This window comes from Ochotona princeps, chromosome 28 (genome assembly GCF_030435755.1).
Source record: "Ochotona princeps isolate mOchPri1 chromosome 28, mOchPri1.hap1, whole genome shotgun sequence".
NCBI lineage: Eukaryota > Metazoa > Chordata > Mammalia > Lagomorpha > Ochotonidae > Ochotona > Ochotona princeps.
The window spans coordinates 7,779,347-7,851,435 of record NC_080859.1 but is presented as its reverse complement, the minus strand read 5'-3'; positions in this window follow the sequence as shown (position 1 = coordinate 7,851,435).

The window sequence follows — 72,089 nt, the reverse complement described above, 5'->3', positions numbered from 1 at the left end:
GTGATGTAACCAGATACGTGAATCCCCGTTGGTGCAGAGGTGGATGTGTTTTTCTCCATTTTATATTCCAGATTGTGTTATGGTCATACTGAAAGAACCACAAAAAAAAAAAATGTGTGTTCAGGCTAGAAGGTAGTGTGGACTGAATTCTCTTGCGCTATCAGTTTGTCTCCTTGTTTATGATGCTCTGTGTGTGTGTGTATGTGTGTGTGTGTGTCATTTTGGATTCACACTCATCGCCTGTCAGCCCAGACCTTACCTATTCCTCTGCGCCTCATCCTCCACACTCTGTCCTGATGCTAAAGGGGAGTGTGGGTGCTGGTGAAGAATCACCAGCCACCTCATCATCTTTCTCCCTCTGCTATAAGAATCCTTATCTGTTTATTCCAGTTTCTCTTCACCTGCCATCTATCCTGAACCTCAGAGATTCCAGGAAACCTTTGCGCCTTTATCCTTTCCAACAAGAGGGAAATGAAGCAACTCTGGTGCCTTGCACCACTCACACCCCTGAGGCGACCTGCTGGACACTGTGGCATCGCTGCTGTGTAGGGGAAGGGGCTTGTGAGGAGTTTACCCCAGGTGCCAAAAACGGTGTGCCCTGGGCCTGATGTGAGCTGGCATAAAGAACTCTACCAGAACCAAGGGGTTCTGACGGGTCAACGCCAGAGCCCAAGTAGCACCTGGCAAAGAGGACTGCTGAGTGCTACACCGCAGCCAGCAGGGATTCCAAGGCAGAAAGACTGACATGGACCCAGGGACCCCAGGATGGCCCAAGCTGCCAGGAAAGGAGTGGAAAACAGGGCCAGTGCACAGAGACTGTTTCCAAGGAGACACCATGTGTGGACCCTCTCCCAGGAGACCCTCTCATCAAACCCAGTTCGGAAGGATTAATGCTTCCAGTAAGTGACCCCTAAACATGGCCAGGGTCTGCTGGAGCAGTCCTGGGACCTCTGGGCAATTGAAGCTCATTGGCACCCTGCTGGGCAGGGCTAGGGAGGCAGGCAGCAGACTTTATTGCTTCACATTTGGAGCAGAAAGAGATATCTTTAGAGGATGTGGTCTAGGCATGTATGTTTGTGTATGTGTTTATATGACTCAAGAAGAGTTTTTAAGGTCTGCATGTGGACTTTTTTTTTTTTGAGTAGAGCTAGAGAGGGAGAAAGAGGGAGGGAGGGAGAGAGAGAGAGAGAGAGAGAGAGAAAGAGAGAGAGAGAGAGAAGGAGTGTGCCATGTACTGGGTATTTCCCCAAGTGGCCACGACAGCAAGGTCTAGTCCAGTGGCCAAGAATTCCATTCTAGTCTTTCCCAAGAACGTAGTCTGTCTTTTGCTACCTTCTATATCTTCTTGAATGCACTAGCAGAGCAGCTGGGAGTCCACCGGCACTCTGCTGTGGGATGCTTGCACTGCCGTTGGCCACTGAAGGCACCGCCCCACAAAGTGGGCTCCTGGGTTTTCTAGCGACGCTTACAATGTTTCCAAGAAGAAGGTTGGGAAACTTGTGCAAGGTTCACAGGACAGAATCTTGCAAAGGATAAGATTTAACTCCCTGAAGATTGGAATCAGCATCTTGAAATATAGAAGTGGGTTCAAAAGTATCTTTTGCTTTTCAAAGGATGAGACGACTTACTCCTGTCTCAGAGGCTTAAAGGATTTCCAGAGGCCTGGATTTAGAGTTTACTTAGAGTTGACAAACCACAATTTACACCAAAAAGTTTGGGCTCTGATTTTGGATAGAGAAGGACTTAGCATAAAAGTATATCCATTTGAAAGCTATTGACAAATTCATGACAAAGGCACAAGCGTTTTTGCATTCATGTCTGCAAATAACTTTTTTTTAAAGATTTATTTATTTTATTGGAAAGGCAGATGTACAGAGAGGAAGAGAGACAGAGAGGAAGATCTTCCATCCGATGATTCACTCCTCAAGTGCTCGCAATGGCTGGTGCTGCACTGATCTGAAGCCAGGAGCCAGGAACCTCTTTCCAGGTCTCCCACATGGGTGCAGGATCCCAAGGCTTTGGACTATCCTCGAACCAGCACCCATATGGGATCCCGGTGCGTTCAAGGTGAGGATCTTAACCATTATGCTATCATGCCGGGCCCCGCAAATAACTCTTAAAGTTGGGCCCAGTGTGGTAGCCTAGTGGCTAAAGTCCTCGCCTTGTGCATCCTGGGATCTCATATGGGTGCCTGCTCTAATCCCAGCAGCCTTGCTTCCCATCCAGCTCCCTGCTTGTTGCCTGGGAAAGCAATCAAGGACAGCCCAAAGCCTTGGGACTCTGCACCTGCGTGGGAGACCCAGAAGAGGCTCTGGGCTCCTGGCTTCAGATTGGCACAGATCTGGCCATTGTGGCCGCTTGGGGAGTGAATCAGTGGATGGAAGATCTTCCTCTCTGTCTCTCTTCCTCTCTGTGTGTCTGACTTCCAAGAAAAATAAAAATGACTGTTAAAAAAAACTCATGAAAAATTTTATATTAGTTCTGCTTACATGCAACTGAAGGTAACAGTGTGTAAGCATGTCTGTTTTTAACTCCGCATCCTCCAAGAATTTCATAAGGGATTCTTGAATTTTCCCTAAAAGAAAGCTGGTAGAATGTATTTGAATCCACGGAGATGGAGAGAAAAGGTTTTCTCTCCAGTGGGTGACAACTGGAGGTGGCTGTGAGGACAAACGTGTGGCTGGCATGCCAGGGCTGCTGCAGAAATGCTCAGACTCGGCTTCAGTGTTTGGCCTCGGGCCAAAGGCTGCAACTAACAGGAAAGTGTCAGCATCTCAATATAATTGCATGTCCCAGAGCCTATTATTTCACTAATAAAAATACTTTTCAATAAATCTCGGAAAGGAAGAGGGAAGAAAAACGCTAGGAAGAAAGGAATAGCTCGAAATATTTTATTATATTTAATAAAGTTCTCATTAACGGAAAGAGTATCTTTCTGCTAAATAAATGTGCTTTAATTTTATTTTCTGATTAATTTGATTCGGAGGAAAATGCAAAGAATGCTTTTTTTTTTCCAGCATGTTGTCTTAAAATTACAGGGAAAGTTAAGTAGGCATCACCGTGGCATGTGATGTCTCTGGGAGGGGAGGCAGCAGGAGGGCCAGGCACCCAGGCCTCGGGTTGAGTTGGTAATTATAGTACGTGTGCATCGAATGACCTTGGGGAAATGATTTAACCTTTCTGTCTCTATATGTAAGAGCTAACGTTTCATGCTTTAAAAAAAATGCCTTTGCAAATAATGTCAATGATGTTGACACGGGTGCTATTATTTAAAATGGGCGCATTACAGAACATATTATAACCACCATGTCTTGATCATATCCCATAGCACTTTGGACATACTTTTCTTCTGGTATCTTTCCTATTAGTTAGAAATGTTTTAAATGTCCTTACAAAACAAGACCTAGTGATGCTAGACAGAACTGTCATCTTTAAAGATTTCCCTCCTGTGCTGCTATGAAACAACGAAACACAAAAGGCGGACTGATGATGACGCCGCCTGTCACCCCTTCGTGATGGAAGATGCCCAGTCCTCTGCGAAGGAGGGAGGGGCATATTTCTACATTAAACTAAAACGGTCCAGGTTCTCCTTTGTATTACTGTAGTGAGAGGAACATTGCTGATGCACGTGTGGAATGAGTGAGCAGTGCTTCTCAGGACTTTCTTAGTTCTGTAACATCTTATCAAACCTCTTATCTCCATTTCACTGATGAGATTGAGGCTAAAAACCTCCTGAACATTTGCTTACATCACACAATTACTCAGTGGCAGAGCCAACATCTGCTGGATGACTTGTCTGACCCTCCAAATGTACTTTAATGAATGGGTTTGGGCAACCTTTTGATTCACACGGATTCTCACACTTATCAGCGATTATGGTGGATTTATTGAGTGGGGAAGGGGGCATTATCAGATCACCGGGTGGTTAGCGCCAGGGGAGTTAGGCTGAACGAGGGTGTGAGCGTAAGGAGTGTGGCAGCTCGCTGGCCACGGAGCTGATTGCCTGGTGCAGATGTTGGAGGTCGTTTCTCCACCCAGACACAGGTGGGAGGGCGTGTTGGGTTGACAAGTTTAGGTCACAGAAGAGAGGAAGATTCAGGGAACTGTTGTGAGCTGGGAGAGCAGGGAGAATAAAAGGAAAACACAATTGGATCAGATACTGCAGGAAGACAAGCGCCGCCCACAGCTGACCGCTGTTGTCCTGGCCACAGCTTGCCCGGGCAGATGGCCCAGACTTAACAGAACGCTGTGGTCGCTTTGTGAGCAGTTCTCACCTGCCTACATGGCAGTTCCTGCGCCAGCTTTCTCTGTGCTGCGTGGTAAGACTGAGCGGGAACCGGAAATTCCTCCTCCCCAAAGCACAGGAGGCTTTTTCCGTGGGAGGAGCTGGAGAGAGATTTTCAGAGCCGGGATGCTCCCTGAATCCTTGCCGCGTGTTTACTTCTGCCTGCACTCGGGGATGCTCGCTATTCTGTTGATTTTACCCACCCGGATCCCTCACCCCCATTCAGGACAGGACGGTTCCCTAAGTTTTACGACACCCCAAAGAGTTGCTTTCTGGGCCGGCGTTGCCAGTGGCAGTGGTAGTTTCCTAGCAACTCTTGCTGGGACCCCTTAGGGAAGCCTCTTGAAATGCCCAGCCAGCACCTGCTTAGTCAGCTCCCCCAGCCACCCAACCCTTGGCTCCCTAATGAGATCTGAACATAAGCTTGGGGATAGCGCTCCTCCAGATTCATTGTCTCTTTGGATACTTTGTATTTGTCTTGGAAACACTTTCCTTACCTGTTTTCCTCGGGTTCTTTAAACTTCCCTTACACCAGCATAGTTAAGCCTCTGCAGTAGGCTCATTGTTTGCATTTTCTCTGTTCACATTGGTGATGCGGTTTTGGTTTTCAGTACACCGCGTTACCTTCAAGAGCCAAGCTTAAGGGCAGATTTTTATCTAGTAGCTTTGGCACTGAGACGCCTGTGTCCCACAGTGGAGTGCTTGGCTGAAGGTGAGGCCAGGGAAGGAAACAGAATGAAGAAAGAGCTGCTTCTTGAATGCATGACAGGGGCACACTGGGCCTGGTGGTTATGACTGCCTTTCTCTCATTTCAGGGTGCGGGGTTTGAGTCCTGGCTCTGCTTCCCACTCCAGCATCCTGCAAATGTGCACCCTTGGAGACAGGAGGTGATGACTCAGATGGGAGATGCAGATGAAGTCTTGGCTCCTGGCTTCAAATCCTGCAGGGGCTGTGGCTACAGAAGGCTCTTGGGGAGTGAACCGGCACATAGAAGCTATCTTTCCATCTGCTTGCAACTCTTCTTGTGTTTGTCTTGTATTCAAACAAATGAATGGAAATGAAAAAAGATGGGTTATGGAGCTGTCACACCCATGGGCAGCTAGCTCTTGCTTCCTGTGAGAACCAGATGGAAAGTATCTCAGCACTGAGTAGCCAGGGTGAGGGTGGAGGAGACAGTGGACCTTGTTCTCCTGGTTGCAGGGCAGCACACTGTGAAGGCCTGAGTGAGGATTGGTCCCGTTGGACCACTGGAGAGCAGGCTAGATCCAGCAAGGGCTGATTGCTGCTGCAGAGTGGAGCAAGAGCGGGAACTGAGAGAGGGTAAACTGGTGTGTAAGAGGTGTTTTTTGAAGTTGCCACAATAACAGACAGATATTCCTTGAGAATGTTATCATAGCTGTTAATGAGAGCATCAGAAAGTACAGTTGGCTCATTAAAGAATGTTTGAACTGCCCTGTGGCTCTTTGATTGAAGGTACCTAAATCTAGGGACAAGGGGGCAAGGGTGGCTAGGTGTATAAAACAGGCACTGAGCCAGGCAGTATGTAACATACATTACATTATGGGATGCTACTCCTGGAGCTCAACAGCCAGGGTCTCTGCAGTTTACGATGCCCAGCAGCTTGAGAAACGGCCGTCATCTCTGCCCAAGACAGGAAGTCCTAGAAAGCCATGGCCAGGAAGAGACTTCGTGGGAAATTCAGGAAATAGGAAGAGATAAGTCAAACCGGTAATAATTCAGGATGCAACTTAAGACAGTGTCTCAGGGTTTTGTTTTTCTGTAGACTTGGGGCTGTGCATATGACTAAAGGGAGGAAAGTGCAATGACAGGTGAAGTTAGAGGCTGAAGGGAGAAGTGGAGAGGTCATGGTGGCAGCCACCTGCTTTGCCTCACAGGCACCTCTCGCTTCTACCTCCAGTCAGTGCGAAGGGGAGACGTTTGTTCCTTACACGACAGCCGTGCCACGGTCTGACCTCAGGCCTATATGTTTCTCTCACCCTATTTACAGCCCTTGACATCTCTTTCTACAACTACGTCTAGTGAATTGTGTCCATTTTTTAAACTACAACAACACTCACCAGGCTTGAGAGTTATTTTTACAATATTGAGACCTTTAGCTGTAGAAGTATTTAAAAATATGCTGAATTCTTAAGAACAATATGTTTAAAAGATGGCGCAGTTTTGAATTCCAAGAAGCTAGAAGTTGAGGGAATTCATGGAGGGGAAAAGAATATACAATTTTATGCAAAAGGGTTGATTTTTCCAAACCATGCACAAGGGGTAGAAGGAAAGGAATTTTGGAAACAATGGTGGAACTCTACAATGAATCAGTGATCAGGGCTTAAAGGTGCTAAGGAAAAAAATGCAAGGGGGCACAGGTGGCCGGTCCTTTGTCCCGCAACTTGGTATTGTTCAAAATCATCTCTTCCTCTTCTGAAACTGTGATGCAAATTTTGAATGGAGTGTTCTTTTGGCCCTTTTGACATCCAGACCCACACTGTCAAAATATTTTTAAGCTCAGCCTCTTCAGTTAAAGACAAGGAATATTTTTTTTTTAATATCACCAGTGTCTAGTTATGCTAAAAGGATGATGAGCTCTGCGTGGTACGGGGAGAAGAGGATAGATTTGGGGAAGGATGCCAATTCTGTCACTTACCAGCTGGTGACTTTAGGAAAGTCACTTAAACTTTTCTCTGTCAAAGCTTCCTTAATTTGTGAAATGAGCATAATGCAATCTCCCTGACAGGATTGTTACGATGATTAAACTAGATGCTGTTAGCTGAGCAGTCCCCAAAGTGTGGGCTTTGGAATTCCAGCCCTCCCCACAAGATGCTCTCCTGCAAGAAAACTCATTGCATGCAGAAATTATTTTGTGAGCCATGCTGTTAGACACACACCTTTTCATGAGTCACTGTGCAAAGTGACATATTCAGAAACTTGGAAATGCTTGTAAGAAAGGAGATGGCCCATCTTTTATGAATACAAGACCAGATATTACTGGCCCGGCGTGGTGGCCAAGTGGCTAAAGTCCTCGCCTTGTACACGCCAGGATCCCATATTAGCTCTGATTTTAAACCCAATGGCCCTGCTTCCCATCCAGCTCTCTGCTTGTGGCCTAGGTAAGCAGTCAAGGACAGTCCAAAGCCTTGGAACCCTGCACCCATGTGGGAGACCCAGAAGAGGTTCCAGGTTCCTGGCTTTGGATTGGCTCAGCTCCGGCCATTGAGGCTGCCTGGAGAGTAAATCTGTCTCTTCTCTCTGTATATCTGACTTTCTAATAAAAATAAATCTAAAAATTATAATAATAATCTAAAAAAATAGGGCAGAAAAATCTTTGGTTATAACTGTGAAATGTAATATAGATTAAAATATGTCTTAGTTTTAATGAGTTACGTTCTACTGAACCTTAACTCTTTCATTGTATTGAATCATCTCTTAATTTTGCGAAATGGAGTTTTACGAAAAGTGGGTCAGTTTCTGCGTTTGTGATGTGGGCTTTCCAGGTTGGTGTTGCATGAGTATAGCATTCTGTACCTTGGTATGTGAAGGTTTCAACAAAGGTTCTGATCTTGCAACTTGGAACCCTTCCGCCAGATCTTGTATACTGGAGTAACTAATAAGAGAGATTCCTGACTTTTCAGTTGGTTCCTTAATCCAGAATCAGCTTGATATATGAGGGTACTTTAAAAGAGTTTGAGGAAAAAGTGAAATCAAGTGGATTTTTTTGTTGTTCTGAAGAAAGGATGAAATCCATGTGCAGTTAACTTTCTGAAGATCTCTTGTGCAATGCTATTTCTTTGAGAAGCTTAAAATGATTTTTTAAAATTTTGGAATTTGTGCAATATTTGATATTTCCCAACTTAAGGATTTGAAAACACATTTAGGTTAAGCAACTCATTAGGAAACATTTTGTGTGACACCTTATAGCTTCAAAACCCAAAGCACATCCTTTGCTCCACTTTCTCCCACAGCCGGAGAGGCGGAGCTGAGTATATGATGATCGATACTATGAGCAGGAAAGAAAGAAAAAGCTTCTGTTCCTATTCACAACACAAGGAAGGTAGTGTGCAGTGTATTTCCAGTACATGAGGTACTTAAAGCACATTTGACAACACTGAGCTATAAATGACAAATAGTGTTGTGTCTCTCAGTACCCTACACATTGGTGTTGGGGCATTAGAACAGCTCTGTGGCTATATCTGTATTCCGGGTCTTGCCAGTGTTTTCATTTGAATTTTTTCTTTAAATAAACTGGTCTGTTAAAAAAAAACTGCTTTAAGCATAAGTGGAAGCTACTAGCTTTATTCCTGGTAGGGGAAGAAAGAGACACAAACAGCCTCTTGCTTTACTGGTATCCTTCCCCTTTTTGCCTAACCCCTTGGATTGGTTTTCATGACTGATTTCCCAATGGGTTGTATCCTCTGATTCCTCTCTAGAAAACTCACCTTTTTCTTTTTCTTTCTTTCGTTTTTATTTTCTTCTGAGTGAGACAGAGATTTCTGTTTGACATCCATCTAAAAATACAGTCTGGAAGAAAGATAGGAGAGAAAGTTAAGAAAGATCAAGAGGAATGCTCTTGGGATTTTTTTTTTTTTCTTTCTCAGAAGTGAGAGATTAGCATATAGACCAGCAAAGAGGCATTTGGCTTAGCAGCTGTGACAGAGCTTTATCCCATAGCACAGTACCTGACTTCTAGTCCTGCCTCTGCATTGAACTCCAGCTTTCTGCTGCTGCACAGTCTGGGCAGCCACAGAGAGGACTCAGGTCTCCGTGCCCCTGTGGGAGGTACACATTGAGTTCCATGCCTAGCACTGGCTGTTTGTGTGTTTGGGGAGTGAAGCAACTGATGGAACATCTCACTTTTTCTTTCTGTGCTTTTCCAATAAAATGAAAAATAAATAAATGAAAATGACAGACATGAGAATAACAATTTCTCTCTTTTTTCCCCTCTGCTGCTTTCTAATGTCCCCACATTGGAGAACTGTGAGCAACACAGACTGTTTTCATCCAAATAATCTTTGCCAGACCAGAGGAGCTAACAGCACTCAGCGAGAACATCAGTGGTTGGTTAATGGAAGTGGGATACATTTTGTTCTAATTCCCATAGTTGTCAACATTTTGGGGGCAGTTATAAATTTCTATCAACATGAAGGGTGGTAGCCTAGCGGCTAAAGTCGTCGCCTTTCACGCACCAGGATCCCAAATGGGCATTGGCTCTAATCCCAGTGGCTCTGCTTCCCATCCAACTCCCTGATTGTGGCCCGGGAAAATAGTCAAGGATGGCCCAAAGCCTTGGGACCCTGCACCTGCATGGGAGATCCGGAAGAGGCTGTAGGCTCCTGGCTTTGGATTGGCTCAGCTCCGGCCGTTGTGGCCACCTGGGGAGTGAATCATTGGACAGAAGATCTTCCTCTCTGTCTCTCTTCCTCTCTGTATATCTGACTTTCCAATAAAAATAAGTAAATCTGTAGAAAAAACAGTAAGGGTGAGTGTTGGTTGATCATGCAACACTTTACAGAATTTTGAAGCATAAATATGATACTTTCTTATTTTTTTGTTTTTAAGTAAAATCTTTAATAGATATGTAAAAATTGTTTGTACTATGGGGTCCCATATGATGTTTTGTTACATTTATACACTGTATGCTATTCCATCAAGGTAGGCAAATATATTTCTCCTTTTAAACATTTAGCACTTTCTTCATAGTGAAAGTAACCAAGGTTTTGTCTTTTAGATTCAAAAATAAACCAAATATGCAGTCCATTATGTAAACTCTACTGTGCAATAGAATACCAGAATTTCTTATTTCTAACTAGCTATATATTTCCTATTACCCATTAACAACTTTTTCTTGCCATTTTTTCCCCATGCCACATCCCCTATTTGAGTCTCTGGGAATGCTCCGTTGTGTTTTCAAGCTTACTTGCTTATTTCACTGAAGACGATAATGTCCAATTCCATCTGTGTTGCTGCAGATGACAGAATTTCATCCTTGTTGTGGTTGAGTAATATTCCACATTTTCTCTATCCATTCATCAGTGTTTGAGACTTTAAGTTGTTCCCCTTATCTGGATGTTATGAATAGTTCTGCAGTCAACGTGGAAATCCAGATGTCTTCGGCAGATGAATTTCATTTCCCATGGATACAGACCCAGGCGTGGGATTGCTGGACCATATGATAGTTCTGTTTTTAGTTCTTTTTTTTTGAAACCTCCATTTTGTTCTCCACCATGTCTGTCATAGCTTACATGACCTCCAGAGTTGCCTTTTCTCCACGCTGTCACTAACACTGTTATCCTGTCTTTTATTGGCGTGATGGGGTAACTCACTGGAGTTTCGATTTGTATTTACATGATCGTGTGTGATGCTAGCATTGTTTCATGTTCTCCTCTGAAAATACTTCAAGATGGATTGTTTTCTGTTTTAAAACAGGGTCATGATTGTTGTTGTTGGCATTGGAGTTCTTCATGCATTTTTGATATTTACGCCTTGTGCAACTTGCAAACGTTTTCTTCCACCCTGTGGGCTGTTTCCCTTTACTCTGTTTTTTGTTGTTGTTGTTGTTGCGTTTTTGCTTTGTAAATGCTTTTTACATTCATGAGATTCCACTTGTACAATTCTTCTTTTATTTCCTGTGTTTTTCAGGGTATGATCTTGAAAGAAATCTACTTCCTTTTCAATACTAGGAAGCATTTTCCCTGGGCTTTCTTACCATTGTCTCAAAATTTCAGGTCTAACACTTAAGATTCTAACTAATTTTGAGTTGATTTTTAAAAAAAAGATTTATTTTATTTTTATTGGAAAATCAGATTTTCAGAGAGAAGGGGCAATAGAAAGATCTTTCGTCCACTGTTTCACTCCCCAAGTGGCCACAATGGCCAGAGCTGAGCTAATCTGAAACCAGGAGCCAGGAGCTTCTTCTGGGTTTCCCATGCACACACAGGGTCCCAAGGCTTTGGGTTGACTTCCACTGCTTTCCCAGGCTACAAGCAGGGAGCTGGATGCGAAGTGGGGTTAGAACCAATGCCTTTATGGGATGCAAGGCGAGGATTTAGCCACTGGACTATCTCACTGGGCCCTTGAGTTGATTTTTATACAGGATGAGAGGAGTCTAGTTTCATTTTTCTTTATGTGAATATTCAATTTTTTTTCATCAGTATTCATTTAGAAAAGATATTCCGTTCTCAGTTATATTCTCAGCATCTTTGTCAGAACTCAGCTGGCTGCAGATGCCCTAGTTTACCGTTAGGATCCCTTTTTTGTTCTGTTGGTCTGTGGATCTGTTTGTGTGCTGTGTCCCGGTGCTCCATTTACTGTAGCTTTGGAATATACATATACATAGGATCAGGTAGTGTAATCTCTCCTGATTTATGATTTTTTCTCAAGCATGCTTTGGCTATTTAGACAGTTTGTGTTTCTATACACATCTTAGTAGTTTTTTTTTCTTCTGGTATTGCAGAAAGATGTCATTAAGATTTTGATAGGAATTGCATTGGATCTGTACATTGGGCCTGTAAATTAATGTGCAAATTTTAATGATAATGATTCATCCAAACTATGAACATATGTCTTTCCAATTCTTTGCATCCTCTGCAATTGCTCTCATAAATCACTTAAAGCTTTCATTGTACAAATCTTCCACATTTCTGGTTGGTTTTTTTTCCTGTAGTCATTGAAAATGGGACCATTTTCTTAACTTCCTTTTCAGACAATTCTTAAATCTCTAGCTATGTACTATGCTTTATGCATTGACTTTGTATCCTGCGTCTTTACTGAATTTATTAATTCTGACCAGATTTTGGTGATGGCTTCGGGATTTTCTGTATGTATGATCATGTCATTTGCAAACAGTGACTTCCTCCTTTCCAATGCAGTGACCTTTATTTCTTTTTCTTGCTTAATTACTCTAAGACCTTCAATATCATGTTGATAAGAGTAGTGAAAGTGGGCGACGTTGCTTTATTCCAAATACTGAAGAGAAAGCCTGTAGCTTTTTCTCATCAATATGATGTGAGCTGTTGGTTTGTTGTTATACATGGTCTTTATTATGTTGAGGTAGAATGAAGCCATAAAGTGATTTCAACAGAGGCAGAAAAGGCATTTGTTAAAACTGAGAATCACCCCTTGTAAGAATTCTGACCATTTCAGGTACAGTAGGAACATATCCTGAAACCATAAAGGCACACGGCAAAGTGTGCAGGGAGCCTTCCAGGCACTCCTCGGAGGCTTCAGCGATACCCTCCACCCCACACACCAGGGTGGGGCAAGTTTAAAGGCATTGGCACGCTGGGCTTCATCAGGTGCAGAACCTCCGGGCCAAACACTCGGCTCTGAGCACCCTGTCTCCCTCCTGGCTGCAGGTTCTCTTTCTGTGGGTGGCTAGGGGCAGGGAGCAGAGCTCCCCGGCTGTGGGAGCCCCAAGAACCCAACAGGAGACGGCGTAACGTCGGGGCAGGCCCAGTCTTCCTGAGTGTCTTGCAATGGGCTTGATGGATTCATCACGCTCGTTCTCCCCCTGGGATGGGAGGCTAGCGCCCCTGCACACTCTGCTTCTTGGAGTTGGGAAAGGCAAAACGGGTAGTTCTCTCCCTCCTGCGTTTTTCAATGCGACTTTGCTTGCAGATCTGACTAGAGGAGACACTGTGGCCTCACTGCCTTCCACAGCTCTTGACAAGGTGAGCAGGGATCTGCACAGCTGTTTGCATCGGCGTCTGTGGGGAGATGGCCACTGAAGCTTTTTACTTGACCATCATCTTGGTCCTCTTTCCCTCTTAACTGATTTCACCTTGTGTTGGGGTGTAATTGAAGCAATTTACATTGTCATGTCAACTCAGTAACACAGGTTTTGTTAATATTATCTCCAGTGTAGGTCAAGAAAATGAGACAGGCAGGCTATGTAGCTTTTCCTCTGTCTCACTGTGTTTTAAATGCTCATCAGATAATAGAAATCATACACTTACAACAGATTCAATAATTTTGTGAATTTTTTCCCCTTTGATTATTAGTCAAAACTTTTACCCATTTTTCTCTGGATTACATTATTTCAGTTTTTACTTTTTGTTTGTTAAACTCTTAGTAGAGCCAATCAGCCTTGACTCTAATGTAAATTAAAAATACGTTATTTCAAAAAATAAATAAAATACTTTAAAAAGCTCAAAGAAATAGGTCTAAAGGTATAAAGATTTAACAGGACTCCTGCGAGCAGCATGTGGGTTATGTGTTTTTGTCCACTCTGCCAGTTTCTGTGTTTTTGATTGGAGAGCTTAATCCGTTTATTTTGAAAGCAATTGTTGAAAATGAGACTGATTTCTGTTATTTTGCAGTTTGCGTCCTGCATGCCCAGTGACTCTTTGTCCCAAAGTTCCGAAATCACTGTGTTTTTTGATGTCGGGTTTAGCTATTTTTCGGTAGTGAAATACTTCATTTCTCCTTTCCTTTTGCGTGTATTCTGGATCCATTTTCTTCGTAGTTGCCTTGGGGATAACACTTAACTGCCTAAAGTTATCAGGGCCTAATTTGAGCTTATACCACCCTAATTCCAATAACCTACAAAAAAAAAAAACTTAATTGCTCTTGTTTCTTGTGGATATCATGGAATTATATCACTATATGTTCTGTGTCCCTCAAATCACGAACTACTAATCATTTTAAATGCATGAATCTCTCATGTGGTGAACTGAATGTGCAGTGTAAAATGTTAGAAAAGAAAAAGTAACGTTAGCTTTGATGAGTGACTTCTACATTATATACATTACATGGCTTATATAGTCTTACAATTTTTATATTATTTATATTACCTCAGAATAGGGAGGTAGGCAGAAAGCTCTCACTTGGCTAATTCACTTCCCAGATTGTTGCAGCATCTGGGGCTGGGAAAGGCTCAAGTCAGCAGCCAGGAGCTCTGGCGTCGGTCTGCCCCGGCACGGCCAGGACGCAGCCACTTAGGTCGCCACCTGTTGTTCAGGCTGCACACTAGCAGGAGGGTGGGATCCGAAGTAGAAACTGACATTTAAACGTAGGCACTCCGGTATGGTTATAAGGCACAGGTGTCCTGGTGACTAAACTAGAAGCCTGGCATGTAATGGTTTAAATACCACAAAGAACAAAGAGTAGAATTATAACCTGTCACAATAAGACAATAATATTTTCTTCTAATTACCTATGTATTCATTTTTTGAGAACTTTGTTTATTGGTATGGATTTGCAATTTTGCCTAACGTCCTTGCATTTCACTCTCCTGATCCCCCTTGTCCCACGAGTTCTCCTTTTTCCTTGTAGCACAGATCTCAGGTGAACACAGCCCTTTCACCTTTGTGTACCTGGGAATGTCCAAGCTTCTCTTTCCCATTGGAAGGATGAAGTGTTGCTAGATTTGGGGTTTCTGATTGACTGCTGATTTCTTTTTGCACTCTGAGTAGATCAGCCAACTGCCTCTGGCCTTCAGAATTTCCCACGAGAAGTCTGTCGGTCATTTCACGGAGAATCCCTTGTGTGGGACACGTCACTTCTTTCCTTTGTCTTTCACAAGTCTGTCGCACATCTCATTGTTGGCCTCTCTCAAGTCCTTGGATTTCCATGAACTTTTTAGTTCTTATCTGTGTCTCCTATCAAATTAAAGTTTTCAGTCATTCTTACTTCAAATACTTTCTGAAGTTTTCTCTCACACTTACAAAATTCCCACAATTCATTTTTTATTGTCTCCCAGGTTTTTTAGGCTCTGTTCACTTTTCTGCGACTGTTTTGTCTTTTATTCATTATTTGTTTTTTCTGCTCCTCTGGGTGGGTGGTTTCTAGGGTCCTAGCCTTTTGTCCCCTAAATTTTTCTCTTTACTCTGCTTAAATACGCCTTTGAATTCTTCCAGTGAAAATTTTATCTTTGTGACTATAATTTTCATCTTCAGAATTTCTTTTCCGTTTTTTTTTTAGCTTTTCTGATGCTTTGTAAGTATTTCCGTTTTGTTCAATCACTGTTTTCTTGACTTTCTCCATATCTTCCTTCACTTCTTTGAGCTTGTTTAAGACAGTTGTTTCAAATTTTTGTCTAGTAGACATTAAGCCTTTTCAGTGACCGTTTCTGTTTGTGTCTTTGCATTTGAATGGATCATACTTTATAATTCTTGGTATCCTTTTATTGGTCAAAAATGGGATCTCCTAAAATGGATAAAACAGAAATGAAGAAAGTGTAGGTGCTGATTCTTGCAGCTCACTTCATCTGGAAGGAGAGAGGCTTGTGGCGACTGAATGTCAACAGGACAATAGCTCTCTGGCTTTCTGTGATGGGAGCAGTAGTGAGCAATAAAAGAATGACCCTGATATTTGGAGGACAGTGTAGTTTTTTGGTTACCCTGGCTCCTGTAGCTGTGTGCAGCTTCTGAAATAAGTATGCTGCTGCCTTCTGTAGGCCTGGAGGTAGAATGAGTAACTGACCTGTGCCAAGAACTGAAATTGACCAAAATCAAGTGCAATTTACCTTCCCACACAGCTGCTGGGAATGAGTTCCATGGGACAGGTCCTGTGACAGCAATATTTGTCCATATGGAGAGAAAGATTTCTGGTACCTCCTATTCTGTCATCTTTCCTTCTCAATGTCCTTTGTACCTTTTAACATGTAAAAATCATCTGCAAACACTGCAAGCAAGATTTGCCTAAAGACCAAGGGTTTTCTGCCCAGCCTATTAAAAAAACCTAACTTTGTTTAGCTTATGTTTTGGGAATTTCTACAGCCTAAATTATTCCCGAGTCTAAGACTGTGACTGGTGTAGGTTTGAGTTGTTTGCAGTCTCGAAGAGCACATGCCAAGAGATGTGAGGTTACCAGCAGCTCCAACTCATTAGTCTGGCAAAGTCCCTGAGATCTTGATTCTCTTGTGAATTCCCAGGTGATCCTGACAGTTGCTAGTCACGGACTGCATCTTGCACCGATAGTCTTTCTAAGTCTAAATACCGTGACTGTGAAACAGCACAGGGTTGATGGAATATGTGTTGGGAAGATTATCTCCATGCCTAGAACATTTTTAGAATCAGGTGCTGAAAGCAGTACATGGGCGGTGTGTGAAGTAGAAGATGGGTACAATCTCAGTAACAGGTAGATCTGGTGGTGGTAGGAGATTTGCGCAGACTGGGACACAGCAACCTGTGTGGTTGGAAGGAAGGATGTGTCTCGATGCTTTGAGTAGCAAGTGCATGGTTTGTGATTAAAATGTTTTGAATGGACTTTTTTTTTTTTTTTTTGAGTGAGTGAGAGCCCTTTCAAGCCATCTTGTCATGGTGTATTCCTGTGTTGACCCCGGCGCCTAATGGGAACAGCATTGCACTCCCTGCTATCTGTCCACCATCTCCAAGGAAACTTAGGGTGAAAGCTAATGGCGTACATGTGTCCTGTTACTCTGAATCCTATACGTGTGCAAACTGGGATCAGAGATTAAATGTGAATTATTCAAATAAGATGCAAGTAATGACTTCAAATGATGAGGTATTTTGATGTTTGTAGAGTGTGAGAATGACAAGTTGTTTTCCCAGCAGACATAGTGTCACATGAGGCACAAGAAGTCTTTTCAGAGTCTCTGCTTGCAGAGTGTAGCCTTGTTATTAGTGTTATACCATGTTTGTACTGCAGTATTTCATTTTGAATATTTGGGGAATGTTTCATCAGAACAAATGTTGGTCTTTTGCTCAAATATCTTATTTTATACGGATAACCCCACTCCTAGTTGCAACTCATGCTGCATACACAGGCCAAATTTTCGCCAACTGAGTATGTGTATGTATTTAGATTAAAATCAATGACAGATTAAAACAAATTCACTTTCCCTAAAATGTTTTTTTTTTCTTTTGCTATGTTACTTAGGTAACACATGTGTTATATTATTTGATATTATAACATTGCTATTAATTGCCATTAGATCCGTGTTATAAAAGTGTCCTTTAAAAATATGGAAGAAAAAATTCATTTGAATTTGGTATTGACTCTGTCTTCTATTAGGCTTTTAGCCAAAATATGACTCAATAGAATGAATACAGTAGCTGGAGCAATATAAGGGCTTCACCCTTTGAAATCCTTTGGAGGAAAACGGTAACCACAAGGGCAGTGGGGCATGTCTTGACAACAGAGCCTTTCATTGCTGTAGACGGTCAACTAAAGGACAACACACAGTATTACAGCCAGCATCTATAACTCTAATGGCCCAGCTATTTGGCAGGAGGTAGTATATACATAAAATGTCATGAGACTGAAATTAAAAAAACCCATGGTACCCCAAAGTTTTGTCCTCTGGATAGAAATAAAAAGAATTAAGACTGATTACAAGGTGGAAAGAGCGAGAGAGAGAGAACAAGAGGATGAAAAGGAATTTAGCTGATCATGAAAAAGATTTTGGTAAAAGAGTAATTAAAACTTCAAAATTATAATAGTGTAACAGACACCACCATTGTGAAACAAGCATGTGTAATGAAGGTATACTATTCTGAACTTTGCAAACACTTGTTATGGGCCTCATGTGATGCCACTTTTATTGAAAAGGCAACTTCTGATTCTCATGTATTCCACAACCCACCCCCCCAAAGTCAACATTTGAGGCAATTATTTAAAACTTTATTTGTGTTTTAAACACAGATTAAAGAAATTGTCTTTCTCTCAATACTTACATGCAGCAGTTTTTTGGAGTAACTACTGCTAACTTGTGTTACTTTGGACAATTCATTGTCAATCACTTTTGACTTTGAAGTTTGTTCAAAATTAACTGTTTCCCTGAGTAATGTATTCCTGAACTGCCCTTCTCCTAACTCATGGCTAGAGGAAGTAATCAATGATTCCACTGACATCAAATAAAAAAAAAAGTTTCTTCAAATACCTGAAATGTTCTTACTTTTTTCACTTCTAAATTAGAGATCCTCCTTTTTTTTAGTTGGGAATGTACTGCTTATCCATTTATTTTTTCCACCCAGGTACGCGGGAAGCTAGTTCAAATGAGAGGACCTCCTGTTGGTAGCAAATGCTTAGAGAAGACAATTGCTTTTTTGTTGGAGAGTTTTGGGTATATTGCATAACTCCCTAGTGGTACAGGAAGATAAACAATAAATAAATAAATAGATGTGAGAATGCTCTTGCGGAGAGGGTGAGTGGCAGGTGGGCTTAAACAGTGATGCAGGGGAGATGGAGGCCTCTGACATGGTCCAGGGTTGCTGATGAGTAAGGCTGGTTGGAATGGGGAGGTCATGTGCTAGTTTGGGTCTTAGGACCCGTGTGATGTTGAGCACATTTTCCTTATGGGAGTGTTTTTGCATCTGTCACAACCAGGTTTTTGCTAACCCCCTTTCCAATTCTGTGCAGTGACATGAGCTGGCCTTTGACAAGAGTTCTTCTGCTTGTTTGTAAATTCAACTTGGATTAAAAAGGTACAATGAGAAGACAGAGGAATCCAGCAGTTAAATTCCAAGACAAATCTGGTTTAAAGGCATCCACCTGTTCTTTCTGAAGGCTGCGAGCTATGCCCACTGAGATGTGTCCGGAGGGACACTTGTATACAAGAAGATGTACTCACTGGAAAGTGGGGCAGTTTTTAAAACTCAGTACCCCTTAGAACCATTATTATATAACATGATCATGTTCAGTGTTGAAATAATATTTAAAAATTATTTGCCTAATTTTATTGAAAAGTATGTATCTATCTATCGATCTATGTATTGATTCGCTCACTGTACCCCTGCAGCAGCTGCGGCCAGGCTTGGTTGAGGTTGAGATCTGGGAACTCAACTCAGGACTTGCTTTTGGGTGGCAAGAATCCAAGCATTTTAGCCATCCCTTGTTGCTGCCCTGGGTGCACATTAAAGGAAGCTGGAATTGGGAGAGGCTATAGAACCTGAACCTCCAGCCCTCCAACATGGAAATGTGGGGAATGTGTGCCATGTAACCACTGTGCAAAGCCTCCATCCCACAATTTGCTTGTTGATGCCATGCCTATCTTGAGTTTAAGAGAGGCATTAGAATCATGTTAACTCAGTGTGGGAACAAGACAAGACAATTATTTTCCTTTTTATATATTTCTCCCGTTTATTTATATAAAGAGAATGGTTACCATGTATTTCATATACATATATATATATACATATATGTAATTTAAGCTCATGATGATATTGTGATCTTTCTTTTTGCTTTTCCTTTTCATTTTTGTAATAATACACATTCTCACATTACTTCTCCTTTTTTTCTTCAGAATTGGTATGCAGTTTATATTTTGTTGCATATCCCAGTTTTGCTTATTTCAGAGTATTTGTTCTGTTCTATTCATCTCATGTCATCTTTCAAAAATCAGAGAACAGCATCTTTTTTGTGTGTGAGTCATTGCTGTTAATACCTTTTGTTTCTTTCATTCTATGAAACATCTGATCTAGCTTTACAGGAGACGTATGCGGTAAAATAGCAAATGCACAGGTATTGAAAAATTAGAACTAGATAAAAACCAAAATAGCTTGGGGGATCAAAACGAGAAAGATAACATGCCTTTATATTACCTGTTATTCACAGGCTTCCACGAAATAAAGAATTCAACAACTAGGAAGTAGAAAGGCCACTGTTGTACAGGAGTATAGACAAGGTTCATAAAGAGTTATCAAATATCAAGATGTCACTTTCACTCCAGTACATCATTTTTGGGTACTCTGTTTTCTAAATGATTTTTGTCCTCCTTTCCCTCAGCTGCTTCTTTCTGGGAGGAAGCACCAGGAAAATGATGACAGATATTTCGTGGTGAACTTCTTGAGGCACAAGTTGTGGGGAGGCAGCAGGTAGATCGGTCACACCTGGGGTTTTGACTCCGAGGGTTCTCCAGCTTGCACCTGCTTGGGGCAGGCTTTTTTTCTTTGGTTCCCATGCAGTTTTTGGTTGGTGAGACTGGGCACCAGAGCCTGAACCCAGCCGTAGGGGCCCTCATCTTTTCTGTTGCGGCCATGTGTGTGTTGGGCTTTCATCCCACAGCCTCAGTGGTTTCCATGCCGGAAGAGAGCAGCACTAAAGCAGGAGTGGAAAGGAGCTGCTTTGTCCCCAGACTCGCACTGCTGGCTGGCTGATGGAGACCCCCTGCCTGAGCACTTATTTCTTCCACAAGGAGAAAGAGTTGTTTCTTCTCCCCTTCCCAACTACCTGCTCCCTTCCGCACCCCCCGGAATCCAGAACAGCCAAATATCAGCCACTGCCTAAGCACAGACACTTTTATATATAAAATACGATAAATTCTATCCTATGCCTTGTTTGATAGTGATAGAAATAGCTTTTATCGGTAAAATTCAATGTATGTAAATATGTATCTATGGACATGGCTTTCCCCCCAAACGTGATAGAATCACATCTTATTTTGAACAACATTTATGAGTGAACAGGAAAGGGATGCACCCACTTTTTCTTTCTCATTTAAAAGCACAGCATACCTTCAACCCCCTTGCAGTTTTCCCTTTATTAGTAGCTGAAAGAACCCCCGAGGAGACGGTGGATACTTTAAAAATAAAGGGAGCTTCATAAAAAGGTGCTCATCTTGCTGAACCCTCCATTGTTAAGGAGTGCTAATGTTAGACATTAAGATTTGCACGTTCATCATCATATTTTATTGAAGTTGGTAATAATTTACTTATTATCTGCAATGGGTTTCTGAAAAATATTTCTCTTTCCATTAAGGATTTCATTTTCAGCATTTGCTTGTCAGTTAAATCCTCACATCATTAATGTAACTTCTCATCATAGGCAGAATTGAATATTCATGCCTCGCTCAAATCACTGTTATTTTGGCCTCTTACTTTTTTTTCCCTCCTGAAAGTGTAGATTGTTAACCCATCACTTCACAGCTAAGATTGTTACGTCTTCGGAGACTGCCTTGGTGTGCACGCGTACCTTGAGGTTTACATTGGCTCATTTTTCCACCATGGGTGGTGACCTTTTTCTGTTTCTAACTCTGAGTAGGCACAGGCAAGCCATTTGGCTCTTTGATTTTTTGCTAACTCCTTGCCTCTTTGGCAGCATTACAGACTCCAGAGACGTGTTCCTTCAATATTTCTCACAGTAGCCCTGCTTGCTTTTTTTTTTTTTTTAAGATTTATTTATTTTTGTTACAGAGAGGAGAGACAAAAATCTTGCATCTGCTGGTTCACTCCCCAAATGGCCTTAACAGCCAGAGCCAAGATATTCTGAAGCTAGGAGCTAGGAGCTTCTTCTGGGTCTCCTATATGGGTGTAGCATCCTAGCGCCTTTGGGCATCCTCTTCTGCTTTCCCAGGCTACAAGCAGGGAGCTGGATGGGAAGTGGAGCAGCTGAGACATGAACCAGCACCCCTCTGGGATGCTGGCACCAGAGTTGGAAGCTTAGCTTACTACATGATGGCTTTGGAACTGTCATGCTTTCTTTTGCTTTTATGTATGGTGTGTGAATATAGCTCTTCAGTGATACTCATCTTTCCAGTGTCTGATTGACATCCGAGAAATCATACTCTTTCTTGGTGAGATGAGCAAAGAGGACTTTGAGGATGCAGCCATTCATAGAAATGACTGATCTCTCAGGCCCCTTTCAGCTGTAAGACTCTGTGATTCCATTTGTCTGTTGTCTTACCTCACTAAGAAGACTAGGCTGCAAATATGTTTCTTTGGATCAGGGATTACATTTTCTTCATAATATGGCAGAATGGAGTCCCTCCTGGGCCCTGCCCTTTTCTGGGTCTGCAGAGCCCAGGTTCAAACTGCACTGGGATAATGGGAGAAGCCTTTGACTTGGCATCATGTGTTAGAAGGAGAGACAAAGACATTGCTCGCACAATAACCCCTGGGAGAACTGACAGCCCTGGGCATTTGGAAAGTCTGATTGTCTTGGAGCTGCTTAATCCCAAAGCATCATTTTATTGAAAGCCACTTCCTATCATCTCCTTCAGAAGAAAAACAACAAAACAAAATACAAAGCTAAGGGACGTGGAATTGAAACTCTCAAGAACTAAGTGAAATGTCAACAAAGAGGAGGGGTGTGGTGTGAGTGCTGGTGGGAAGCCAGTGGGATGCTGCTTGGGGAAAAGCGGGGATGATGTTCTAGGAAGTGAAAGATACCGCGAGCCTACAGTGCCTGTTCAGCATGGGATGTGGCTGGACAGAGCAAATAGGGCAGAGCTGTACCTAGACTGGAGGCTGTGTGGGTTACAGGTCCTGGAGCCCAGATCTTCCAGGGAAGTGTATGCAGGTCGTTGTTGGTCAGCTGTAAGTTAGTATTCTGGTGACATGGATTGTACAGTTGTGTTTTCCTGTGAAGGTGTTGAAAGGTGCTCCATTGAGAATGTGAGAGTACCAGTCATCTGGGAGTTGTTAATGCTAAAATACCTGGTATTGAAAATGATTGACAGACTTGAGACTGTAAGCTAACAGAAGGGAGACAGAAGGAAGATTCTGAAAGGTGTTTATAAAACTGAGTTAACCCAATTCTTCCTCTTCATTGCTCCCTAGTGGTGCAATGTAAGTATGACTTCACGCCACATTTAGCCATTAAGGGTTGATTTACTATCAGAGAGTTATTGGGGAAAGCCACAGGGAAGGGGAGGACCTCATTCGTATTAAACATGGACCATAATTTGTTTTCGTAAGGAGCCTGGTAAAGGAACATGCTAGCCCTGGCTTATCAGAATGAATTAATGGTGGTTTTCTGTGCTCCTGGCCAGATTCATGGTAAACTGCTTAACATGCAAATGATTATGGAGAATGTATTTTTGATACAGTAGAGTTGGACTCATTTATTTCATCAATCTGCAGCTATAATAATTTTCAAGGTAACTGCGTTGGCCTGCCTGACCATCAGTAATGGTTTTTGATAGGAGAGAGCTGTCATGACATCTTACTTGGCAAAGACTTCATTACCTGTATAAAAGATGCTAAAGTGCAATTATAGCTATGTTTGTTACCTAATAGTTCAGCAAATAATTAAAAAGAAGTATATTTATCAGGTGAAGCAGTGGTATTTTTTTGGACTCTGACACCTTAGTAATTCACAGGAAAAGCTGATGCTGACTGACTTGCTTTGGTCCTTTTGAGGTTCTTCATGTGTATAATGCTAAATTTTGGAAGAACATTTAGGCACAAAACAGTGAATATTACAAGGAGCCTTCAGTGAAAGTAGGAAAAATGGTGTCTCAGTGGGTGGAACAAATGTAAGACTTTTCCATGTTTCCCATATTTCTATTGTTTAAGGTAAAGACTCTTAAAATAATCATTTATTTACTTATTTGGTATAGAGATTAGAAGCCACAAACATGTGCATGTACACACACACACACACACACACACACACACATTGACGAGAGAGATAGAGAGAGAGAGAGAGAGAGAGAGAGAGAGAGAGAGAGAAAGAGAGTAGGAGCTCAACCCAGGTCTTTCATGTGCTAACAGAACCAAGTTCCTGAGCTGTCACCGCTGCTCCCAAGGTCTGCATTAACAGGAAGCTGTTAAGATGGAGCTGGGACCTGAAAGCAGGCACTCTGTCTGTGGGCTGCAGGTGTCCACAGTGGCATCTTAATCACCCGGCCCGATGCCCACTCCAGGGGTCTAATATTTCCCCTTACTCTCTGTAGTAATGTGTTCCAATTCCTCACCAAATATTACTTCTTGTCACAGCAGAAGAAAAGTGATTTTAGAAATGGCAAGATGTCACAAATTTCCCATACAAATGATGGGTTAACTTTCTGGGGGGAAGGGAAGCATTCCAGGCCAGAATACCAGTGATTTGAGCAAGGCATGAATATTCAGTTCTGCCTACGATGAGAAGTTACATTAGTGATGTGAAGATTTTCCTGACAAGCAAATATGGAAAGTAAAATACTTAATGAAAAGAGAAATATTTTTCAGAAACCCATTGCAGATAATAAGTAAATTATCACCAATTTCAAAAACAGATGATTACTGCATGCCAGATAACTCATTATTTGCTACTTGAGCTTTGATTGAACAATAGACTTTCTGTGTAGTTTAGCTTAACAATTTATATTTTGAGTGCCTACTATGTGTTTCCTATGTGCAAGCCTGTTGGAGCTATGGAAAAAAGAACTCACCTTCTTTTAAACAGGCCTTCGGTTTGTTTCAATCAATTGAAGAAAGTGCCAACTAAATGCAATAAGATCAACAGCACAGATTTGGGGAGCATTTATTGTATTCTCCCTCATTATAACTATATAACAAGATATTAAATTGGGAATTTTAACCTAAGTAAGACTTGATGATCAACCTATTTTCAATGAAAGTGCTAAGATAACTTTTTTTTTATAATCATGAGCCTTTTGTTTATTTGGAATCCATCAAAAGATCACAAATGGAAATTTAGAGATGACTCAGTGAGTTGGATTTCTTTGATAAAACTGAGCTGTGATTCCTTCCTTCTTTAATAATTTCATTCTTGACATCTGAGGGGACCGGATGCTACTCACCTTTGAAAAATGAACATACAGCTGACCACTAAATAGAGATCATGTCCAGACATCTTGGAAGTGATGTGGAGTCCTTGGGAGGCTGTGTGCTGGAGTTCCTGGATTAAGGGTGTCATCCTAGGGCAGCCCTCGTGGTGTATTGCTGTTGAGGTCTTCCCACCAGAATCTGCAGCCATACTTGGCAGGCAGCCTGAGGACAAAGGGAGAGATATTGTCCCTGGCCGGGGAGTCACATTCAGGAAATGCTCAGGGGAAGAGCTTCTGGAACACCTGAGGAAGCGTCTGTGTAGGTCATGGTCACATTGACATAGACACCAACCGTGGAGATGGTCTTGGCTTTTAATGTTCTTGCTTCACATTCCTTCAAGCACAGAGAAGTCAGGATCTGTGGTTACACAGTATAGAAACTGAAGGATGAAGGGAGAGAGAGAGGGAGGAGGGAGGATCACTGTGCTTGGACTACAAGTCCCAGCAGAGAAGAGGAAAAAATGTTATTTAATGGAGGCATCAACATTTGTGGTTTGAAGGGATGGGGTTCTGTTTCCAGAAGGATGGAGTATGCGTTTTTTATTCTCCTTCCTCCTTGGTACAACTAAGGTTCCTGAGTATAAAGTAAATGCAAGAGCGGTGTGAATGTTTGAGAGAAGACAGACCAGCAGGATCACTGGACATGAGCAATGACAATGGCATAGTGGTGAGCTCCTGGGCCTTCTTTTTGCTTCACTTACTCCAGATTAGATAGAAGTTAATTACTCAGAGATGCCAGTATGTGCTGACAATGCAACAAATTTCTCTTCATGTTGCCAAAGGACCAAGAAACGAACAGTCTAGCTAGACACGAAAGTATTTTAGTCACCCAAATAGGAAAAACCTGTCTCCTTACCACCTGCAAAAATTGCACAGAAATCTACAAACACACACAAATTGCAAGTACCATCAATTGTCTTTCAGCAAAGGTCCAGCAGAAAAACTCACGAAATTGGGCCCAGTGGCTAAATACTAAATCCCTAATGGTTAAATCCTCACCTTGCATACACTGTCATCCCTTCTGGGTGCCAGTTCATGTCCAGGATGCTGCATTTCACACCTGACTCCCTGCTTGTGGCCTGGGAAAGCAGTCATAGGCGGCTCAGAGCCTATGCACCCACGTGGGAGACCCGGAGGAGGTTCCTGGCTCCTGGCTTCGCATCTGCTTAGCTCCAACCATTATGGCCACCTGGGGAGTGAACCAGCAGATGGAAGATCTTTCTCTCTGGATCTCCTTCTCTCTGTAGATCTGCCTTTCCAATACAAATAAATCTCATTAAAATAAAAACCTCACAAAATTACAAAACCAAACATACTTCCATGTACTTCATATAAACTGAAATCAATAATCTTCCTCTCTGTCTCTCCTCTCTGTATATCTGACTTTTCAATTTAAAAAATCTTAAAAAAATAAATAAAGACATTATATGGAAAGGCTAGGATATTATTATAGCTTAAATTATTCTAAAGAAAGTTTGAAGAATCATTTATCTCTTATCAGTAATTATTGTCACTACAGGATTCAAGGATTTTATGCTCATCAATATGAAAGTGTAGAGTGTTTTCACTTGCAAGGACATTATGCAGAGTGTGAAAATAACTAAAAAGTCTTGGGAGTCAATTTTTTTTTAATCTGGAAGGAAAGAGCTGCTGTACGTACTCAGTAAACTTTCAGAGATAGTAAGAGGTAAAATAAGGTGCATGTAGGACTGCCCAGTAATGACTGCTTGCCCAATGTACCCATTATATGCAATACTCTTTCTCTGAAAGTGTCTCACTCCCTTGCTTTTGGAGCCAGGACACTCTTTTACCTTTACTTTTTTTTCTCACAAAACATCTGTTGTCCCCTTAGTATCCTCTCTCCCATTTGATGGGATCAATAGCTAGCCAGTCCCAAAAGTTAGAACCATGGACTTGTAAATCTTTTTTCCCCAATTCCCCCTTGCCCATATAATTAATCACCAAGAACTGTTGTTTTACCTTACCTCCATCCCCCAACAACCAGCAAGAATCACTTTCTCACAATGTAATTAACTCTTCTATCTCCACTACATCTAGGCCTCTCAGTGGATACTTATCGCTTACAGGAAAAATGAAAACTTCCTTTTTACTTAATGGTTACTATTTTATTTTGTTGAGAGAGAGAGAGACAGAGAACTTTTTTTTGCTACTACACTTCCCAAATGCCCGTAATTGATAGGGCTGTGACAAAGGCAGAAGTTAGGCGCTCCAGCTGGGTCTTCTACCTGGCTGATGGTCCCAATCACTTGGACCATCATCTTCCGTCTCCCAAGATGCATTAACAGGAAGCAGGATCAAAAGCCAGCTAACCAGTACACAAACCTGACACCCTAGTATGAAATGCAAGTATTGCAAGATATGGCAAATTAGTCAACTGCCATACCTTCCCCCAAATAGACCTTCCTAATGTGTAAAACTCCTGATGGTCTGGTTTTTGGCAGTTTTTACAGTCTTCCCTGCATAGCCTGCCTCATGTGTGTCACACAAATGCCGTTTCCTTGCTGTGTCTTTCTTGTATTCTGGTTCGAATCTTGTCTTTGTTTCGAGACCTTACACACACACACACACTTCTATGCTTCCACAATGTTGAAGGCTCAGTTCAGTATTCAAGACTTCCACAGATCCTTGTTTGGTGCGGTTAATCTTGACCAGTCTCATGTTGTTGGCAACGCCCACGTCGCCACGTAATCCGAGCTGAGCGGAGGGACTAGGGTTACAACACAGACAGCGCACAGAGGACAACACAAGGCAACACGCAGTACACCGAATGCCGATCGATGACAGATTCATCTTTATTGCAACTCCAGGCTTTCTTTTATACTCTCCCTAGCTCCTCCCAGTGTTTATCCAATCCTGTTGTGGCCACCCTAAATCCCTTGAGTTCCTCCCAGTGTTTATCCAATCCTCTAGTGGCCACCCTAAATCCCTTGAGTTTTATCCAATCCCTTGGAAGATAACTTGACAAATAGGAAGCAGGAACTTGCGGTTAAGCCAGTGGCTAGATGTATCAGGCCAAAATTGCCAATCCTGTTATGCTCTGAGAAACAAGCTAAGCTGTGGAGTTAATCCTTGGGAGACCGGGGCCTGCATGTCCCCCTTTTTTTGTTTTTTTAATGGACGCCTGTCTTAGGTTGTCCAGCAGTCAGTTGACGCCTTACCCGTCATGGGGAGCCCCACCTGGGGGATCCCTGTCTTAGGTTGGTCATCAGTGCTGCCAGATCTTACCCGTCTCTGGCTGCCCATCACACCATGTTCAACCAAACTTGAGCGCTAGGATTTTCCACAGCTAAAACCATCATGGTTTGTCAAATAATGACCTGCTCCCAGGCTTGTTGCCTGCATAGGTGGCAAAGAAGAGTAAACAGTACTGCAATCATGGCTATGACCATCAGCCCCATAGCCAAGATTCCGCTTTGTTCCTAAAACATCCATGCTGCCAGTTAAATGCCATTTCACAGGGGTAACACATATATAATGGTAAATCGGGGAGCAGCTGGAGATCTGCGTTTCCCATGGGCAGGATACCAGGAAGTTGCACCACTGCTGTCAAGGTCTCCTATCCTGCAAGAACATCATTAGGAGTGGGATCATGGTGAGTTGGAGCCAAGGAGATTTGTCGTGTAAGTCTCTCAGGAACCCATCTAGGTGTTTCTTCATCCTGGGGAAAAACACAAACGGAGCCTCGCCCCCACGTTAGTACTGGATCTGGTCCTCGCCATTTATTTGTGGCCAGATCTTTCCATTTTACTTGGCCTTTATTCTCATTAGCAGGGCGAAGCCAATGGCGCTCTGCAGGAGCTACATCATTAGTGACAGTTAAAAAATTTAACACATAGATGGCAGATGCCAGTAGGGAATGGGGTGAGCTGCAATGCTCGGCCACATCATGTTTCTCTGTTCTTCAGATCTCTCTATAATCTTATGTCTATGCTAGAAGTGCGGTCTTAGTTTATGAGCAGAGTACTGGATTGGAGTTTTGCAAACTATTTCAGGACTTGTGTTTGAGGAGAGCGTAAGGCACACCTTGGGTTGCTGGACGTCCCTTGTTTCTGATTCAATTAAGTTCACATTAGTTAATTTCTTTTTGGGTGGAAATGATGCCAGTGATAGGAGATATAAAATGAGGTATGACTATTTCCATTACTTAACTGAAAATGTGCACCATGCATTTTTATGTGTTGTCAGAGCATAAATGGTGAGACTCCTGGTGCAGGGATGACTAAGGCCGTGCTGGTGTGGCGGTGAGCATTGTAAAGTGGTGCAGAGTCTTGCTGTAGGAGGTCTCCCAGGTGCTGTGCTGGTGTTTACTGGGGTCAGCACATCCACGCCAGCTGGATTTCCTAGAACCCGGAGAACCACAGACTCTTAAAGCCAGGTTATGTCCTTCCTGCATTCTGAGCATTTCAGAATGCAACAACAGTATCGGCCATGTGGCGAGATCTCTGGAAAGCTCAGGAGTATCGTCTCCAGTATAACAAAGGAATGTTCGGAAGTCTGAGAATGATTTCTGGTGGAAACCGTTTGGTGAGGCTGCAGCTTACAGTGTTTTCTGTCATCAAAGAGCCTCACTGTTTACTGTCTAGCACCATTTTTGTCTTTTTCCTGTGTTGATTCTAAACATGACTGTGTTTTTATTGTTGCTTTGGTTGTACAGGATTAGGAAATGCTATAGTAGACTGTTGTAGGAACTATAGAAGACTGAAAACACTTGGGATGATGCCTGATCCTTTGTAATACTCCACAATCAGTGTGCAGAAACAAAAAAGGGTGTCTGCAATTTTGTTAGATATCAAAAGCCCCCTTAGAAGACAAATTGGGGAAGCAATGCTGTCTCTCTTCTTCTAATATGACAAAGAGCTAATTCAGCTTCTTTAGCAAAAACTCGAACAAGCACAACCCTTTGAAAAAGCCTTTATATTCAATGTAAAGGAAAATGTGTCTCCAGAATCCTGCGAGCTCAGGCTCACTGGTTTCAATGGGAGCTGTACATTCAGAGCCAAGGGCTAATTTTGGTCTATGTGTTTCCCCAGTATGTTCTCTTGGGTGATCATTTTAGCTTCAGCAAAGTGTTTCCTCCAGCTGTAAGAGCCAGCATTTAGAGGTTTAAAGCAATGTGAATAGGCCAAAATCTAAATCAATATTCCACAGAACAAATAAAGAGAAAAGAGATTTGGGCAGCATGCTTGTGGGTTGTGTTCCAATTCCCTGAAACTCACAAGGCTGTCTCCACAAGAACTTAATACTTAAAGACCCTAAGAAGAAAAATAAACATTAACAAAGCGATTCTCTGTCAGTTTCGAAATGACTGATTCAGTTTTCCAGATCAAGACATTGGTGTTATGGAAGGAGACACCACTGCTTGGTGTCAAGTAGGTCTGAGGGGCCTAATGGTTTCAGATTGATAGAAGGGGGGATTATTTATCTTTCTTGGTGACCATTCTTTCCAGAGAATCTTAGTAACTTTGTTTTGCTTTCAGCTCTGTTAGTTTTGCTCATATAGTCACTTAAATAGAAGTGGCGGGGTGTGAAGGTTGAAGGTTTCCCCCTTCTCCAGCCCTTATTCTCCCCTCTCCAGATCATCTTGTGGGAAGCACAGCTGAGCTGGTGATCTCCAAGGCTGTAAAGATGACTTCGTGTCTTTTGCCCTTTAAGAACTCAGAGTGATTCTTGTTTCAAACAGACGACGGCAAGACAATTCTACATCAAAAGGATTTACAAAAGCAACTTCATCACAGGGTCATTTATAATGACCTTTTACTTCACTGTAACAACAATTTCAGATGTCAAGACAGGGAAAAACACTAAACACAACACAGCCTAAAACATTCAGTGTGTTACACAAGAGAGTTTAGTTCAACATAATTTTATTTCTGAGCTATCAAGTATATTTCATTATGAGGAAAATCATATTTGGAGAATTCCTTTAAAAACTTAGCAATAATGAAAAATGGGATTTATAGAGTGATTTATGCCAGAACACTTTTTTTTATGGATAATCTCATGAGCTTCTATAGCGATTTATAAAATGATTCCTCAGCTATTTTTTTCTAAGTACAAAATTCCAAAGAAATAATTTTGCAAAAATGCATAAGTATATGCAGTAGAAAACGTTAGGGAGTTCTGAGTTACAAGTCATCATTTCTAAAACATATAGGGTTTATTTATCTATTTGTCAAAAATGGGAAGGAGAGAGGGGGGAGAAAGAGAAAGTGAGTGAGTGAGCATGCAATTTCCATCTGCTGGTTCGTTCAGATGCCTGTAACAGCTAGGATCAGGCTAGGGCTGGAGCTGGGAGCCAGAAATGTGGTGCAGTTATTCCACGCGCGTAGCAGGAACCCAATCACTTGAACAATCACTGAGGCCTCTTGGCATCGGCACTGGCAGGAGGCTGGTGTCAGGAGCCAACACTGGACACTGAACACAGTGTGGGCTGCAGGAGTCTCAGCTACTAGGCTCAATACTGTGTGTGTATATATATACCCAAGCTAAACGAATGACAGAAAACAATGTTGCCTCTCAAATAAGTACGGGTTACTGAGTCACTGCAAAGATAGGTTCCCAATTCCATTATCCTTGAGATTTTTTTCTCCTCTGAAAACTGCACATCCTGAGTTTCTTGGGTCTCTATTGATACTTCATATTTTACTCCATGAGAAAATGTACTTGAAAGTGCTTAACACTATGGGCTACTTTTCATTCTAGTTGATATCTTGCATCATTTCTTGGTGCAGTTCTATTAATTCTTGAACCTTTTTACCGGTAATTTTTTATGCCTCTTAGATTTGTGTATTCGGTTCTAGAGGCAACACACAGAGGAGTTGTGAGTAGATGCTGTCTTAATGGGGAAGCAAGAGTCAGACTTAAGACACAGAAGCAGCAGTAGTGTATGTATGTTTGACACATGAGGGTGATGAACCCTACTGACAGCTTGATAGGCTGGGAGTCCAGTGATAGGGCACAATGATCAGGGAGAACCAAGGTTGAAAAGAAGGTCGAGTTTTCTCTTGGTAAATAGAGCATTGGGCAATTAAATTAGAAAATTCCTTGGCAAGGTGAGCAAATAAACTTTCTGAGACAGAATGTAACTCAGAAAGCAGCACTATAGATGAATAAATCTGGCCGAAATGTCCAGAAAGGGAAGTAGAATAACAGAGAGGCAGGGGGAAGAGAAGAGAGGATAAGAGGAGAAAAAAGAGAGAGAAGAGAAGAGAAGAGAAGAGAAGACAAGAGAAGAGAAGAGAAAAGAAGAGAAGAGAAATGAATTAGGAGTTGCTCTCAGGAATCCAGGCAGCAGGTGGGAGTAGTCTAGACTTACACTGGCTCTATTCAAACCCCACATTTTTCTATGTCTTGGGAATGCAAAATTTCTCTAATGCTCCCTCAAATTCATCAGTCTCAGCAACTGGAATCCAAATGGAAGATTTACAATTTTGTTGTTGGGATTGTGGATGTGTTTGTGTCTAGCCAAGAGAATAAAGGTGTTCTGGAGCCTGATTTAACTGTAACTGAAACACAGAAGGGGCCCAGGCTCAGAATGGTGGGGGCTCAATTTCTATCATCGTTTAAGCTGTAGGTAAAACTTTACAACCTTACTGAGGTGTTTATTTCAGTGTTTTATAGATGGCCAGGGCTGGCTTTGGTTTTCCATGGATTCAGAGGTCCAGACAACTGGTCCCTGAATCTCTCCAGGGCCCTGCTTCCCCATGATAGAAGCCTGCAAATCACCTGTCAGCATTTGGCTTACAACTCGGTTCACCAGCAACCACCTACTATTTCTCGTTCACTTCCGTGGGGCTGCCTGCCCCACCCCCCCAGGAGTTACTAGTGAGTGGAAGTGTCTTAACTAAATAGGAACAGTGGCTTTTCTAAATGCTGATGAAGCCCAGTCTTGCTGAACTTGAAGACTTGTACCTGTCTGGGTGTATTCTTTTGGTGTGTACCGTCCTTTCTAAGGCTAGTGTTTTGTGGTTTGCACTCTCCCTGAAGGTCTCTTTAAGTGAAGATACTGTTTTAGGAGTTGGAAGAACTGGCAGGCTAAGACATTACATGCTGTATTATTCATTGTTTGGTGACTAGACTTCGTATCTGTGGTAAAAATAAACATGATGCCTCTCAGTTTATTTTAATCTACCCAGCACTTTCCTGAATGGCTTCCTGTAATTGTGTAACTCTCTTTAATGAATTATGAGGAATGAAGGAGAAGGAAGAGAACATGAGTAGAAAAGTAAGAATCAGTCTCAGCCATGAACCTGACTATGCCGTTTTACGAATAAGCTGAATGATAAGTTGGGTTTATAGAGAAGTTCGGCAATTTCATCAGTGGCACTTTAAATACTAGGCGTGATTTTTTTTTTCACAACCACCGTTTCTGTTCTGCTCGTTCATTTAGATGCAGTCATTTTTTGTGTGTAGACATCACAGGTAAGGACTCTGCTGTGATGGAAGAATCAATTTTTGGCCTTGTTGATTTCAACTTTACTTCATAAAAGTGCCAGTAGGTGTTGCTATGCCAGCACTAATGTTGATTCCACAAAAATTAATTGGTCACTCTGTGGTGAGCAGATCTCCAAACAATTCTAAGGTTTGTATTCCTCTTCAAAGATCAAAGAACCACCACAAAATGCTGGCACCTGGAAGAGCTTATTTGGACTACAAAACAAGTTTTTCAGTAAGGAAGATCTTCTCTTCTGCCATGCTAGTTCATAAAACTTGCAAAAAAGAAATTCCACAACTTCTCAGGAGTTGATATGGTTTGTCCTTTGAAAGAGCAAGCAATGATCAATGTACGCAACTAGGAAGAATTTATGTTTCACTCCCTTTTTCACAATTTGCACTCTCTACTCATAACAGATATTATTATTGCAACAGTCCCAAATCCACATTTTATCTATCTAAAAAAAGTGATAATTTCTCTTCCTGCTTAAGCTTCCAGGCATTAATAACCTTTAAAATGTTTGTTTGCCAGACAAACCAGTGAACTCACTTGGGGCCCACAGTTGAGCTCTTCACAACATACTTCAACGTCTCAAGTGTGTTTACACTAAGCACTGTTTTCATACTCTGTGTGGGCAAAAATAAAGGATTTTCCCATGTCACCATTAGCAACCCTGATGCCTCTACTGATTATTGGAGAAAAACATCAGGCACCACTACTTCTGCTTTGGACTTTAATTTGCTAAGAAAACCTTAACCCTTAGAAGAGTGAAGTATTTGTGGTTTCTGTGTTCCAAGATGAGATTCTTAAACATTAGCAAAATTGTGATACCTGATTCTCAGGCTTAAAAAAAAAAACAATTCCCTGTGTGCTTTGATGAGAGACGTGCACCTGTGCACATTATACTGGTTTGCCTCCCTGACTTTCCTCAGTTGTACCAAGGACAAGAGAGAGAACAGCGAAAGTGCAAAGCTGTCAGAACAGTGGTTGTCCTTTTAAAATGGCTCAAGACACAGAAGCTGGCATACCTCAGGAGGAAAGCTGTCCTTTGATCTCAAAGTATAGTTTCAAGAATATGAACATAGTGAAAGGAAAGATGTTGCGTGAAGTCAAAAGAAGGGGCAAAGCTCTACCAGGAGATGAGAGAGAGAGGCCTGGGAGAAATGGGATGAATGAATGGAAATGGGGAGCTGCTCTATTTCGGTTTTCATAGTTACAGCTATTCAATAATACGAAACAATAACTATTTATTGAGACTTGAACAGGTGGGATTGAATTGCATGAACCAAATAGAATATGGATTTTTTCTATAAATTGTGCAGTGCATGTTTTAAAATAATCTTTAATAGAACAGCAAAGTGCTTCTGTTGTGGAAATCTCTTATCACTTTCTAAATAGCAGAACAATAAAGCAGCATGAGTAGGGTTCAGAGCAAAGCAAATACATCTCAGTGTCTCTCTGTATTGTTTTATAATGAATTCTCATTGATTTTTGCAGTCCTATGGTTTGCAGTGTGCTCCCTGTCTGCTGTCTCCTTGGCCCTCACTGCCTTGTGTGCTTGAAGCTTCCCTGTCTCCGTATTTCTCAGCAGTGTCAGTTGGGGGCATCTGCAGTATATGTTAGGGAAATGACAGAAAGTGAAGGAAAAAACTCCCCAACAGTTTTTGTCCCTGTAGAGCTTCATTATCGAAATGCTCCAAAGTCATGGGTGGTGAGTGTGAAAATGCAGAGATGTAGATTGGTTGGTAATGAACTCAATGCGTGTAGTAGCTGGAGATGCAGTATTACAATCCTCCTCTGTACCACCACATGGAAGCTGGGTTTAATTCAGCTAAATGGTCCATGATATGGTCCTCAGTCCTCTTCCATTTGGTTCCTTCCCTCTGGTGCACTCTCAATCAGTAACTGAATTAAAATCTCTAGATTATAGGTAACTGCACATAATGAGATGATATATATGTGTATGCATATATATCCAGAAGCATTGAAGCTACCTGGGGCATTCTGTGTAATGAATAGCCCAACACAATAGCAACATAGTTAAGCTTTTATGTGATGAAATAATTTTGTTAGATACAGCCATAAAACATAAAAGACCATGTATCTGTATTTCTAGAGAGCAGATTTAAAAGATAGCTGCTTTTTTTCTTAAGCGTTGACTTAAAAGGAGCTAGGTGTAAAACTCTCACCTCCAAAATAATTACATTTGTTATGAATCAATAGGTGAATTATGAACTGATTGTGTAATGCATGCCAGATGTGTGGCTAAGCAAACACCTTCTTTCATTTAATCTTTACCTTTCATAAAACAGACTCAGAAAGGTGAAGCAGGTTATCCAGTCACACGACCAGCTATGCTGGAACTGGGATTGAAGCCCAGGGATGTCTTATGCCAGGACTTAAACTGTCCAACACTGTTAGGGAAATACAGCCAGCACATATTTACATATCTAATTTTACTTTTTTTTATGAAGTGTTCATCTTAAAATGTGGCAAAATCAAAGTGATAATGGAAAGTGTGGCCTATTTATGATATTTGAGTTAGACATCATATGCTGCAGGCATTTGTAATGGAAACTCATTCACCAATATATGAAATTATGAAATAATAAGTCAAGAAAATAAGTCTATGAGAAGTTCAGACTAGAAAAGTACAGTGAAGAGGGCTTCTTGAAGAGGTGGGACTGACCTGAAATCCATGCAAATATAGGAGCGTTTGTTACTAAAAGAGGTGTTGCCTGAATCGCCACCAGAAAAGAGGCAAGTATATTTTGCTGATAGTTATTACTGTGCAGACCTAGAGGTATGAAATGCTAAGTAGATTGGTTTGTATAGACCACAGAGTATATAAAAAAAAGAAACCCAAACTAGAATAATTTTTATTGAGCTCATATACACCAAACTCACTTACTTAGTCCTTTCCATTAACTTGTAAGGAAGACTTCACTTTCTCTATATTTTGTGTGTTGAAGCCAAGATTTATGGACTTGTTTAGAGTCATATCAGTAGTTTCCCTGAGTGTACCCAGTCCTCTGTCTAGCCTCATTTCTGGTAGCAACGTCAGAATCATGTGGAAGGCTCAGCCTAACTTGGTGGTATATGGGGTGAGGCTCGTGAATTTATTTTCCACCAGGGATCGTTGAGGACCAAGTTCACTGAACCAATGAGTGAAGGTAGTGGATGTTGGCGAGACCTTTTTGTTTGCACAGGATCCTTGAATACCCTAGTTTGAAGATGGGTCCTTACCTGGTCAGTCTCTCTGCAGGGGTGAGGAGCCTAACTTACTTTGCCGGCTTCCTTAGCCTGTATGACTTCCGTAACCTCTCACGTGGCCCTCAGGGAGACTTCAGGTTGGCGATGACTAATGGCAAAACATAGGCTTGATGATGGTGGCAAGTCTGATGACGGTGGTCACAGAAATTGGCCTTCATGGGCTTCAGTAGAAGAGTTGCTAAGAATCAGTGCGGGATTCACGGGGCCGTGTCATGGAGTCTTGGTTCTGCAGTCTCTCAGTGTGGTGTAGAGTTGTTCTTGATGACACCACCGCCAAGACAGGCCCCTGGATGATCTTGCAGACTCCACGTATCTTCTAAGAACTCCTGTGCACTTTTTCACATTTAATAACACTAAATAATAAAAAAGAAAAAACTATGTGTGTGTCAAATGTAGTATAAGACAAGTGTAAGTCTCTTCATTTTTTTTTTTTTTTTTTGAGACACATAAGCATGTGTAGAAAGTAATCCAGCAAAAAACAGATCTCTGGCAAAATATAGAACCCAAAATAATAGGACAAAGGACAGATAGGTTTAACATTAATCACAGTCAAGGAAGGAAGGGATATGTATTGCTTCCCATCTCATCACACCATCAAGACAGAAGGAGTCAGAGTTGGCTCTGGGGTAGAACGTGCTGAAGGGTCAACTCTAGGCAAGTCTGTCAAACTTTGCAGGTAGAGATTCCGACAGGACCAGGTGTTTGGGACACCAGCATCCCATATCAAAATGCCTGGGCCTTGAGTTCTGGCTCCATTCCTAATTCCAGCTTCTTGCTAATGCCTACCCTGGGGGTGGCAGGTGATGGCTTCAGTAGCAGAATCCCGGCCACTAACGTAGAAGACACAGACTGAGTTGTTGGCCCTCGGCTTTGGCCTGACGCAGACCTGGCTGTGGGAAGCATTTGGGGGCCTGAACCAGTGGATGTAGGATCTTTCTTTTTCTGTCTCTTTTTCTCTACATTGCTCTACCTCTCAAATAAATAAAAATTCAATTCAAATGCATTCATTTCAGCCGGAATGCTTGAGGACTTTTGAAGATCTAGCTTGTTCTTCCTCTAATTCTTATTAGGTTCTCCTGTGAAACATTGTCTCATTGCTTATCACTCTTCCTTCCTTGTTCACCCAACTTCCTGGCACTGCACAGAAGGAAACATGCTCTGAGAGAAGGTGAATGCTCACTTTTTTGCTACCAAGGATGAGTTTGAATGAAATCATCCAATGGTGTCTGTTTCTTGGATCAGAACTTCTCTTCCACTAATTGCCTAGGAAGACTGATCTAACCCAGAAAAAAAAGAACAAGAATGTTTGTGTACAGGTAGATGGGGGAATGTGTTAGATGAGATATGAGAGTGGGAGTGTATGTAGGGGACGTGAGTGGGAGTGTAGCTGGGGATGTAGTGGGATTTCACAGGTCGTGAGTAAGGCAATGAGGTGTAACTGTGAATATGAAACTGAAGCTTCTTTCTAGGTATGGATGAGAATCATTCACTAAAGAGCATCACTGAAGCTAGGAGATCTGAGGCTGTTACAGAGAGAGAGAGAGCGAGCCCAGAACAGAGCAGAGGAGCCAGGATGGGCATAGGAGAAAACTGCTGTGGCATGGGTTTTGGAAGAGAAAGAACAGTCCAGATGTGGACTGGGGTAATCAGAGCAGTCGGAGAAGCAGGAGAATGTGTTTCCATGGAAATCAGGAGACGTTCAGGGAGCGTCTCTAAAACAATCCAAAGCTACAAAACTGGGGATTTTCGGTGCCCTGCTGTGCATCCTGATCTGTTTATCTTCCATGTGAGAGGCTCAATACGTGTGTTTTGAGCATATAAATAAATAGTCCAGCAGCATAAAGATTGGAAAAATAGGGTAGTCATCTTTTAATTGAAATTTTATTGGAGTGGGTGGGAAGCAGACATGAGTCTTAGAGATTCAAGGAGAAATTGAAAATGTAGATATAGATGCTGTTTGACTACTTATTTGAGAGATTTGGGCAAAGAGACAAATACTTATCACAGGGGCAGCAAAATCCTATGGATGGATTTTTTTAAGTTTTTGATGAAATGTAACATAATGAAGTATCCATCAGTCATGCAGAAATTGGAACGTTATCCTCTAGACTTTTGGAAAACACAGTGATGCACACACAGTGCAAAATTAGTCCCAGTCAAAAGTTATAAACTGAGAATTCATGACAATGGAAATAAAATGAAGTGCATGATTTTGCTAATAAGCAATGAATTAAAAATTAAAACTATAGTGAGAGATAATTTAATGACCAGTAGACTAGAAAACACGGGGAGTCTGAAATTACCATGTTAATTTATGTAGGGGACTAATAATTGTGTACACTTCAGGTAAATTAGTCCAAGAACTTTAGATATCCATGTGCTAATATCTAATTTATGTGACAATACAGAAAACTGTAAGTAGGTAATTCTTCTTCTAGGACTCATATTTGCACATCTCATGTAAGTCTGTATGTTGGGATTCATAATCCATCATGAGGGGATTTTTCAAATTATAATTATACCTTTTAGTAAGTTAAGGGGAGTAGCCAGTCGACAGAAAGGAATTTAAAATATTTCAAAGAAAGTCTTAATTGGGGGAATACTTATATCAAAATCTCCTTATCTGAGAAATTATAGACACAGCTTTTATAGATGTGTTGCTTCTAATAAAGTGTCATGAAAAATATTTCCGACATCATCTACTTTAAGAAGTAGTTCAGATAAGGACCCCTGACCACAAGGTCTTGAAATTTCAATTGCTGTTATTCCCCTCATTTTACAGAACGTTCTTCCTGAACCAACCATTACATTAAAGACAAGTTGAGTTTAAAGGTTGGCAAAAATGTGGGTTATTCTAAGATTTCTTTTCCTTTGGTTTAGCCATGGATTGAATAATATGAAAAATATACATAAAGCAAAGGCACAATGAATGAATATAACTTCTTGATGCTTTTTGCTTTTTTTAATTTGAATTTTGTTATTTTATGATATAGTTTAATAGGCTCTGGGATTTTTCCTTCCCCCCATCCCCAAATCCCTACCTCGCCCCACTGATTTCCCCTATATCATTATAATAGTATAGTCTTTCATAAACAGTCCTAAGTTCATCATTCTGCTATTTAAGTGTATTCTGACATTGTAGATATGGACAGTGGCAGAGTCCAGCATCCAATTGTTAAGATACATTTAACAGTTTCGCTGGGAGTACTTCTTTGATTTGGAAGTAGAAATATATACTGCATTAATATCTTCACATCTGGATGTGATGGATATGTAGCTCTTGCCTTTTCAAGTTTTTTTTTCTTTTTAATTTTAAGAGGTTAAGAGAGAGTAGAATGAGAGGAAAGGAGATCCCAACTGTTGACTCACTCCCCTGCTGTCTTCAATAGTTCAGCATCTAGGGCTGGCCTGGGAACAGAACCAAGAGGCAGGAATGTAATCCAGGTTCCCTAAATGGGAGATAGAGGCTCAGTAGCTTGAGCCATCACCTCTGCCTCCCAAGACCCACATTAGCAGGAAGCTGGTGATGGAAGTCAGATGAGATGATCAGAGTTAAGCATGCCAGAGTGGGATGTGAGTCTCTAAACCTTCAGGTGGGAGTCTGCTGCGCTCTCTTTGATTTCACTGCTTGAGGTACAAGCTAATCTATTTGGACAAAGTGGTCCTAATCGATGCACAGGTTGAGAATGACAGAAGCAGTGGGTAGGGTTGGGCATTTTGATGAATGACTCTTGAGCTATCCTGGAAACTTAATCATCCAAATTTGCTCTGTTAACCATCATTTTTGTAGCCAGCAACAGGGCATAGAGAATTCTAGATAAACCATTTCTGTGACACTAACCACGCAAGGGGATGGGTTCCTTCTACCCACATCCTGCAGTCTAAACCTGGTCATGTGATCTATACCAGTGATGAGAGAAGGTGGGAGAAATCCTCTGACTTGGGCATCCGTTGCTGTGACTGCATTTTCTTTTCTTTTTCTTTTTTCACAATCCTGGATGAACATTGCTGCTTATAGCATTCGTTCAGTGTTTCTGCTGGGAGAACTGAGGTAATGGAATGGACAAAGCCAACATGAATCCCCAGTGAAACATCATATTGAATGTAAATGATGGAGATCAAGTCCACATTCCACATGCATAGAGGCCTCTATTGAAAAGGACAATTTTATTTGGGTGCCTGATTGAGTTTCTAGCAGGCAGCATTTTCTGCCAGTGCGTTGTCTATTGTCTCTGGGCAATTAGAATCATTCAGCATCGAAATCCTAGCTCTGGGACCAGAAAAAGGACTGTAAGAATCGTTCACTGATAGTCGGATTCAGAACAACTGCTTTCCACTTTGGTCTATTCATGCATATTTCAACTGGCATTAATGTAAAGTACCAAGTGGGTTCCCTTCTATATGAAATCCTTGTTCTGCACTTGGCAGCATTCCTGGGATGCGGTTCTAAATGGTCATTCTGGGATGGTAGACCAGCAGTCCTCAGCGGATGGGTCTAACAATGCAGAGATTGCTGGAGGCAGGTGGTGTGGGGAGGCCTCATTCTGTTGGCATTAAGTGACAATTCATATTTGCTGCAGGAGCAGTAAATTGCATTGTTTTAAAACAGGAAATCTGAGTTAAAAGCTGTGTAAAACCATTATACTGTAGCCAACACTCCAGGCTCTTCTAATTAGGTCATTTGGAAAAAGATGACCTTTGAGCTTTTGTGGCTCTTTTCTGGGGACACATGTTTCTAATTATCATTAGTATTTTATTTCACCAGAGCTGTTGACAAGCTGAGCTTTTTCTGTGTGCCTGTATGACTCTATGGGTGTGTTTGGGGGGGAGCCTGCAAACACACATACTCCATGCAGTTACTAACATGCTTGTGTTCTAATATTCCACAAAAAGAAGAGGATGAAAATGATGCGTATAGTACTTTTAACATTAGAGCCACCAAAAGCCATCAGGATGTGAGTGAGCAACCCAGTAAGAGACATTGCTGGTGCACTGCGATGTTTAGGCATACTCGACTTTTAACTCTGGCTGAAGTCACTATATCAATGTTGATTCTGTTTTGGGCTGTAGTTATGTGGGTAAGATACAAAGAGAAATGAATTTCAGTTCATGTTGTTACCAGAAAAATTATTGGTGGTCATGCTTGAAATTTCTGTTTCAGACCAAAATAATAATAATAATAATAAGAAGAAGAAGCTGATTTGGAATCTCATGTTCTTTGTTCTCACTATCAACTGTTAAGCAACTATTTTCTATGGTGATTTTCATCATAATGAAAACATGAATGGCAAGGATGGAAGGAAAGGCCTGTGAACTGAAGAGTCGGTTCAGATTTGGGTCCTGGTGACATTTCCTCTAAGCAATCAAACATCTCATGGTCATGTTTCCTGTAAACAGTCCAGGAGTTAGCTAGGGCTGGTCATATTCAGGAACCTCACTTCTTCGTCAGGTTGTTTTAGGAATGGTGACAAACACAAATATCTTCTAATATCACTTCTGCCAAAAGAAAGTTTAGCAATGAAAGAACAACATGATGATCCATGGCTTGTATTTTAGCGACAGTCCAAAAAGCAGGACACCCCAGGGCTCTGTTCTTCACTTTAGTCCCCTTTCCTTCATGGATGACCTATCCAGGTCTTCCTCTGAAATCATAAAAGCATAAAAGAACAGACAGATGGAGATCTAAGAAAAGGCATTCAGCCCCTAACCTGCCTGGAGGCCTTTCTGAACTTAAACTCTGGGAATGTAATGGTCTACTATTAACAATCTCCCCCAAGAGAGCATTGACAAGGAAGGATGGGACTATCTAAATGTTTAATAGATAAATTACTCTGGCAGTTTGGAGAGAATGTATGGAAGATGATTTGAAGTTTATGATGAAATTGCTAATAATTTATTCAACTCAATTTTCTCTTAGGAGTTCCATGTGGTAATGATGGGTCTCTGGCAGGGTGGTGCTGAAACTGGAGAGGAGTTGTCAGTCTCTGTAGGACAGAGCTTGGCCCAGGCCCAGCATGCTAAGTGGACTCTGAGCACTGTAGCCTGGCCCAGACCCTGGTGAGGCTGGCACTGGAGAAGTGCCAGCATGCTGAGTGGGCTCTGAGCACTGTAGCCTGGCCCAGACCCTGGTGAGACACCAGTGAAGTGTCTCTCCAGGTGGGTATTCCACGAAGTTAGTGAATTTATTTTTGTTGTTGTTGTTGTTTTCCTACTGTGCTGTTGAACCCAGAGAAAATCTGGCCTCCCTTTTTCCTTTGCTCTCTCTGTTGTTTAGCAAATATTTACTGCTGAGCTGTATGTCACTTATGAAGGTATCAATCGTAAGAGCAGAAAGGAGGACCTGTGAAAAGAAGGTTGTTTCCTGCCTAGATCCTGGTGACAGCACCTCTAGCCATCAAGGAGCTGATTATGGTCATATGCATGTCATGGCCATGACAGTGCATGGCACCTGAGTCAGGTCCCCAGCTCACATGCTCTGAAATCAGTATAAATAAGTGAATTATCATATGTAGATGAATTACACATTAACTATAGTGTTAACACCAAAAAATAAAGTTCAAGGATGATTGTGTAGGAACATGAGCAGTACTCTATTGCTGTCAGTACCAAGAGCGAATGGACTAATCACCTGAGCAATAGTGTTGAACAGTGAAGGAAAAACACCGAACCTTTCCCAACTCTCTGCCAAAGCTACCATGCTGCTCAAACATTTACAGGGACATGGGGCCATGCGTTATCTTCAAAAGGTGACCGGAATCTACTTCACCCTTATCTTTCATGTCTGGCCAAAATCTTGCTACTATGAAAACACAGTTGTACCTTCACAATATCCCATTTCTGTGGAGCATCAAGGATCCCCATGCTCTGTAGCCATCCTTGGGTTCCAGGCCATTTACCCGGACAGAGGGGTGGTGGTGGTGGTAGCTGGCCCCTAAAGGGGTGAGAACAAAGGCTGCAGCTGACCTGTGGCCAGATGCTGATTTCCTCAGGTTACAGATGATGCTTCACTGCTGTCTGCTGCCTCGTATCACCCGTGCCACATGGCCTGGGCTGATGTCGCAGTTTTGGCGAATCAGTCCATTGGCTGGAGTGGGTCATGTCAAGGGGGCATGCAAGAATTCAGCAAGGTAAAAATTTCTTTGCCAAGTAGGTCCACCTCAACACATTTTATTCTTTGGTTTACACATGTTCCCTTCCCTCCACAGCTTATTGATCAAATTAAAGACCTGAGACATGTTCACTCAAATGATTATGTGATGGGGCCACACGGAGTGAGACCGCACAGCAGAGTGAACAGCAAGCACAGCAGTGGCTGGCAGCGTTCTCGTCAATCACTTCTAACTGAAGGTAAATTGAACATGGGAAGTGCTCAAGGCAGGCTCGGGACTTGAGGAAGACCCTGAGGATTGGGCAGGAGTCAGATGGATGGACGGGGTGTGTGTGTGAGCGTGTTGAAATAGTACAAATGAAAGTGTGAAGAGACAAATATATATGCTATATTAGTTCCTGATATTTAATAACCTCAACATGTTGAAAAAGTAACCTGATTGTAAAAATCGAAATGTGGGAAATTTCTGACAGGTAGAGGGGGAAAGACACATTGTTCTGTGTTTAGCGGTTGTTGTTCACCTAGGTAAGGTAGGGTAAGGTGAACAGCTGGGATAGCCGGCCAAGTGCCCTGTTAGGCATCTCTCCTTGGAAGTAGGTGACGAGGAGTGGGACCATATGCCTTGTTACTACTGTCCTGAGGGCTCAACTGTAAGTGAACCCTGAAGACCAGGGAGGTGGCTCTTCCCTGAGGATGGTCCTGTCCCCTGAATGGTTGAAAACACACTGTTGATGATACACTCGGCTATGTCCCAAAGGAGCACCGGGCTGGGGTCAGTGCCCTGGGCTGCATCTCACACTGAGCCACACTGGGAATCTCCTTGGGGTTGTTCCTTTCCAAATTTTCTTTTTTTTTTTTTTTTAAGATTTATTTTATTTTTATCACAAAGTCAGATATACAGAGAGGAGGAGAAATAGAGAGGAAGATCTTCCATCCGATGGTTCACTCCCCAAGTGGCCGCAACGGGCTGGTGCTGTGCCTGGAACTTCCTCCAGGTCTCCCATACGGGTGCAGGATTCCAAAGCACTGGGCCACAAGCAGGGAGCTGGATGGGAAGTGGAGCTGCCGGGATTAGAACCAGCTCCCATATGGGATCCCGGCGTGTTCAAGGCAAGGACTTTAGCCGCTAGGCCATGCCACCAGGCCCCAAAATTTCTGTCTCCTCCAATTCTTTGTTTCATCCTCCAAAGCTTTGATTCCAAAATTAATGGAACTCTCCTCTTTTGTCATAAGGATTTATGAGGTTTTACACTCATCTGGTTGTGTTTGGCTGAATGTAAGCATAAATATGTGATTTCCTTATCTTCTGCTTGTACATTCCATTGGCGTAGGGCAGGGTGTCTCCAAGAGGAGATGATTGGATGTTGGGGGCAAGCCCCTGCACACATTTGTCAGGATAGGATAGGTTATCTTGGAGTAAGAAATCATCTTAAGATTTCAGTGACTTCCAGTAATGTGAGATGGGCTGGGAAGACCCGCTCATTCTCATCCAGGTTCAAACTGGAGGTGACCCATGATAGGCATGTCCACTGGCTCTTACATAGCCCACACTTCTCTGGCCAGAATAGTCACAGGCTGTGTTTGACTACAAAGAGTATAAGAATGCCATTCTAGAATGTTCCACAAGGCAGAGAGCCAAAAAGGTTTGTTGAACAGGACTGATAACTACAGCATCAGCTGAGCCCCAGAGACAAGCTGTTTTTGAGTTGTCACTGTAAGTGACTGAGGGGCCTGGAGCCTCTTTGTTATGGCAACTCTCACCGTAAAGTCACGGTTAATCGGTGCTTCCCTTTGTTACTCACAGGCTCAACATCACAGTATCTTCCTCTAAAGAGTAGATGGATTTTTAAAAAAATATTTTATTTGCAAAGGAGAGTGAGAAAAAGAGAGAGAGATTTTGCTGTCTGTTGTTAACTCTTTAAATGCTTGCAGCAGCTGGAGTTGGGCCAGGTCAACAGCAGGAACTGAGAACTCAGTGCAGATGCCCCATGTGGGTGGATCCAGCTACTTGAGCCACTACTTGCCGCCTCCCAAGGAACATGCTAGTAGAAAGGTAGAATGGGAAATGTTGAACCTGTAACATGTACCTAGCACTCTGATAAGGCATGTGACAGCTGCTGTCTAAATCATGGTGTCAAACATAAATACTGCAGGTGTGGGATTCTTATTTGAAAGGCAGTTACAGAGAGAGAGAGAGAGAGAAAGAGAAGGGAAAGGAGAGAAAGAGATAGATCTTTCATTTACTCCACAAATATCCACAATGGACAGAACTGGATCCAGGCAGAAGCCAGGAGATTCATCCAGGTATCCAACATGGGTACAAGAGTCAAAGGACTTGGGCTATGTTCTGTTGCTTTCCTAAGTGCATTAACAAGGAGCTGGATTATAAACGGAGCAGCTGGGACTTGAATTGGTGCCCGTATGGGATGCCAGCATTGCAGGCGGCACCTTAGCCAGCTGTTCCCCAGTGCTGGCAGTCCCTGAGAGTGTGGGAATCTGAGGGCTACCTTGCAATCATGTCTGAGTCCAGCATCTCTGAGGTTACTTCTGGATCCTTCCTTGATGATAGAGCTATAGGTTTTCATAAACTTGCGGCTTCATCAAAGGCAGTTTCTTGCGATGGTCCAGAACAGCCATTGTTTCTGAGCTTTACTCAGCTAAGTTTAGAAAGTGGGTATCCCCCTTCTCTGAATGCTAATATTGCTGGGAAGTGGGGGACACCAGCATTTTAGAAGGAGAAAGACCCCCAAAACACCACGGTTTCGGGGTGTGGCTCTAGGTTGGTGCCCCATTATCCTTTGCTGTTCCCAGGGTCTCCCCTTCCTGCTGGTGCCAGATCCAAGGGCTGTACCAGGTGTGTACTGCTTCCTTGCATCTGCAAGAGCCCGCTGGCCAGAGGGGAGTGTCTCTGAGCATCTGTAACACAGCGCCAGGCATTACTGCAAGCCCAAGGTAAACTGAACTATCTCTTTTTATGTTATTTTTTTTTTTTTTTTTGAGGCTTCTGGGGGTATTAAAATAAAGCAGTGCCAAAAGAGGATCACAGAAACGATGAATTTAAAGTTGTTGGATGAAACGCTTCTTTTTAAAACTCCTGCCAGTATGTCTATGAACGTCTGCATATAACCTTATTTGGAGCCGTCAGCAGAAAGCTAAATCCGAGGCCTGCTTTGAATGTGAGGCGGACGCCAAATGGCCTTGTTGGAAATACCCTCCCCACCATCCCTGTTATGGGCCCCGGAGGTAAGTACTGGACTTTCTGTCTGTCTGTCTGTCTGTCTGTCTCTGAGCCGCTCAAAATCAATTTGGGGAGTCAGTATTAAAAATATACCATGGAGACATTGTATAGAGGTGGATAAGTCGTAAAGTGCTAGGCTGGCAGCAGATGGTGCACGTGTTTGCAAAGAGCTCAGAGAAGGCGGGGTTTTAGAGGCTAGCCGAGGGGCCTGTGGTTTTATGCAAGAGTTGGGAAAGTTGATGTAGTGTTATCAAACAGCAACAGAAGGTCCTCAAGTCCCCCCCAACCAGCTCCATGCAGTACAACCAGCCCTACTGTCCTGGTGGGTTCAGCCCCATCGTCAGCCCGGACCAGGGCTCTGGAGAAACACTACGGAATTTCAGCCATGTGTGGCTGTTTCTTTAAAGTAGGCTAATGTGTGTACCCAGAGCCACTAGCTATGCAGATTTGAGAACAAACACGGAGCTCCGCTCTGGCTGCCTTTGAGGCTGAGAGGAAGCTAAAAACTTCCCGTGCAGTGCTGGCATAACCTGGCGGGGGCTGAGCAGCGGGGCCTGAGGATGGATGCAGGCAAGCTTTCCACAGCGGCTTCTAAAGCCCTCCTGTCTTTGAAGTGAGCTAGAATGCCTCATGCGGAGCCTCCCTGAGAGCGGAGGGGACCAGACCCACATAACCTCCTGTCTGTCGCCAGAGCTGCGAGCATCCCCCGCTGCCTTCCCTTTGGCCAGCAGAAGCCAGGGGAACTCTCTCAGTGGAGCCACCAAGTCTACAAGTTACCACCCATTGACTCCATCCCTGCTGTGGCGCTGAACGGAGGGGCAGGGAGCCCACTCAGCTTCCCTTCCGAGTGGATGGGCATATATGCTCCCTTGAAGTCAAAAGTCGACTATTTGAAAATGAATTCTTCAGACTCTGGTTTTAGTTAGCGATTTCCACTGGGGATGATGGAACTGTAGTACATTATTTTTAATTTAAAGCTTTGCATTGTTGATGAAGTTTTGAGAACAACAGGACCAGGCAATTCCAACATCTGTTCCTGGATTCTTTTCTCCCTTGACTTGCAGCACACTTGTGGCACCAGTCTCGGAATGTGGGCAGTGCCTGTGATTGGTATTTTGGGGAGTTTTAGAATGCACAAGAAAATATAGATAAGACTCTGTGCTTTATATATGTAATGCATTGCAGATTGCACTGCGGGTTTCTGAAACAACAAAATGTCATAGTGGGTTTTAAAGCGGTTTAGAAGAACAGCCCAGCTCTTTGATGTCGGGTATTTAAATTAATGATAGTCACAACACGAAGCTCGAGTTCAAAATTTGTGTCTCCCTCCAATGACCACACATCAAACTACTTGAAATGGAGATGAAGCTGGATTTCTCTGGGGGAAATGGGATGCTATTTTGATGATCAAATATCCTGGGAACAAAGGTTCTTGTTAGCCGTGTTGGGTGTGGTGTGGGGAAGTTTCAGCCAACTTGGGCCTGGGCCACAGGGTGGTGGCTGAGCTGGGTGGCTGTTTCTGTCGGCTTCTGGGTGCCTGGAGGAGGTCAGGGCCAACCTCAGGCCATGCTTGCTGCTGCGGCGGCTTCTCCTTCTTTTCTCCTGCCTCCACTTCCTCCTCTTCTTCCATCTGCTTAGGGAGAGAGGCATGTTCCTGTGTAGTGGACCGCACCTGGCTCCTCACATGTCCAGCGGCTGTGCCCAGACCAGGATGTGAGCAGGAAGTCGGTCCAGGTCTCCCATGTGGGTGACTCCGTTCTGTGAGTCATTACTTGCTATCTCCCAGAAGGTGCATTAGCAGGAAGCTGGATTCCGAAGCCAGAGCTGGGACTTGAACCAGGTTTCGCAGTAGCTGTCCCCTCCTGGTAAAGCGAGAGTTGAGATCCCAGGAGCCACGAAAGAGGAAGGTTTTTTCTCCTCGCATTCTACATGATGCCATTCTTTCCATTAAAAAATAAAGCATAAAAGGAATATTTGTTGTTGTTGTTGTTCCTAGGGCCTAGCATTTTAAAATTTTTTTTATTTCTGTTTCAGGTTTGCCATAAATGTGCATCATATTTTGAACCCAGAATTAAAAGCTGGGTATCCATTTGTTTGGAAATACTACGGGCTGGCTTTGATAACGTCTGGCTAATACTAAGCCATATTGACTTCTCCTCAGTTGGGATTTCATGTTGACTCTAAGCGTGTGCTAACTGGAGCAGGCATGCCAGGCTGGCCACTGCGCGGGGCAGGAGTCTGTTCTTTCTCTGGCACTGCTCCCTGCATGAAGAGTGGCTTCTATCAATTTTAATGATTCAATATTTGTGCGTGGGTATAAAAGGCAGTTGAAATATAGGTTTGGCAGAGATGAAGGGCAGAGCTGATTTCAAACCTTGATTTTGTTTTCCAAGGTGAAGCTGTGTTCTTCCCCATTGTCAATTACAACCCAGCAACCTCAGATGTAGTCGTCTTTCAGACAACACCAGCTAACCCTTAAACTAGTCAAAGAACTCCAAATCTCAGTAATGACTCCCCCTTGGTGATGTGACATGGTGTCTTTCAGATTTTCTCATGTCCTCTGCAGAGTTAGGGGTCTCACCATCATTGCCCTCTGGGACTCTAGGACCCCTTTCTCCCTGTCCCCCACGTCTAAAGGACACCCATGAGGGCATCCTGTCCTCACCTGCAGTTCTCCGTACAGTCTCTAGCATGACTGTTGGCAACACTGTGGTCATTTCCCTTTGATGCTTGGTGCCTCGTTATTCAGATAAGGAGTGTGTCTACTTGACCTTGGTTTTGACCTCTCAGCTCCACTTTTTGTAGACACTCAGGAGGCTTTTAAAAGTGTTTGGAGAGTTCGTGTTATCCTTTGAGAATTTTTAAGCATTTTTAAAATTATTTTTATTGGAAAGTGAGATATACAGTGAGGAAGAGAGACAGAGAGGAAGATGTTCTGTCCGCTGATTCACTCGTCAAGTGGCCACAACGGCCAGAGCTGTGCTGATCTGATGTTAGGAGCCTGATCCCTATCTGGGTCTCCCATGTGGGTGCAGGGTCCCATGGCCTTGGGCCATCCTCCACTGCTTTCTCAGGCCACAGCAGGGAGCTGGATGGGAAGCAAGGCCACTGGGATTAGAGCCAGCACCCATACGGGATCCTGCTGCGTTCAAGGCAAGGACATTAGCTGCCGGGCACTAGCTGGAGCTGGAGCTGTCTGAAGGAAGGAGTGTGGATCTCAGTCTGGGTCTGCCACAGGTCCCCAGCTGCTTACGCTTGGCGCTGGCTGTCTCCCAGGGTGCAGACTAGCACGACACTGAAATTGGGAGCAGAGTTGAAACTCAAAGGCCAGGGTTTCAATATTTCAATTGGGATGCAGTTGTCTCAAGCAACATCTCCAGCAAACTCCCATCTCTGCATCATCACTTACTTCTGTTTTCCAACGAGGCTTTTGAAGAATTCTCATATTCATATGCCTGTTTCAAATCATATCGTATGTGTATGTCCTATGCATATTTGCGTTTGCACCATTGGATCCCAACTATTGCACATGATATTCAGTGATGTGAACGGACGCACACTGTCGAGCTGCCCCGCGTGTCTGCCCACAGGCCTGTGCCCCGTAGATGCAGGCACTCGGAGATTTGGCTCCTCTTGGAATCTTCACTGGGGGCTCCAGAGCTTTTTCTTTCTGGATAATTTCTCTTTAAAAAGTTGGAGGAAACTTTACACAGCAATTTTGACTCACCTATAAGTGGAAGGGAGGATAATTTTTCTACTTTGCAGCAATTTTGGATTTTTCACACATGGATAATTCTTTGAGCTTTCAAAACAAACACTTCACAATTTCCTGTTCTTTCTTTAGATAGAAATGGTTAAAAGTATTGCTGCAATGTTTATATTTTCTTTTTATAATTATTACTATCTGCACATTTGTGTATTTATGTAATCAATACGATATGAATTTCTAATTTTAATTAGTTGTTTATCAGTGCATTTAAAAATCTATGAATAATTGTAACATAGGCACAGAGAAAATATTATTTTTATCTTTGGAGCTCAGGCAAATCCTTGTATTTTCTCTTAGCACTGGAAAGGTTGTAATTTTTGTTTAAGTAAGTGCTTATTTTTGAGGTGAAAAATACAACATTTTTTTCCCTTCAGAGTTTGTTTGACTATCCCCCGTGATAGTAGCTGGGCTGGGACCACTGTCTCTGTCTCCCCATCCTCCTTTCCTTTCCTCACAAGGTGCAGTTGACAGCAGGGTCTTGAAACCAGACACCACCGTGAAGCCAGTGGAAAAGCTTAGGCTTTAAGGTACCCCAGCCATCCCTGAAAAAGGAAATGTCTTTGCCCAGGGGTGAAATTAAGGGATTTGTTTTTTTTTTGGGGGGGGGGCGGGAAGGAGAGGAAGGAGTGGAAGGGTTGGCAGTAGGAGCATAAAACTTCAGTGGTTCTGAAAATCAGCAAGAGTCACGTTCCACAGTCAGAATACTGAATTCGGGAAGGTTTGGCAAGGTGGGCAAGCGAACAGATTCTGTTAGGACACAAAAGTGGAGAGAGGGCTCTTTGGGTGAGGCTGTAGACATTGAGAGTGACCACTTTCTGTTTCTGGAAGAATTAAATCTTTATCAAAGGCCATTCTTTCAAGCTGTACCAAGGAAGACTTTTTTTTTTTACCCATGTGGTCTTTGAACTACAGTCAACTCTCATGCAGTTGTATCCCCAAATTGGATATTAAAATAATTATTTGAGAGCAGAATGAATGAAACAGGCAAGATAATGTGACCTGGACCTCACATTTGATCTTGCTCCATGCTGTATAGGTTGTGGAGCTACAAATTCCTCTACCTCCCCCATGCTATGGTAGCACTGTGCATGTTCAGGCCCCAGGTCTAATCTAAGCAGGAGTTGCAGGCAGTCTAGGACTTCAGGCCAACTCTGGCCACCACTTGATATTGGAAATGCAGTCTAACGGGGTGCAGCTGTCTCTACTTGTCTGTGGCTGCATCCAGTTGAGTTCTTACGACACCCAGAGTGCCATCTGCAAGGCTAAAAATACCTTGGCCCTTGGAGGAAATGCTGACCCTGTGCCTCAGAGAGCAGGTCTCTTGTCTCCTGCTGCACCAACAGTATCATAGAACACTAAAGGGTGTAGATATCGACTCTTCTGAGTGACATTCCTTTTTCTGATTACAAGTCTGAAAGTAAAACAAAAAGGTCAGAAATTAGGGAACAAAAAAGCAAACAAATACCCAGTACCGTAAAAAGCATACTTATGGAATTTGAGAAGTACTGATAGAGATCATGAAATGAGCCCATGAAACCATGCTGATGTACTCTTGTTCAAGCACACCACGAGAAGCAAGACTGCTTAGAAGAGACTTGTTCTCTTCTGCGCTCTGTATATCTGACTTTCCAATAAAGATAAAAATAAAAAAATAAGTCTTAAAAAAGAATCTAGTTCTGTTCACCAACATAGGGATCAACATTTATTTAATTATTATTTTTTTAATTTTTTGGAGGGAAAGGGCAAGTCAGTCAATATTTCAGGATTTGGGGGCTCTATTTGCTTTGTGTGAACTAGCTGGTGGCTGGACTTGGTCGTCAAGCCTACAATGTTATCACTCATTGCCCTTGAGGAGCAACAGTCCATGTGGGTTTTAGTTTCACATCAAAACCAACCACACCTTCCAGTGTTAACATTTTTCTGTCTTGTTATGTGGATCTAAGCCAATATTTATGAAACCTGCTGTATTTCATATGAATCATTTTTCTCACCGTGAAAGAAATATACAGTCAGAACAACCCAGGGAAGTGGCAATTTGATGAGAAACTCAACTTGGAATTTCCCAGAACACTCTCATTTTGTTGTATACAACAACTCTATGATTTTAGTCTGTTTGCAGGTTAATGGGTTTTGCATAGATCTTCTTTTCTGGTTGGAGATAGATGATAACCAAGGGTATGGCCATCTAAGGGCTGGGCTAAGCTGGACATTAGATGGTGGCAGCTGCTGTTGCTTGCAGATAGGACCTGAGCTGGGATGGTCAATGGAGAGGTCCACATGTGACCTGCTCCATGTGGAAGCCTCAGGGGAGCATGGTTTCTTATCCGGTACTTGTTTTTCCCCCAGAGAACGAGGAAGAAGTTCCTTGACCCAATCAAGGAATCTGAGACCACACCTTTATTACTGTTTATTTCAAACGCATAGTGACAGGTAAAGGGGAGAGACAGAGATCTTCCATCCACCGGTTCAATCCCCACTACCCACCATAGCTGTGCTTGAGCCAGGCTGATGCCAGGATCCAGGAACTCCATCTGGGATTTCCATAAGGGAAGTAGGAGCCCAGGTGTTTGGATCATCCCTTGCCTCCCAGGTGCTTGCTCCCCCTCCCCAGCACAGTAACAGAAAGCTGGCTTCGACTCAGAAGAGGGATTCAATTCCAGGCACTCCAGGATGGGATGTGCAAGTCCCACTGGGCCATCACGTCCACTCTCAGTAGATAATTCTAATATGGAATTAATAGACCTTAGGAATTTAATGTTTTACAATCATACCAGCATTGTATAATGAAGCAGTTTTTTTTTTAAAAGGACAAGATGGTATTGTTAGGATCCTCGCAGATCAAATGAAATTCACAAGATGGGAAAATTTGATTGATTTTCCAAAAATAATAAAGTAGTTGCTTCATTTTGCAAAAAGATGCTACAATGTTTTTGTCTTTATAAGCCCACCTATTATTCCATTCAGCAGGATCAGATATAATTAGACTAATTAGGTATCATCAGATGTGAGTTAGTGAAAAACTGGAATTATGGAGATTTTAAGAAAAAAATGGAACCATTATTTTTAGTTAACTGCAATAGGCTAGAGCAGAAGAAGCCGTCATTTAATATCTACTTGCTAGGCATTTACTGTGAGCCAGGCATCATTCTGGATGTACAGGGCACAACAGGGAATAACAGAGATAACAGCCCTTCCCCTCCATAGGATTTCTTTATGTGTCAAAAGGACACAAACACTAAACAATAGACAGTGCTGAAGTCACATTCTGAGAAGTATTATGAAGAAGAAGAAAGTAGAGAAGCGGGCACGGAATGACCAGGAGTTCAAGAAGAGGAGGGTATCTTAATAAGCTGCTCAGGGCAGGTGACATTTGCACTGCACTCAGGCCAAGAAGCCAGCTGGTGTTCTGGGAGAAGTAGATTCAAGGTAGACGCAGAGTTCATGTGGATTGTATGAGGACAGGAGCCCAGTGTGTCCCGCGACGGAGAGGAGAGAGAGGAAGTGAGAGTGGGAGGCAGAGTGGGGGTCTCCTGTGGGCCTTAGCAACCATCTTATGAATAAACTGGGAAGTCATTAGAGGGTTTCCAGCATGGGAGTGAGATTATGCTGTTTTAGACAGAAAAAAAAATTCCTCTGGACCCTGTGAAACAAATAGCCAGCATTTTGGTGGATAGGTAGATGGCCAAGAAAGGAGACAAGGGGGTAGGGTGGGGCCGTGGGAGTTGCTATTGTCACTTTCTGGGTTTGGTGAGTGATTAATGATCTACGGAAACTTTCCTCCCATGTTCCTTAAGTAGGAAAGAGACAACTGGCGTTAACGCTGGGAGTAACCTGGGTGTAGTTCTCTGTGTTTTATGCAGGAAGGTGGGTGTTACCTGAGCTGCAGATTCTTGTCCCACAGGCAGCCTGGGAGTCTCCTTTGAGTGGAGTTTTTTCCTTAGGGTAACGTGGGTGCTGTTGTACTTAACAAAGGTGTACTGGACAAGAGCTTCGCGTCTCTGTCATCAAGCTCACGGTACCTTTTCGTATGTTCCTCACCACGTTTGATTTCTACAGAGACCCCTGTGCTAAGGACAAGGAGATTTCCTGTCTCGTCTCTGTTCCTTGAGTAAGAGGTTACATTGTGCTTTTTCTGTCTTCTGTGCGATTGAGATGTTCAAAGTGAGCATCTGATTTCAAATCAACGACAAGCAAAATACAGCTGGAGGATCAGTGACTCCCCGGGAAGCAGCTTTGGCTGCTGTCACTGTTGACTGCCAGGGGGTGCTGATCCGTGTCAGTCACCAACATGACACCTTGACGAGGCTGCAGTCAGCTTCTGGGGTTTTGTGTACGGGCATAGCATGATGGGGGAAAGTTAAGCCAAGGGCATGCTCGTTGCTGGAGTATCCTCAGCATCTCGCCCAGTCCTTGGAACATAGTAGGTATGCAGGAAGTATGTGTTACTCTAAATTAGAGAATGTATTTTGAAAGCTGTGCTAATGCCTAAGAGGTAGATTTGCTGAAGACTGAAAAACAAGGCAAGGATTTCTTGTCAAATCTGGATTAAGTTTATTAAGACTACAATAAAGAATCCTTCAATCCGGCAGAGACTTTCAGAGATTCAATGAATTGATATAAACTCATGTTTTTAAGCCATCAAAGTAAGAAGAGGTTAAGACTAACGTTTACCTATTAAGATAATTTCCTAATCATTCTTATAAGAACTTAATGAGTGACAAACTGACGCTGGATATAAATTTATGATTTCCCAAAATAACATTTGATTGGTTTGAGTGATGTCTTACATCAAGTAATCATAGTTAATTTTTGCTTCTGGAGAGATTTGACTTTACCAGTCTATCATGTCATCAAATATATCTCAAGAATGATTTCTTTGTCTGTTGATACAGACTTAAAGATTTCCTATGGAGACTTTTGGATCTATAGCTTGTATTTTTATCAGGGCAAATGGGACAAATTCAAAATCTACATCTCCATTTGAAATACAGTGGAAACTCCTAATGAATAATTTCACATTACAAAATATTGTTAGCGATATAGATCAGTTACAAAGGTAAGATTTCCCTGCTCATGTTTAGTGCTGACAGCAGTTCAAGAAGCAAAGGGTCCTTTATTTTCCAGGTCATTTGGAGGACAGTAAATGTTGTGACCTCAATTCTGTGGGAAACACAGCAGTTACAATGAGAGCGGTTATGCATTAAATAGACTGCTAACATACATGTGGCGAGTCATTAATGTTGGTCTGTTCTTGTCATATCCATCTCTTTTTACAAAAAAAACATATTTATTTTTATTGGGATGTCAGATTTACAGAGGGAAGGAGAAACAGAAAGATCTTCCATCCTCTGGGTCACTCCCAGGTAGCAGCAAAAGCTGAGCTGAGCTGATCCAAAGCTAGGAGCCGGGAGCTTCTGCCAGGTCTCCCATGTAGGTGCAGGGTCCTGAGGCTTTGGGCTGTCCTTGACTGCTTTCCTAGGCCACAGACAGGAAGCTGAATGGAAAGTGGAGCAGCTGGGATATGAACTGGCCCCTATATGGGATCCTGGCACATGCAAGATGAAGATTTCAGCCACTAGGCTACCATGTTGCATCTGCCATATTCATTTCGTAAACATTCAACATTTCTAATAAGATTAATTTTAATATACAACATAATTAAGTGGAAAAGATATTTCAGCAAGTAAAATAAGGAGGTACGATGGAACGGATACAATGTTAGATTCTTTCCTGAGGGACAGACTTTTGATGATATAGGATGATATACTACTATTTTGTTTCTGGCTTTTTAAAATAAAGATTTATTTATTTTTATTGGAAAGTCAGATAGACAGAGAGGAGGAGAGACAGAGAGGAAGATCTGTCTAATGATTCACTCCCCAAGCAGATGCAACGGCTAGAGCTTAGCTGAGCCGAAGCCAGGAGCCAGAAACGGTTTCCTTGGTTTTTTGTTCATGGAGCCATGACCTGACATGGAGTGTGGAGATGGGGCAGCTTGGAGCAGTGGAACAAATTGTTGCCTTGGGAAACTGTTCTGTGGCTAGGCTGTCGGAGGTGGAGCATGATGACATGTTTGAGTTTTGGTTTTCGTTTATTCCCCTTGCAGTTTGGACATTCATTTTAGAAGAAACCTGGGTGGTGCTTCGTATTAGGGAGACACATCGGAACGACCACTTAGTACCTGCACACTGGGGTGGCCTGTGTACTACCAGTAGTAAAGTGATGATTGTACGTGCTCTTCTGAATGCTTTAGTTATGTGCTGTTAAGGACTCGCAAAGTAGCTCAATGCACCAGAAAGCTAGTTATTATGAATACTTCCTTTTTAAAGATAAGGATTTTGCAGATTAACAACTTGCCCAAGTTTGCCAAGCTCATCAATGCAAAATGAAATTGAAATCACGTCTTTCTCATTCTTGAGCCATTACCATATGTTACACTGTAATTTCCTCAAAAAAATTAATTCTGAAGTGTGTTATACACTTTTTGATTAAAAGTAATATGAATGAATCCAACGAGGTGTATGTGTGCTCTCCAGGCTGGGATGCCAAACGTGGGCATGCCAGAATTCGAGTAATCAAAGTGATAGGACCCAGCTGGGACACTTGTTCACTACTGCGCGGAGTTGCTTGGACAGATCCATGACCTGAACACAATGTTAGTCCAGGAACAATGAATTTACTCAACTACCCACTCAATGCAGATTAAGTCAGAAAACATCTTTCGATAAAAGACTTTTGCTGTTTTCTTTGCATGAGATAGGCCAATGATTCCAAACCACAATCACAAACTATGTATTTGAAGTAGCAAACAACGGGGCTGCTAATCCTATCAGGAAATGCTTCAATTGGAGGTTTCAGCCTTATTAGGAGTTTCAAACTTTTCATAAAGGGGATAAAACATTGGAACTATGAGAGCCATTCATTTACATGAGCCGGAAATGATAATGAGGAGAAATGGACTCACACCTTTATTAGAGTGCTTACTTAACATAACCAGGTACACCTAACAGAACCCAGTGCACCACGACCCATGAATCATCCTGCATCACTTCTGCTCAGAACGTCCTGGGCCTGCCTGCTCTCAGTCTCATAAAATCTGCTTTCAACATTAGTGTCGATTCTGACGCCAATCTGGTCTTCCATCCTGACACTCAGCAGGAGGCCATCTAGGTGAGCAGTTTACCTCTAACTTTAAAATTTCATTATAACCTCTACGTGGGTTGGATCTCTTCCAGCTCTGGTGCCTCCTCTCGGCAGAGCCCTGACTTTCTCATTTGTCCACAACTGCAATCCCTTTCCTTAAGTCACTAGATTTGTTCCCACTCTCCAAATCAGTGGCCGAGAACCCATTCCAGCTTTCCTGTTGCTGATCTCCTCCCTGAACGAAGTCAGTGCCATGGCCAGCCCTTGGCCATTAGTGGCTGCCTGCATGAAGGGGCTGCTTGCTGTTGAAACCGTTCTCAAATTTCAACTTTCATCTTAAGCATTTGATGAACATTTATAATCCAGAAGTCTGGGCTCTACCCCAAGAGACTCTTACTTTGTCAGGTTGGCTTGCAGCCTAGAAATGTACACACTCAGTGTCTCTGCAAGTTGGTACTCAGCAGGTGGGAGGAATGCAGCCAGGCACAGAATCCATTGTCTTTTTCCACAACGATGCTCAGTCAACACTGAATCTCATGTTCCAGCAGAAGGCCTGCTCCTTCTGAAGGCCCACTGCTGTGGCTTTTCTGGTCTCATCTGGAGTGGCACCTCTTCAGGACACTCTCTGTCCTCCCAAGACTGGGATATGCTTCTGTGTGCTATTATGCCATCGGAGCTGTACCTATTCCTTGTACGTACCCCGTTGCATTTCTGTACTCAGCTTGTAAAATCTACCTCCTGAACCATGGCTTTTCAGGGCTCGATCTTTTTTTGTTTTGGTTCTTTCAAATCAAATGGTTTCAAATCAGCCTTGTTCCGTTGAGTCAGTCTGGCTCCTTGAAGATGCATCTTTTCAGAATGCCAAAGAGCTGAGTTAGTGAAGGTCATGGTCTAGACCAACAAGGTCTGCTGATTTCTGGACCGTGGTAGGACTTCTAATGTCCATTCTCATACACGGCTCCCTCTCAGGTGAAGAGAAGAAACCAAGCTCTTGTAATAAGATAAAAAAAATTCTGGTTTTCAGCATAATAGAACACATTTTGGACATGTGCATTTTGACATGAGAGTAAGTGAGAAGCCTTCTTTGTCAGGTCCAGTGCTTTGTGATGGTTGATGATGAATTTCACAAGGCAGACAATCCTCACTGCTTGTCATCACAGTGTGCTTTTGGTTCCGTGTCACCACAGAAGGCTAGTCCCCTAAAGGACTTTCGGGATGATCATTTTAGATGAAGACAATCAAGTCAGAAATTTATTCGGTGGTTCTACTGTGTGAGCAAAGGAAACAGAACAAAACAAGCAAAACAAAAACAGTGGCCAGATGGGAGGCTGTCACTTGACTGGGCTCATGTGGCGTTCGACTTTTACATTTTCACCTCATCCTAGATCTCCTGATGTTCATCCGGATCTCCTCTCTATCCAGAAAATTCCACGCTGGGTGAGGTCACCGAGACCTCAGCGCTTCCACATCTAATTCAATCCTCTACCTCGTAGCCAGACTGTTTCCCTTGCTGCATGATGCTCGCGATTTCTTTTATAAAGCATTATTTTTCCTCCAGGTCTTTTATTATTCTAAAAGTTGACCTGTTGAGTGTGTATACTTCAGGGCTCATTATCTTATTACTTATTTAAGGCACATAACTGAAATTGGCAATGAGGGAACATTTAAGTGGAGCTTATGAAGGAAATGGAGGGCAGTTGACAATGGCTGTGCTTGGACAGGTAGACATTTCTGGCTTCTGTTTTAGGAGCATAGAGTTTATGTTTTTTATGTATTTCCTAAAATATAATTAAACTATACTCAGCTGCTGGTTACTTTATCTAATGGACAGGAACAGTGGTTTGGGGAATATGAAATGGGAGATAGTCTAGCAATGATAAATATTTGCCATTTGAATGTCTTTTTACTTATTTTTTTTCTTTTAGAAAAACTTTGATTTTCAGGTTAGTGTAAAATTTACATTCTTTCAAATTGTCCCCGAAAGAATTCTGCTGCACTAAGTGAGATCTTTGTGAAGATTTCATAGGAGGTATGGGATATGATCATTATGCTCAAGGTATTAGATTCTGATGTCATTCTGAGATATAACCTAAGCCAAGATTTTGATAGAACATATTCATTTCACCAGGAAACTAGTTCTGCCTTTGCCAATCCATGTTGGATATTCAGGTGATTAAAATTGAACTCTTCAATTGAGGAGTCTCAGTGAGAGGGCAAAAGATGTAATGATGCTGCCATAGCGAATGCAGACTTAACATGAGAACAAACACGATGGCTCAGCCGGCTAGTTCCAGGCGCTAGCATCCCACATGGTGCCGGTTTGTGTCCTGGCTGCTCCGCTTCCATCCAGCTCCTGCACGTGGTCTGGGAAAGCAGACGAGATGGTCCAAGGCCTTGCGACCCTGGACCTGAATGGGAGACCTGGAAGAGCTTCAGATTGGCTCAGCTTTGACTGATGTGGTCATTTGGGGAGTGAACCAGTGGATGGAAGAAAAAAAAAAAGGAAAAAGAGATCAAATAGATGGATGATGTTGTATACTTTCATGTCTTGATATTAATATTTCTCAATGGTTGGAGCAAGGATGTGTTTCTATTACTGACGCCTTTAAGCATTTCAGACCTGAAGCAGATTCGCCAGTTTTCTTGAACAGAGAAGCATGCAACATTAACTATCTTAGCACTAAGTAATAAATAGAGTATCACAGACACAAAATTAGTATATAGATTTTGAAATTAAAGACCACTGTAGGGACTAGCACAATGGCTCAATTGGCTAATCCTCTACCTTGCAGGCAGTGGGATCCTGTATGGGTACTAGCTCATGTCCCAGCTGCTCCACTTCCCATCCAGCTCCCTGCTTATGATTGGGAAAATAATACAGAGTGGTCGAAAAAGCCTCAGTACCCTGCACCCATGTCAGGGATCCAGAAGAAGCTCCTGGCCCCTGGCTTCAGATTGGCTCAGCTCTGGCCGTTGCGGCCACTTGGGGTCCAGTGAACGAAAGAAATTTCTCTCTGTCTCTCCTTCTCTTTGTAAATCTTCCTTTCCAATGAAAATAAATATTTTTTAAAAAAAGATTTATTTACTTTCATTGGAAAGGCAGATATACAGAAAGGAGGAAGACAGAGAGGAAGATCTTCCGTCAGTTGATTCACCCCCCAAGCGGCTGCAACGGCCAGAGCTGAGCCAATCTGAAGCCAGAAGTCATGAGCCTCTTTCTGGGTTTCCCACACAGGTGCAGGGTCCCAAAACTTTGGGCCGTCCTCAACTGCCTTCCCAGGCCACAAGCAGGGAGCTGGATGGGAAGCGGGGCCGCTGGGATTAGAACTGGCGCCCGTATGGGATTCTGGTGCATTCAAGGGGAGGATTTTAACTGCTGCGCTATCGCGCTGGGCCCGAAAATAAATCAATCTTTTTTAACAGGCCAATACAAAGGGCTGTGGGTGATCCCCCAGGCCCTCCCGCCCTGCTGCCTGGAGGGCGTGGCTTAAGCCTGACTTTCCCCATGGCCTGAGGCATAGCCTTCAGGCCTGCAGGTGGAGTGCAGCCTCCATCAGGGCTAGAAGGTCAAGGGGAGTACACCTGGAACCTGACCGCTGACATGACCGGAAAATGAAGGGAGATAGATGTGTCATACAGCCAATTACAGCGTCTTTGGTGGGCGTGGTGCCTACCGGAAGGCTCCCTCCTGCCCGCCCCTTCCTTACCCTTTAAAAGCGGGTAACCTGTGCGTAATGAAGCGGACGTTCCTCACCAGCTTGTCTCTGGTGGGTTTTGCGACAGAAAGCCTTCGCCTGCCTCACCCTTCGTGACCTCAGGGCCTGCTGGCAGGTCTAAACCCCGAGAACTGGCGTCATGAACAGGGACAGCAGAACGTCAAGACACAAGACCTCAGGACTTGAGAACAGGGGCTTCGAGACGCCACCGGCTTCAGGACTTGAGGACCTCAGGTAAAGTGGCGAGGCCTCAGCCTCGGCTTGTGGGCTCCGAGTTTTCGCCTTAACCAGCGGGCTCTGAGGTTTTTCGCCCTGCTCAGGGGCTTTGTCTGAGTTTTCGTCTTAATTGCGTGTTCAGTCTTCGCCCAGAGGCGGCCAACCCCAGTTCGCGCTCTTGAGGTTTTTCCCCTTTGGTTTGGTTTCTGTGTTAGAGCTTGCCTAGCGCGGGTACTGTTGACTTGTTTGTGGCCTAGGAATTCCAGAGACTGAGAAGTGCAGTGTCAAGCTGCCCACTGTGAATTTGAAGGGGAGGAAGGTGATACCCCACCCATTGGAAGCTGGGCGGAACGCTTTGCTCTGACGGCGGTTCTTGGGATGCTGATCTTGTTAGCCCAGCCTTCTATTGCGGACAGCTGACTGCTTTTGATTCATCCAGACCTCCATTACCTGAGCCTAAGTTTTTTATTGCCTGGTCACCCACTTTTTAAACATCTTCATAAAATGATAAAGAAGAAAAAAATCAAGGAAAAAAAGAACGATTTTACAGAACTTGTTCTCTAGGCTTACAAATTTTACCTTGGGAGGTCTTTTGTTGTGGTAAATGTTTAGCAAGCTGACTTCATCTGTATATCCATGGGAACTTTTGGGAATTTTGAATTCAAAGAAGATATTAGTCTCTGTAACTCTTAAGGTTTCATTTGTGACATGTCAATAACCGAGTCTAATCTGTAATATGTTATGCTAGCTTCAACAACAAAAAGATCTTGTGTTAGATGTTTTTAGCCATCTTTAAAAAAGCATCCAAGAATTCAAAAGTTTTAAATCCTAGGGCTTCCCTTGGTATTTTTTTTTTATTAATTGCATTGCATTATGTGACACAGCTTTGTAGATACTGGGATTCCCCCACCCCTCCCCAAACGCTTCCCCACCCCATGGTGGATTCCTCCACCTTGTTGTATTACCACAGTTCAAGATCAGTTGAGATTCTTTCATTGCAAGCATAGAGTCCAGCATCTTATTGGTATTCTTACAAGTCCTCAAGAATGTGAATGGATTTATCTCCCGTTTTGTGGAGAGAGTAGATCAGGTTGATTGGATTATATGAAGGTTATTGCCCAATCAAAGAGACTGCTGCTCAGAGGGAATCTACCTCGTCACCCAGGTGGCTATGCTGATAAGACCCGGAAGGGGACAGGGTTGGGATGTTCTCTCTATCATTTTCTTTGTATGTTACTGTTTGGACATCACATGACTCATATATCGCTTTGAATGAGGCCGCGGATGGCAAATGGAGAAATAATGAAAACCGCTTGTGTTTTCCCAGCATTGTTTGATGTTCCAGCAGCTGCAGCGAATGACTGCTGCCCTGAGCATGGACAGTGACCAGGCTTGGAAGATGAGCATTGTTGTGTGCTAGGTGTTCCTTACTTTCTGCACCTGTGCTGGTTGTGTGGTTTATTTTTCGTTTCGTTAGATGGGGATAGGATTGGTAATGGGACGGTCTCCTCGATATTGGATAAAATGTAACTCAGAAAAAAGTCAGCAAACTTCAAACCCACATGGAAACAGATTCAGTCGTCCTTTCCAGTCTCCTTATTTTTCATAGGAAGAATCCAGGGCACACCTGTTCAAATCTCTTAGCTTTTCAGAAGTGTGTGTGTGTGTGTGTTTTAAATCCTTAATGGCCAGGTAAATTGTGGTCAAGTGATCCAAATAATGGATCCATTTTAAATAACAAGTGTAAGGAGTTATTCGAATACCCACCCTGGAAGCTATGCCATTTCCTCTTTCTCACAGCTCACAAAATTCACGCCAGTCTATCCATCCACCAATAAGATGTGACCCGGCTTTCCACCTGAGACTCTCACCCCCAATCTTCCAGCCCCTTACTCAACCGCTCCCAATCATCAACCATCCCTAAGCTTCACCTGCCCTTGCCAATTCCCTGGGGCCTGCCCTCAATCCCTTCTAATCCCTTCCCCCACACCTTGCAGGCCTACGTGAACATAAGGGGCCCAGGTGTTTCCATATTCTGTCTTTTTCCCCTTTTCCCACTAATCTCCACCACATCCACCTGTTCCTGTCCCACTGGAATAAACCTACTGAGATGCCTCATTGTGTCTGGTGTTTTCAGCCCACAGTAAAGAACCAGGTTGCAGGAGTTAGCTGCGCGTAATAATATTGTAATATAGTATGAACTAGAACTCCAACTGTTTTAAATAACTAGCAACAAGAATTTAAAATATTCTTTTTAAAAAGATTTTTATCTATATATGTGAAGATGGAGTTAGGAAAGCGAGAGATAGCTTCCAATCTCTGGTTCACTTCCCAAACAACTACAAGGAGTAGGGTGGGCCAGGATCAAGCCATGGACCAGGAATTCTGTCCAGGTCTTCCAGGTGGGGCCCACGTGCTTAGGCCATCTCCCCTTGCTCAACCAGGCACTTCAGCAGGGAGCTAGAGGGGAAGTAGAGGAGCTGGAACTTGGACAAGCACTCATACTGAATGCTGACATCACAGGTAATATCCTAATCCACTGTGCCACAGTGCTAACCACAGAAAATATCCTTTTTCTGCCCAGCAAAGATTTTAGACATGTCTCAGTTCAACACCGTTCAGTGATGCGAATGCTCAAGTAGAAATCTTACTACTAACATTTTGAAGTGTGAAATGTTCACATGAAGAAGAGTCATATTTTTAAGACCAATTACATTAGTCAGCTCAGGCTGCCGTAACAAATACCATAGACTGAGTGACTGGAACAACAGAACTTTATTTCTTGCAGATACGCAGGCATGGTGCCAGTAGATTCAGTGCCTGGTGGGGGCTTCCTTCCTGGCTGGGGGACATCTGCCTGCCTTCTGTGTCTTCACATGGCTGGGAGATAGCAAGACAGAGCTCTTGGAACTGTGTGTTCCTTAGCTGTGATTATCCTGGTGTAATCAGATCAGGAGTACACTGTCATGACATCATTTAACTCTTTGTAAAAACAGGTTGCTCCTACAATTGTATAAGAATTAGGGATTCAATATAAAAATTTTGAAGAGACAAGGTTGTCACCTTTAAACCAATTATAGGTAGCATGAAGTCTTGATTAATCAATAATTCTGACTCAAAGCCCAGCTTATTCAAGGGCCACGCAAAATTAAGAAGCAGCTTCGATTAGGTATTTTCTGTGGAGAAGAGACATGGATGTGTAATAACCCCCTTCTGCACTGCCAGTCTAAGTTGAGGGGAACATAGTCACCAGTGGAGTAACATATTTGAATTCCATGCTTAGTTGGATTTATAAAGAGGAGAGGGAGAGGAAACGAGAGTGAGGTGAGAAGTATTGAAAGAGGAGAAGCAAATGGAGACCAAGATAGTCCTTCAGACAAAAAAGACCTACAGGAGAGCACCAAAAAACCCTGTATACAGGACTGGATTGTTGCATTGTGTGGGAGCATGAGCAGATGAAGAGCAGGTTGAAAGGCAAGTAGGCTGCATAGCACAGGGCTTAGCAGAGGTTCTGGATGTGAAACCTGTCTGATATTTCCATCACTTACTGTGTGGCCTTCAGCAGTCACTTCATCTCTAGGCTCAATTTTTTAATGGCAGTGCTTATTGCATATTATGGCAACAATTCAATAAGCTTATCCTAGTGCCTGATACTTCTTAGTGGGAGCTCAGTAAACATCAGTACTGTGATGACCCCTCGGCTCCTTCGGTATGCACTCTGCAGCTGTTGCTGTGTGCTCCCGACAGGGTATGTTCATCTTTCATTTGGAGTTGGTCTCACCCGTGCTGATTATGGACTGTCTGAGTTTGATTTCTGGATCAGACTGATGCAGATCCTAGAAGTAGCAGATAATGGCTTAGCTCCCTCCTACCTACTTGAACACCTGGTTCCTGACTTCTTACTCTACCCCTGGGGCCCAGCACAGCCTACTGGAAGCACTTGGGTAGTGGGCCAGCAGATGGAAGCTTTGTCTGACTCTTAGAAATCAATAGATGAATAAATAATTGTATTGAGGCTCAGTAAAGTTCTCTTAATGGATCGATATCACTTGATGTTACAACTCAAGGACCTGGCTGTTGGTTTGGAAATGCTTTGAATTTCATCATGTTAAGTATGGTTTGGGTAAGTTGCAATATTTCGCATTCTGATTTTCTCCTTTATTGAAGGATGTTCAAGATGCTTGTGAAATGGGAACCTCTAGAGAGAAAGTTTCAACTGTGTTCTTTTATATCCTCCTGTCTTGCTGCTTACTCCAGATCAGATTTCTGTCCTCTGCAGTCACTTACACTGGGCATTTCATCCTGTGATTGGAAGCAGCAAGTCTCGGAAATGCTTGGCCCAGGGAAGCCACGCTCGGGAGCCTCCTCTTCTCCTGTACGGTCCTGATACCATGACCTGCATGTGTGTCTCCGTTCCTGCAGGCTGTGGAGGCAGCTGGGACCGTGGTGGCAAAACCCTCGAACTTGTGTCCCATTTATTCTTATTTCTGATACCGTTCTTATTTCCCAGTGTTTGCTCTCCCTCTTAGCCCTCTCCCACGTAGCCCTTCATGTCAAAACACATGGCCTGTGTGGCTTGTCCCATTCTGGAGAAAGAGTGCCACTAGTCAGTGAAGAGCAGATATGCAAAGGAGCAGGGAAAGAAGGATCTAGAGCTAGACTCTCTGGTTACTGTCTATCATGAATGAGGGTTTCGATGGCAGACATTCTGCAGTTGGATTTCAGAGTGGTCTTTCTCTGACATTTAAATTTTCTGCCTCTCCAGCTGTTGGCCAAGCTCAAGATTCTGTGTTTACACAGTGTTTGCATGTTTCCATTAAACATAACCTTTGATCTCTGTCATCTGACGTATTAGAGCAGGTCTTCATTATCTGAATCTGATCTGCGGGTGGGTATTGGTAAGATGGGCATTTGGGGCATGCACTTTGCCAAAGCTGTGGGAGGGAGTAAGGGAGAAGTTGGAGTTATAGAGCACTACCCTCTTTGTCTTGAATTGTGGATCCCCATCAGGAACGTTCGTAAAGCCTCCACCTTCCTCTTTTTGTCTTTCTCATTATCTCAGACACTGCCACTACGGTTGGTCTGGCTGCAGATTGCTGGGCTGTGGTTCTTGCATGGAGAACCTCCTTAGACCTGACTCTTTGGCTCTCCTCTTGGGGTTGTGGCTGGCATATTTTCCCTCCTGTTACCATTCTGTTCCTTTAGTGTTGCATGACAGACTGAGGCAGTGTCTACAGCCTCGCTGGGGAGTGACAGCAGAAACTTGCTTTTTGTTTGGTGACCCTAGGGGGACGTTGGCATCAGGATTTGAATCTATGGTGCACAACTTGCTGCATCTCATTCTCTGCTAATTTGCATCTTAAGCGAAGCAACTTACTTTTCAGCCATCCATATTTATGATCTGTCCTAGCACACGGGTAACTCCTTTTAGTGCAATTTTCTGATGCCACTAGTTTCAGTCTTGTAAATTAGGGCCGCCATGATAAACAGGCAGATACTAGAGCAGATTTCAAACAGAGGTTTCATAAACAGGGGTACCTAGGAACAACAGAACACTTGTAGCTAAGCCAACCTCAAGAAAGTTAACTTTGATTACCTTAAATATATTAACAATAGTAATAAGATAGTCTTTAACATTTGTATAATATTTAAAAATATACCAGGCAGTTTCTTTTGTATTTTTTTAATATGCTCTCATTTAAATATCTGCAAAGTGACAGACTTATCACAATGTTACCAGGAAGAACTGAGGCCCTGCTCTGTGTCTTGATCTTGTGCTCGGGTCAGTGTAAGATGGCATTTAGTAGAGTCACTTCAGTCAGATTAAATGTCCAGATAATGTAGTTCAATTCAGAAACAATCAGTGCAGTTCCATGAAAGGCACCGTGTTAGACTCCAGGGACTGCTGCTCAGGCCATCGTACTGCTCCCAGGCACTGGTTCCTTCCATCAGTGTGCTTACTCCAGGATCAGCTTCGTCTCGCAGGATCTGGACACGTAATCTGGCCACATCTCTCCCCGACAACGTTAGCAGGAGCAAGTAGCTCCCCTCACTGAAGTGAGGCCTGTGTTCTCCACTAAACAGATACCCTGCATCATCATCATCCACACTTAGATTAACGAGGTGACTTTCCATACAGTTAGGAGGGGTCGTCTTAGAGAGTTCTGGAAGACAGTAGCTCATCATCTTGATGTATTGTGTCAGATGTATGCATTTAACCAGCTCAACTTGGTCTATCCGTCACTAGAAAATGTGACCCTGGCAGGGAACTGAGTGAGAACTTGAGTGGGGTGCAGGTAAGCAGAAGTTGAAGGGCTCTATGCTTTGGATTGACTTCAACAGCTACTATATGATTCTTGATTTGGTTATGGTGTGAGTGTGTCTACCAAGAGCTGTGTTAGAAGCCAGCCTGGTCAAGTGCGAGGTGATGGATTCAGTCACTGTGGGTGCTACTGTCAGAAAGTCTTCATGTGATTCAAGTGGCAGCTTGGGTGCTTCTTGCAGGAGGGTTATAAATAAGCAAGCAAGCCTGACCTCTTACTGGCTTCTTGTCTTGCAGTGTGATCTCTGCATACCATATGTGCACCTGCCATGATGTTCTCTGCCAGAATGGGGGCTCATGCAGAGCTGGAGCCATGCTGTTGGGCTTTCCATCTTCATAACCGTAAGTAAATAAATTTCTTTATAAGCTTTGCCACTGGTTGTAGTGCCCAGGTGGTCTCTCCTTTCTCGTGTTGACAGTGGTTCTATTCCTCTGTTTCTTAACCCTCATTTCTTTTTTGTTATCAAAAAGATATGGCTTTCTTTTCTGCCCTTTCCTTAGCTTCTCCAAAATGCAAATTTTCTAATTGCTCGAGTATTGTTCCTCTTATATGGCCCCTAAGAGTAGAAATAGATTTAAGTCACATTTGATGCTGCCAGTCCCTTCTTTGGATATTTATGTTTATGTCCACTTGTTTGATTATTGTCTACATGAAATGGTTCAGAGACTGGTGATTGGCAATATTCTCAAATACCTGTATTTGAAAAAAATTCCTCCAAATCTGCATATCAAAAAACCCACAAACAACGACAAAGCATGACGTATCTCTGGGGTTAAACTTCAGTCTAGCTTGTTGTTCCTGTGTTCTGTTGTGATGTGATCATCATCCATCCCAAACTTCATCCTCACTGTTTCTTTATGCTGTTGCAGACTCTCATTACCCTCTAATCTACTTGTTGTTTTTCTTGTGGACATGACTGTTTCCAAGTAGCATTATTGTGAGAATTCTTGTTTCCTTATATGATCTGCAGAACTGCGATAATCCTTTATGCACATTCAAAACTCACTAGATTTTTCTGAATTGACGTTTTTGATCTCAGTTGGGTTTCTGTTAAGTTAAAAATGGCCTAGAGTCTAGCCTGGTTTTTCCAGCAAAATGGAATGCTACACAGGGTAGCCAGGCTGTGACCCCTTGTGCAGGTTCAGGTAAAGCTGGTGTACTAAGTGACTCCAACGGACAGTTAGTACCAACTTTTTTGAGTTGTGCTTCAATGCTAGACAAACACCGAATTGCTTTACAAGTATAGCTACATTATGTGAAATCTGCTTTGAGATTTAAATATTCATGTTTATTGAGATTCACATATTCAAATCAAGTTGTATCATGAATATGCTATGCATTATGGGGATGTAATGCCTCCATATAATATATAAATATTCAAATATAATCTGCTTTGCATTGAAGAATACTGTTTCTTGGCACTACAGGAAAAAAAAAACCTTAGGATATCCATGAGATAATAGATGGCTGTGGGAGGTTTGGTTCAGTGAAAACAGTTTTCATATGTGGATTAGCTTAAATGAACAAGTGAGGCAAAGATCGTAGAGGGTCAACATGGTCCCCAGTTCCCCTTAAGAAGTTGCTACCTGGAAGGCAGACATACCTTGTGTCTCCTGGAATCCAGAATATTAGTGTTTTACTCCCACTGCTTAGAAACTTGCTCTTTGGCTGAGAGACGGACGATGAGCTGGCATTTGCCTGCAAGACGCACTGAGCAGAGGATGCTTGAACACCCTCATCGTGATGGGATGCTCAGTGGAAGAGAAGCTGCTTGAACTGGCGTGACTGGAGGCACATTTGAGGCCCCCTGGTCTCCCGTGGTGTGCTCCCTGAAAAGAAATGTGTGAAAAATTGCCTGCCCTGTTTAGTTTTTTGAAATTGTTGAATTCATATTAGTAATTTTGCATAAATCAGATGAGCTCATGATACAACTATTGAATATCCAAATCAGTTATGCAAAGAATGTATTTTGGGCATCCAGATTTTTTTGTGATGCAATTAAATGCTAGTCATAAATTCATTTGTGTTTGGAGCACTTCTAACACCTAAAACACCATTTGACTCTTCATCTTTAGCAATGAGTTTGGAAGATAAAATATAAAACATGGGTTCTCCAAGATCTTAATGATCATATGGTCTTTACTTGTTATTTTAATGAAGAATGGTGTATTTCACAACACCCAATCAGGACCATGGTCACACGCAGACATTCATATGATGCAGTCTGTGAAACATTTCAACCTCATTAACTTTGAAAAAAAAATAACCATTGAATATCATTAGTTGTATAGCCCAATGTCCCTTGGGCTATTTTTTAAATTTTATTTTTTATTGGAAAGTCATATATACAGAGAAGAGGAGAGACAGAGAGGAAGATCTTCCATCCATTGATTTACTCCCCAAGTGGCCGTAAAGGCCGGAACTGTGCAGATCCGAAACCAGGAGCCTGGAGCCTCTTCAGGTTCTCCTTCGTGGGTGCATGGTTCCAAGACATCGGGCCATTCTTGACTGCTTTCCCAGGCTAAAAGCAAGGAGGTGGATGGGAAGCAGGGCTGTTGGGACACGAACCAGAGTCTATATGGGATCCCAGCACATGCAAGGTGAGGGCTTTAGCTGCTAGGCTATCACTCTGGGCCCCCTCTTGGACTATTTTAATTTACTGTTAAATCATTAGTGTATTTTGCCTCAAATTCATTAATATGTATAACAAAGTTTATGGGACATCTCCAGATGAAACATTTTATATTAAAGGGTCGCTAACACAAGGTACGTTGTCGTTATGAAAGCATTTTTAAACCTGGTCAAATTTTGTTAAAATAAGTGGATGTGGGTTCAGCAGGATCAAAGGTAATTAATGTTTTTCAGCAGTAAGTGTGATAAATACTTGCTTGTTAAGTCAATTACATACAGACAAAACCTGAATGTGAAGTAAGGGTGTACTGTAAGTAAATTGCAAATATCATTCCTGTGACAGATCTACTAATTTGCTACTTGTGATTCTAGTAAGATTTCAAAAATTAGGTAGCTGAAGTTGCTGTGAGGAACACAATTACTGCAGAGATGCCCCAAGAGAAAGCTTTAAACCTCAGCTTTGTCTATTGAGTTTTGCCAAGTAGTCACCCGGGGTCTGCTCTGAAGAAACCTGTGATCACTCACACAAAAGCAGTCATTGTATAGAAAAATTAGAAACTATTAAGCAGCCTACTTCATGGTAGTAGAACGTTATTTGGCTGGTATCTGCGGGCGCTTGCTACAGAGTATCAGTGCTGTTGGCTTACAGGTATAATGGGAAGACTGGAGTGAGCAGTGATAGTGCTGCCTATTGGACTGAAATTTAATGAGGATGGTGAAGAGATGTAATTCTGCATTCTACCCGACTCAACTTTTAACTTAACTGAAATCCTGTAACTTGGGCTATAAAACTATTATTATTATTATTATTATTTTGCTTCTTATTTTGTTGGGGGTTGATGCAAAGTTGGGAAAATCATAACTTTACTAGTTGGTACATACTTCTTTTTACATACAACTAGGAATTTTAAAGGAGTATTGAATTGATGAAAAGCTTGGCTAGCTGATTCAATCACACTTGAGGAGAGGTAGGACTTATTATTTTGTCAGTTGTGGATTCTCTTGGCAGTACATGCATTCTTGTCTACCACTGAGATGCTCATGGTCTGCTGATCTGTGGGTGTTTCTAATTTTGGACATTCATTAATGAAGAAATTTGCAAATGAGAAAGTATGTTATAATCATGCATAACTTTAGTTTTGTGTAGATTTTTTTGTCTCAAATGCTTTATGTATATATGCATGTATGTATGTGCTTCATATCTTACTAATTCACTGGCTTGTATACTTTTTTTGGTGACTAGGCTTAATTTTCCAAAAATTAACATAATCTCCTATTTTACCTGTTTACACAATGCACTCGAGCTAAAAGCACTGTTTCACAGGCGCCTTCTAAGCCATTCTTGAAAACTCCCGATATCGGTGCTGGTTCTTATCCCAGCAGCCCCGCTGCCCGAAGTCTTGGGATCCTGCACCCGTGTGGGAGACCCAGAAGAGGCTCCAGCATCCTGGCTTCAGATCAGCACAGCTCCAGC